We start from the raw sequence: 72,089 nt of genomic DNA, 5'->3' as shown, positions 1-72,089 counted from the left end.
GTGTTACAATATCTAGCTTATATATTTGATTCAAGGGCTTCAAAATTGAAATTAAAGTTAGTTCCGACAATTTGTGAGTTCTCGAATATGTTTCCAAAAAAGTTACCAGGGTTACCAACAGTCAGAGAGGTTGGATTTGCTATTGAGTTAGTACCGGGAACTTCTCCAATATCGATAGCTCCGTATAGAATGGCACCTACAGGGTTGAAAGATTTGAAAGTGCAGTTGCAAGAATTGACAGACAGAGGATTTGTTTGGCCTATTTTTTCTCCCTGAGGTGCACCTGTACTATTTGTTAAGAAAAAAGACGGGTCAAAGCGATTATGTATCAACTATCGACAGCTTAATAAAGTAATGATCAAAAACAAATATCCTTTTCCAGATATCGATGATATGTTTACTCAATTGAAATGTTCGATAGTGTTTTCAAAGATTGATCTCTGTTCTATATATTATCAGTTACGGGTTAAAGAAGGCAAATTTGTAGCTTATACTTCTCGTCAATTGAAACTGCATGAGAAAAATTACTCGACTCATGATTTAGAACTTGCAGTTATTGTGTTTGCATTAAAGATCTAGCGACACTATTTATACTGAGAGAAATGTCACATCTTCACGGGCTATAAAAGCCTGAAGTATTTGATGTCACAAAAAGAATTAAATTTTAGACAACGTAAATGGTTGGAGCTGCTAAAATATTATGATCTGGTCATTGATTATCATCCAGGAAAAGCTAATGTTGTTGTTGATGCTTTAAGTAGAAAATATTTATTTGCATGTGATTTCACCTGTTGATGTTGAAATTCAACCAGATATGTCTTACAGTGAAGAACTGATTAGAATTTTAGCTCGGGAAGTTAAAGAATTAAAGAATAAACTTATAGAGTTGGTTAAAATTCTCTGGAAACATCATGGAGTGGAGAAAGCTACCTGGGAACCAGAAGATGCTATGAAAGTGCAATACCCGAACCTATTTTCTGGTAAGATTTTCAGGGACGAAAATTCCTTTAGAGGGAAAATTGTAACAGCCTGTTTTCAATGGTGTCAGAATAGTAGTTTTGAAACCACGATTTCGATGAGAGAATAAATATTTTAATATTTATTTAAATTTTATGGGATGATATTAGGATCGTATTAAAGTTTCGTTAAGAAATATTGAAGTTTAAATGGTTAATTAGGTAAAAAAGACTAAATCATAAAGGTTGCAAAAGTGGGTTTCTATTAGTTAAAAGGGCTAAATGGCTATGGAAAAGTAAATTAAGGGATCTAGTAGGTAATTATACCATATATGTTGATGGTGGACAAATATGAACATGTTTATGTTAGTTTTTAAGTTATAATATAAGGGTAAATAAGTAAATAAACAAAAAATCATGAAATAAACCAAAACAAAGCTATCGTCATCTTTCTTTTTTCTTGTTTGAACCAAAATTATCCATTGAAGGGGGAAGAAGCTTCAATTTTGAGTTTCTTCATGCATGGTATGTATTTGAGCCCGATTTTAGTGATTTTTATGTTTTTGAGCTCGTATTAACTTAATCTAGCTAGCCTGGGGGTTAATTTGCAAGACAATTAAAGGTTAAGGGATTTTCCATAGTTGAGTTTGAATGTGTATTGATGCTAGTTGATAGATTATCAATCTTAGTTGTTTGTTTTGTTAAGTGGTTTTTGATGAATTTGAGATTAGGGATTAAATGGTTGAAAATGTAAATCCATGGGTTTTAATGTGAAATGTTGGTAATTATGGGCTATTTCAAAGTCCCTAGTAGAACCAATTAACATGGGTTTAGGTTAAAATGGTTAAATTTCAAGTTATGAGCTTAAAGACTAATTTGTGAAAAGTTAAAATATTAGGGGTAATTTCATAATTTTAATTAATATGAATTATTGATTGAATTGAAACTTCAAGTTATTTGAATACTTAATTGAATGAAAATATCTATTTAGATCAAGATAAACAACAACAGGATTTAAATCGAGGAAAAGCTAAAGCTTTGGATTAGTCTCCAACTTTACTTCTACGACTATAGTTATCGAGGTAAGTTAGTATGACTTATAATTGTATTAATGATAGCTAAATTGATTATCTACTATATTGTGTTAATATAAACAGACTTGAATATATATATCAATGTTTTGAGTAATTGACGAATAAATCGTCCCGTTTGAACGTTAAGAATTCTTAGGATACAAATGACATGTCATTCGAGATTTCATGTTTTGGGTGCTAGTCTTGAATGCCCTACCAATGGCTGAGATCCTGCATTTTTTGTGGATTCTCCATAGCTTGTGTGAGAAGCATCATGTAGCTAACATTTCGACCCACATATCGTGTGAGCAAGCCCATTTCACAACTCATGTGAGCATTACTAAAAAGGAAAGGTTACAGTTATATGGAAAGGCACACTATGTGTGAGCATTCCCAAATATCCAATGTAATTCTAAATGGTTCAATAGGTATGCAAAGGTTAATGGCAAGGTATGTATACAATTGAATACTGGTTCATGATCCTATGAAAAGGTTAATGAGTTAAATGATGTGTACATGAAATCTAATTATGATATTGTTGAACTCATATGTATCATGTATGAACTTACTAACTTGCGATTTTGATGGTACTTGTATAGGATTTTACTAAGCTTATGGACTTGGTGATGATATTATGCTTATTTTATAATTTGTACTTAAGAAATGGTAAGTTATGTTTGATTTTATACGAGCTTACTAAGTACTAGTTGCTGGCGTATTTATTTTCCTTCATTACATAGATTATCGAAAGCTCGATCGGTTGGAAGCTTGTCAGAGATTTATCACACTATCTACAACCATTTTGGTGGTTTTTAAGTTATTTCGGCCAAGGTTATAAATGGCATGTATAGGACCTTTTATAATGATAGTACTTGAATGTGTTAATGGTCAATTTGGTGTATATATGCTTTTGGAGTTTATGTTTTGTTTGATGGACTTTAGTGCCTTGATAAGTTAAGTCATTTTGGCCACTTTTAGGTACTTAAAATATATGGTTCTTTTTGTTATGTTTGAGGTGAAATGTAAATGGTTATATGTGATATCATTTGGTAGTTAAAGGAACTAGGTATTGTGCTTGAAATATGCCTATATATTGATTTGTTTTGGTTAATGAAGTTTTGGTATAAATGTAGTGCCTTTGAATGGCATATTGGTTAGATGAAATAGAATGTTTGAATGGTATGTTTATAAGTGTTTGAATGGTATAAATGTAAAGGTGTTTATAAGTTCTTAAAAGGTGAACAAATGGATGGTTGATTAGATGTATTTTGGCCTTAAAATGGCTTTTTTTAGGGTCAAATTATAGAGCACACGGTCGTGTAACACACACGGCCTGGCTACACGGTCGTGTGTCACTTGTTAATTTTTGGTATTTCAAGTCAGTGTGTTACACGACCTAGCACACGACCTGTTACACGGCCATGTGTCACAAGTCAGAGAGTTACACGGTCTGGCACACGGCCGTGTGACCCAACTCAATGAGTTACACGGTTTGAGACACGGGCTGGGACACAGCCGTATGTCCCTTTGTTCGATTGTTACAAGGCCTGGGCTATGTCACATGGCCATGTAACTCCTATTTTCAAATTTTGTAACTTTTTCCCAAATATTTTGATTTGTTTTGATTTAGCCCTGGATTGTTCCCAAACTTATTTTAAAGCCACGAATGCCCAATTTAAGGTCCAAATGTACATGTATGCTAGGGTGTTGATGAATTTTAAGTGGTCGTTGTTAAATGACATTATTGAATATTTTCACATTAAAGTGTTCGGAATTGCATGGTAATGCTTCATACCCCTAATCCAGTGACGGAGACGGGTTAGGGGTGTTACAGTTTGGGATTAATTACAGTTCATGGAAGGAGCGTTTTGTAAGTATTAAGGATTAGTAGGGTAACATTGTTTTTTTCCCTTCAATTAGATCATTTTGCTTTAAAAGTCTTGTAGGTCTCCTTTGTCAGTGTCTATAGAAAGTTTGTATTATCTTCATCTTTAAAGGTACCATTTCGAACCCAGTCACAGTTTGGCAAGTTACCTTTCAAGAGTTATCCTACTTTTTCAATCCCCGAACTATTGCTAGAGACACTCAACCTACATCTTGATCAATATCGCTTTGGTAAGCTACCCTATTGGTATTGTTAAATGCAAATGTGATTCCTCTTTAGACCTTGCTTTAAGTTTATATAATATTGGGGTTGTTGTGCGAGACCATGTCAGGAATATTGTTGGTGGCTATTCAGACCTGGTAGCAGCCTTATACATTAAGGTTGCTAAAGCCTTGACTATCTATACAATGTGTTTAAAGGTTAAAGATAACAGATGGCCTAAGCTCACTTTCAAATCAGATTACCTAAATGTTATTTTCAGCTCAACTCATTCAATGTTTTTAGAAATTGGGCTACTGCTACTGTAGAACAAGATATATTTTTCTTTGGTCTTACTTTTTCAAGATTTTTTGTTTTCTTTGTTCTCGAGAAAGGATAATAAAGTCATGAACTGGGTCACAAAGGCTGCTACATGAAGACGTTCCTTTTGTTGATAGGTTTGCTAGCCCACTGTTGAAGTTTCCCTCCTTACTATTTCTTTAATTTGAACTATTTAACTGGTTTAGCCTTTGTTTTCTATCCAAGAAAAAAGAATAATATAAAATTAAAAAGCTTCATATATAAGTAATATTTTTTTCATGTAATGGTCATAGTTATATTTATTCTTTTTTATTATCTTTATGGGAAGCGAGTGTTTAAAATTTTAACTTTGGATTTAATGTTAACTAGAACTTTAATTTATTACAATAGTGATTGTGCCTTGGCGTGTGTACACAAGGGCTTTGAATCAACACAATTAAATTTAAATATCTAGCAGTATGTTGCAAGTGTGACAGGTCGAGTTGTAATATTTGTAATGGTACAATGGAACACCCAAGTATTCCAAGGATCAAACCCAATAGAGTTTGGGGACAAAGTGATCAATGTGCAACAAGCATATGAGGGAATCTAACTAACTAATCTCTAAGCATTATATTACGACAAATCATAATTAAGGAAGGTAATTACACTAAATTAACTAACTAACACTAAGAAGGACCAAATTGTAAAACAATTAAAATTATGCAATCAATAATCCAAGACATACAAACAGTTGGTTGACTTCCATGTTGCTGATTAGTCTTTGGATTAGGGATCTAAAATGCTTAAACATCTAATTGGCTCAATTTTACCTCACATTCATCATTTTACCAAATTAGATGATTTAGTCTGGTTTATCTTTCGACCTCACCAAACTAACTCGGGACAACCAAATTGGTTCACAATAGTATCTCCTCTCGATCTCACCTATCTAAATATTCACTTAGAGGCGTCAATTCTAAGTTTTGAAGTCTATTCGATTTAGTCCAATTTTTACAATTTAGTCAATGTACCAAAAACTAACCAAAGAACACTTCCATCAACCAACCACCATAAATTTAGTTACCAATCATCATTTTCATGCAAATAGCAACCCAACACATATTCAAGTCATACATTAAAATACTTCTATCAACCAACCACCATAAATTTAGTTACCAATCATCATTTTCATGCAAATAACAATCCAACACATACTTAAGTCATACATTAAAATAAGCACAATAGTAAGGTGAAAGAAAGCTTAGGAATTTCTTTGGTGGTTGCGTGGAGAGGATGATGACAACAACAATGGAGGTGAAAACACAAATAAAGTTCATATTTGTATGCGTTAAAAAGAAAATAGAGCTGAAATATATTAAAATATTTGGATGAAAATGAAAATACAAAATGCACTTTGAGTATCAAAGTGCAAATAACATAAGAACTACAGTAAAAATTAACTAAACTACCAACTAAAACTCAAAAGCTATGAACTAAACCCTAAAAATGAAGAAGAAGTAACTACTAAGCTTAAAACATGAAAGAAAAGATGGCTCTTTTGAAGTTATCAACCAAAAGTGCTTTTAATAAGTTGAGATACAATCTAAATGTAAGACAAAAATGCCCCTAAAAGTTATGTTTTAGCTTGGGATGATGTTAGACAAAAGATTACCCTTGCAGCAATTTTCTCCCCGTCAGGCAGTGGTGTTGCGACACCTTAGACAGTAGCACAAGTGTGGTTCTCAGTATTGCGACATCCCCTGATCAGTGTCGCGGCATCACTAGTATTGACTCCAATTTCTTCACTTCAACACCTTTAGGGATATCACGATCTTGGAGGCTCGGTGTCACAATTTTGGCAATGTCGTAACTCTCTCGATAGTAGGCTCTATGTTGATTTTGCATTGAAGTTTTGCATCCTTAAGGCAAAGGGATTTCGTGTCGCACTTTCATGGCATCAATATCGCAACACCCACTCTAAATGATATTTTTCTCGAGGTCGAGTCATTGCCATTTTCCTACACCAAATCAAACACATCATTAGGTTTCTCACGGCACAGTTTTGTCAATTTAGGTTTCAATAGGGACAAAACTAAGCAAAAATGTTTATTAATGGTAAAAGCTAGAACTCAATAAAAACATAGACAAGACACTTAAATTGCTTGAGAATAAGCTCCTCGAGTGTATTGGAGAGCCTAATTTAACGTAACAAATTACGGTAGATCAAGTAGTTGTAATACCCCGAAAATTACTACAGTAAGAAAGTAAAATAATATTCCTGATATAGTAAAATAAGGAAATAAAGTGATAAAAAAGGGTAATTTTGAGTTATGTCAACATTAAGAAGTAAATTATGACATATTAATTCAAAAAAGGATTAAATCGCAAAAGTGAGAAAAGTTTTGTTGCCCAAGGGTAAATATTCAAAATTTGAGGGGTTAAAGTGCAAATAAGAAAAAGTTGAAGGACCAATAGTGAAAATATTTTAAGGTTGGAATAATCTAGAAACTAAGGAAAATGGATGAATTAGGACCAAATTGAATAATTGAAGAATTATGAGGGACTAAATTGTAATTTTACAAAATTAAGTAATGACTCAAGGATGGAATTTTAAAAAATCATAAAGGGAAAAATGGTCATTTAGAAGAGAGATAAATCTAGAAGATAATGATGATATTAGAGATATTTTAGATTAATTAAATAAATAAATATTAGTTTATTAATATTTTAATTTCATTTTTAAATGATATTTTATTATTTTATTATTTTATTATTTAGTATACATAAGTAGAAAGAAAGATGAAAAGGAACCAACCCGGCATCTTTTCCATGCAATTCACGTTAGAAGAGAAGAGAAGAAAGAAAGTTTTGCTTTCTTTACAATTTGGTCCTTTTACCAAAAAAAATTCACCATTTTCACCTAGAAATCAAAAGAATTTACATAGCCATCAAGAGAAAAAGATAACAAGGAGAATATGGGGAGCTAGAATATCAAGTTGGATTCAAGAAATTGAAGCTGGAGGAGAGAGAAAATCAAGTTAAAGGTTGAAATCAATAGGACAAGGTAAGAACATTGAGATTTCAATATATTTTTAAGTTTGATATTATTGAAATAGCATGGAAAAAATGTTATAGTAGAGTTTTCTTATATAAATTCTTATGTTCTTGATATATTAGTGAAGATAAATAAGTGAAAGTGATGGGAAATATTATAGAGAAAGGGAATAAGGAAGTTATAAACTTTGTAATTAACATTTTGCACTAAAATAGTTTTGGACAGCAGCAGTAGGTTAACTTTGAAAAATCACCATAAATTGTGGAAGTGAAATTATAAAATGAAAAAAATATGGAATTAAATTTTACTGAGTCTAGTTTCTCTTAGAAGAAACGGTGTAAGTAATGGAATTGTAAATCATGAGATATAATAGATTTTGTGAGACAATGTCAGAATGATTTTGGGTTCCCCTGTTCTGACTTTGGAAAATCATAAAAATTGTAAAAAAATAATTATGGGTTATAATTTATATTTTTAAAATTATTAAAGAGTCTATTTTCAATAGAAATAAACGGGGATATCATCCGAATTCTGTACAAGGAGATAATTAAATTTTAGTGAAGAAGGGTCGGACCTATTAGACAGCAGAACAGAGGTGACTTTAAAGAATAAACTGTACTTATTGGATAAACCAAAAATTATGAAATTTTTATGGTAAGAATATATGTAAGTCAAGTTTCAGGGAAAATTAGAGGATCCTAATTTGGAGTTCTTTAGCTCAATATAAAAATAATTTAGTGGCTATGACTTAAATGGACAGTTTTGAATAAATTTACAAGTAAATAGTAAAATCATAGATAATGTTACTTATAAGCATATTGTATAAATTAAGGATGTGGAATGGAGAGGAGGAGGAAAATATATATATGAATATTCAGCTAGCATGGATAATTTGCACGTTTTAGGCTCAGGGACTAAATTGAATAAAAGTAAAACTTTAAAGGTAAATTTGTAAAAATGTCAAAAGTGACCAAATTGCATGAAATGAATTGTTTTATTATTTAAATTAGTAAATTGAATGAAATATTAATTTAGATCAAGATTGGGTGGAAATTTGAGAAAAATAGAAAATTTCTAAAATGTCCCTAAATTTTGGTATTTCTACAATTTAGCCTAGTAAGTTCGTATGAACTATATTCTGTATAATTTTAATTGAAGTGAATGCTATTTGGTAATGAATATTATATATATATGTGTGTGTTTTATTATTGGAATTGAATTATTATTTGTAATATGTATAATTATTTGATGCATTGAAATGATTATCGGAAGCTCGATTAAGTTGGAAGCTTGTTGGAGATATATCACATTATCCATTGGTTCTATCGATAATTTTGGATGATTTGATTCTGGTTATAATGGCATGTACAAGTGAAATTGGTTAACGTTAGCTCATTAATGTTTTGATTTTGATTGGTTATAAATATGAATGCTTGATGAAAAGAAAAGTCTGAAAATTAATTAGTAAACTCTGGTAATGCTCTATAACCCTATTCTGGCGATAGATACGGGTTAGGGGTGTTACAGTAGTAGCTTGTTCTTTTTGAACAAGTAAAATATTTCATTTCATTTCAAAAGAGGAAAGGTCCAAACCAAAACTATTATAATATCCCAGCCAAATTGGAAACAAACAAACAACAACTTCACCATAAGCAACAAACAAATACCAATTAATTCGTCTACTAGTAGAATTGGGAGAGGGATCATCACCATGCAAAGAGGAACAATAATCCTTTTAAAAGGTTTCAACCATTTATATAGAGGAGCCATATAAATGTGTATGATCTTGTTTACCATATGAGTCTTCCAATTTCATTGATTAATGGATGGAAAAAGCTAATCATGAAGATAAAGAATCATTATAGACATGAGAGGATCAAGATTCGAAAGACTCAATGAATCAAAATCACAAAGGACTTAAATAAACAAGTCTAAGTGATTCGAGGGAAACAACCTAACTACGGGCCACCAAAAGCTTATTATTTCAATTTGACCTAATCCTACCTAAAAAAATGGTTGAAATTTGGCATCTAGATGAACTAGAGTTTGAACGAAGCTCGGTGGTCAGTTGTTCCAAGGTCAAATAGTCAACCACCATTCCAACACTTAAGCCTAAGTCTAAGAATCAAATAGTCGCCGAGGATCTCCTATCTGAGATTCCAACGAAAAATCGGTCGCGGTAGAAAGACTACTAGAAAAGGTAGTACTTAGAGAGAATTTATCGTTGGTAGTTTGTAACATGCAATGGGATAGACTCAAGCTAGAGACGTGACACCAACAACAAATCTACCTAAATAGAGCCTATAGCTATTAACAAACTGAAAAGAAACAAAAACTCTCGTAAACATGATAGCTAAAAAACAAACCTAGCATATACTCTATTTTAAACGCCAGCAAAACTTGGGTGGAAACCCGAATAGTGTCGACACAAACACTACCCTTTAGAAAACAAAAGAGAAAAGTACGATACTTACTCATATTGATTTTCTTTAATACATTTAAGAGAAGAGGTTATCCAAAATTTAAACTTTAGACTTTGTGTCAAATAAAATTTTTAAGCAGCATTAGTCCGATGAAAAATAAACAAAATATTAAAAAAGTAAAATATTAAAAAATATTTTTTTAGTTAACATTTTCTAAAAAACTAATAAGATTAAAAATTTTAATGCAATAAGAGAAAATTAATAAAACAAAATATGTTGGAGAAAAAAAACTAGATAGTTGCTAATGTCTATTATTTATCATTATAACAATAGCTAGTTTAGAGGGTTTAGTTCCAATAAAGGCCCATTTCCGAAATCATTTACGGAAATGGACCATTTTTTAAAATAATAACGGATATGGACCGAAAATCCAAAAACTCAGGGGATAACCCAGAAAAGCGCTTCCACGTCAGTGCTTTTTTCCTTGTGTCAGGCAAAAACGCGCTGACGTGGAAGCGCTTTTGGCCGTGTAATCCCCAATGGGTTATTTGCTAATTAAGGCCTAGGTTTAGGGCGTTTGGGTTTGATTAGGGTTTAAGAAATTTTAAATTAGGGTATTAGGTTTTTAATTGTTTAGGGTTTAGGAAAATTTAAAACATTGTAACACTCGATGTACCGGCTATTATAAAAAATTATAAAAAATATTAATTAAATTATAAAATTTAAATAATATTAAAAAATAAAATTAACCCTTACCATTTGCATTTGGTCGACGGAGATATGTCTATCATCGAAACAAATTAATTGCCGGGTCATTGCTAACACAATCAAATTTCTTAGAAATTATAAAATAATAATAATTCAGACAAAAATAAAAAAAAATTAGAGAGCTTTTTTGAGAAATTTAGAGAGAAATTTGGAAGAATAATAAAATTTGGTGTGAAAAAATGGGTTGGAGGTTTATACTTTTTCTTTTTCCTTACCGTTGGAGGCCCAACGGTCAAATTTTTAAACTGTCGTTGAAGGTGACAATTGGGGGAAAACACAACCAAAAGCGCGTCCTTATTAGCGTTTTTTAGTAAAGCGCTTCCGCATTAACACGCTTTTACCTGACGTAAGGAAAAAAATACTGACGTGAAAGTGCTTTTCTGGATTATCCCCTGAAAATATGTCCATGTCAATGCATTTTTGAATTTTTAGTCTATACCCATTATTATTTTTGAAAATGACTTATTTTCGTAAATAATTCCTGAAATGGACGGTCATTGATACTAAACCTTAGTCAAATTATTTATGATAATTCATCGATTAAAAATAGTTGAGGGATTCGATGTATGAAGCCAGACCTTACAAACATTGACAGGTTAGCATATAAATAAGAATCCGACGTAGGACGTGTCCAAATTCAGACTATTAGAAACGTCATTATTGTGTACCACAACCACGTGAACTGATAACGAGTTGCCCAATCACTAGTCATAGGTGTAGGGTCAGTCCGCTTCCCTCCCTATGCCTTAATTATATATTAACTTTGGTTAAAATACACCATGACTCTCTCTACTCTTCACAAATTTAAAATTTAGTCTCTATACTTTTATTTTTATAAAATTAGTTCATTTATTTTGTAGTTTAAAATTTAAGTCCAACTGTTAACACTGTTAAAATTATTTTATTACATTGAACTACCCAAAATTTTTGGAAAACTTTTTATGGCTTTTAATTTTTTAAAATTTTTAATTAAGTTTTTCTATTTTTTTAAATTTTCATTAGTCTCACAAAATTTTTGAAAATTTTAGTTGGGCCCCCTCAAAACTTAGTCTCAATATTCACCATTGTTTATTTATTTAGTTAAATTGCTAAGTGAGTAACTTTTTTATTTTAAAATGTCATACTAAACATTTAACAAAAAAATTTAACAGTGTTAATAATTAGACTTCAATTTGTAAATCTAAAAAATAAAAAGACTAAATTCTTAAAAATAAAAATATAGAGACTAAATTCTAAATTTATGAAGAATATAGAAGTCTGTGGAATATTTTAATCATAAAAATTTTCCATTAAATACCATATTTTACTAATTTAATTTTTGATCTACTTTATTATGTTTATGTTTATCGGTTTGTGCATGCTCCTTTGAATAGATTTAATTTTGCTTTAAACTAAATTGTGATGGCTTTTTGAAATGATAAGGGCTCTAGGGTTTATATACCATTGTTGATATCTGCATTGTTAGAGTAAATTATATTTTAAGTGTTTTTTAATTTTTGTACATTTAGAATTTTGTTTCTCTATTTTTTATTTTAAAGAATCTAGTTCTTCAATTTTTTGAGTTTAAAAATGTGAGTTTAATTATTAAGACAATTATTTTTTTAAAATTTAAGTTTATTATAATACTATTATTTTAGTTATATAAATACGATGCTAGTTAAAAAAATAAAAATATCAACAATTGAGGTAAATAGATTAAATTTTTAAAAATAAAAATATTTGTGATTTACTTTTAGTGTAATCACTTGGCGTCTAGCCTTTTTAATCGGTAAAATTACGGTATTTTGATTCTTTTATTGAAAAAATAGGTAAATTAATCTTTAAGTATTTTGAAATGTGTAAATTTGTCTTTTATTTAAATTTTTTTGTTAAATAATGACGTGGAAAGTGCTGAAAATTATTTTTATGGGTAAACTATAAATATAGTCACCCAACTGTGGCTTTCGTTCTATTTTGGTCACCCAACTATTAATGTTTTCAATTTAGTCACTAAATTTTTCGAAATTAAATATTTCAATCACTCTAAGATGATGTTGGCTTTTTTTATTGGTCTAGTAACAAAATTAGCCCTCTAATATTTACGCATTCTATCAATTTGATCCTAAATATAAAAAAATTCAACAATTTTGGCCCTCAATGTTGACAAAATTTATCATTTTACTTCTAATTCTAAAAATAATAATAAATTTGGCCCTCAACATATACAAAATCTATCAATTTAGTCCTAACCTTAAAAATTAAAAAATATATATTAAAAAAATCATTCTTTGTCCTTTATAATCCACTAGCTAACCCATGTAAGATATTAAAATAAGAAAAAGAGTACTCTCTTTCAAGTCACTTGCAACAATTTCTTTTAGGGGTGAGCGTTCGATCGAATCGAATCGAATGAAATAAATTTTGAGTTAATCGATGTGACGAATCTTATTTTATCATCCTAACTCGATTTGAAATTTTCTCGAATTGATTCGACTGAGATTGTAACGCCCCAAAACCCTGCTTAGAAGTTTAGACCGAATTTCGAAGGTCACATTGATCACCGAAGTGACCGATGGCAAATTTTACAAATCAAGTTGTCACTTCGAACCGAACACATTTAATCGTTTAGAATTCAGTCAAAAGAAGAAAAAAAACTAAATGTAACGCCCCAAAACCCGGCCTAAAAGTTTAAACCGAATTTCGGAGGTCACATTGATCACCGAAGTGATCGATGGAAAAGCTTTACAAATCAAGTTGTCACTTCAAACTGAAAATATTTAATCGTTTAGAATTCAGTCAGAAGAAGAAAAAAATACAGTTAAGTTTAATATATGAACAAAATAAAATGTACGAGGAAAAGTTCCAAATAGAACTAGTACCACAATTCTTATAAAACACTACAGATCAAAACGGTAAATCAAATTGAAAAGACAACTGATAAATTACTTTCAATTGAGACTGTCCGAGACCTCCGCATACTGAGTCCAGCTACAAAAAACGAAAGTGTACCTGCAAAATGAAATACTAAAATGAGTAAGCTACACGAGCTCAGTGTGAGTTTAAAACGATTAACAACAGATTTCAGAAGAGAACCCCATATGGCAGTTCAATATGCAGAAACAGATACCAAACACGGAACCAACGCCCTAACACACGTAACAGTCAGAGCACACAAAGTACACCCAGAATACTCAACACAAGTGTTGTTCAGTCGAACCAAAATACGGTCTAATAATCTTATACCCAAATAAATACATATGAATGCAATCTAGTACTAAAACCCACCCATCCAGCCAACACACCTCTTCGTCCCCGATCACAGCCCAAAAGAGCTGTTGAAGCTCATCCAACCAATCACACCAAATAGGACCTCGAAGGGCCCATCCAACCCTACACACCATGAATGTGGACTAAGCCACTCAAATAATAATACGTAGCAGGGCTAGCGTATATGCAGTACAGTGCAATGCAGTAGTCCGATATACAGACATGTTGCAGTTTAAACTGCTGGAACAGATAATAGTAGGCAGCAAAGCTGACGTACATACGATACAGTATGGTAAACCGCTGTACGAATAAGTTGCAGTAGAACTGCCAGATCAGATCAAAATCAGTCTCCCTTCTCTTCGCAACCAACCCAAAAAATTAATTTATGCAAGTGTATGTATGCATACAATCTCACAGAAACAATGAACACATCGACAGACAGTTAAACAGAATAGTTATGCACACACACCCAGCTAATCGGGTTCAGAATTAGACATCCCACACACAACCGTCACAAATAACACATAAGCTAAAGCCTATATCAAAGCCTTATTTACCCTCACTAAAGCCTAGCCAAGAGTCGAAACACATACAAACACGATTTCAGATCAAAATATATACAGAACCAAAATAAGTGACTTAGGGCCACATAGCCATGTGCTCTGGCTGTGTGGAAATACCCAAGCCTTATGGGGGATCTAAACGCCCGTGTGAAGAGAAGCACACGGGCGTATGCACGACCGTACGAGCAAGCCGTGTAACTCTCTGTCCATTTGTGCTGAAATAGAGTATAGGGCAGACACAGCTGTGTGAGGATCTCACATGCCCATGTGCCCAGCAAACACGATTGTGTGTCCAAAACACACGTCTGTGTGGGATTTCTAAATCCCTAAATTGGCCACACGATCCCAATCGTTAAATCACTAATTCTCAATCATTAAATCACTAATTCCCAATCACACACGCCCGTATCACTAATTCCCAATCACACACGCCCGTATACCTAGTGGACACGGCCATGTAAAAATTGACTAAAATTCCCAAATCGACCACACGACCTTGTGGCCAAGCCGTGTGGCACCAAATTTTGCCCAGAACCCTAATTTCTAACAGCACACAGCCGTGTGGACCACCCATGTGGGGGCACATGCCCATGTGGCCACCCGTGTAGTCACGGAACCACCCACAAATAGCCTTAAAAAATGTGCTTTCACCCTCGAAGCACTTACCCGCCCTCGATAACTTGAGATTATACCAAAACTAACAGGTTTCAAGCATAAAACAGCAGTACAACATAAAAAAATAACTGATTGCAAACACACGCACAAACTGTAGACTTCTTACCGAGTCGTATCAAAATTCGTAAATAAATTAAAAAAGGTACGAAACCCACACCTGATTCGCGATTAACGACGTCCCCGCACTAACTCGACGACAAGGAGTGAAATTTTCCCAAAATCCACCAGCAAAATGTTTTCAAAAGAAAAAAAAGAAACCCAAGAAGAGGAAGAAAAGAACGTCCAAAAATAATAATAATAATAGTAATAATAATATAAAAAGAAAAGAAATAATATAAATATAAATGGTTAAATAATTTAACTTAAAATAAAACTACTATTTACTAAATAAAACAAAATAATAATACTTCTCCAAAACAATCATACAAAGACCCGAACCCAGAACCTTGAGGTACACTAACACCCACTCACTCACCAGACCAGCAGGTCCATTCTGTCACTTAGACGTGCAACTAAACACAATAACACAACCTACTCACTGACCATAACCACAAACCTCAAAACTTCTAGCCCAGAATTTAAGGTGTTACACCCTACCCCTCCTTAAAGAAATTTAGTCACTAAAATATCCAACTAACAGAACAGTAATCTAACACAAGCTATACCACCATGACCTCACTGCGCACTCTAACCCGAACAGTACTATACCAAGCTTAAGACCTCAAGTACACACCTCGAACACTTAACCACTGAAGCAAATACATATTAATCCTATCACACACAATTACTATACTCTAATCAAAATATCAAACCATTTATAACCATACCTGACTCAAAGTCATCGAGGACACTCTCAAGCCCGATGTTCTGTACACCCACACCAATTAGATTTTCAAAACTTTAAATTTATCACTCAATCAAAGTTTCATTTTAATATATATTCAAAATAAGCACGTGCGTACACGAATACGTAAAAACACAGGTCAAGTTTTTGTAAGCCTGGCTCTAAAACAAAGATACACAACTGTGTATCTACTTCATTTAATGGTATCAGAGCCAGATTTACAAAAACTCGACTTGTGTTTTTACGTATTCGTATGCACACGTGCTTGTTTTGAAAAAAATTGAGAAGCTTTACTACAGTAAGAGGAAATGATTTGTGTTTTAGAAATATTTTACAAAAACAAAATGTCTGAGACTCTGATACTAGTCCGGGTAGAAATTCAAAACTGTAGGATTAGAAATGTAGACTCTTGTATTTGAATTGTGTTCGTTTTCTAAAAATATAGATATTCTAAGTTAGCGACAAGAAGGATATAGATTCGAATTGTAAGTATATTTGTGAGGGTCAATCTGGTGAGACTCTCGAGGAGTCGTTGACTTTTCCGAGACGTGAGTTTGTTCAGAACTCAGAAGTCAATAAGGTTCCACCAACTTTGAGTAGCGATAACCCGGAGCTTGGTATTAAGGCATTAACTCGGGTAGTGAGAGAAGTGCTAGAGAAAGTATTTGAGGTTAGGTTAGAGAGGACTGGAGAAATGCTTCAAGCTAGGTGCGTAAATTGTGGGAAGAAAAGAGATCGCAGTCTTTTGAGGTTAGAGCATCGGTCTATGAAGCATGTTAGAATACATTTGAGTGGCAATAGCAATTTTACGGAGGGTACCGGTAGTCGGGCAAGTGCCCCTAAGCACTGTAAGAAGCGCCATCTAGGCAATTGTTGGAAAAAGACAGGAGCATGTTTTTGATTTGGGTCCATAAAACATCGGGTCCAGGAATGTCCTCGATGACTTTAAGTCAAATATGGTTGTGAATGATTTGATGTTTTGATTAGAGCGTAGTAATTGTGTGTGATAGGATGAATATGTATCTGCTTCAGTGGTTAAGTGTTCGGGGCATGTGTTTGAGCTCTTAATTTTGGTATGGTACTGTTTGGGCTAGAATGCGCAATGGGGGTGTGGTGGTATAGCTTGTGTTAGATCACTATTCTATTAGTTGGAAATTTCGGGGATAAAATTTTTTTAAGGAGTGGTGGATTGTAACACCCCAAATTCTAGGCTAGAATTTTTGAGGTTTGTGGTTATAATCAGTTAGTATGTTGTGTTATTGTGTTTAGTTGCCGTCTAAGTGACAGAATAGGCCTACTGGTCTGGTGGTTGAGTGGGTGTTAGTGTACCTCAAGGTTTTGGGTTTGAGTCTTTGTGTGAGTGTTTTAGAGAAGTATTATTATTTTGTTCTGTTTAGTAAATAGTAGTTTTGTTTTAAGTTAAATTATTTAACCATTTATATTTATTTTATTTCTACTTTTTTTTAATTTTTTCTGGACGTTCATTTCTTCCTCTTATTGTGTTTTTTTCTTTTTCCTTTGAAAATGATTTTTATTGGCAGATTTTGGGAAAATTTCACTCATTGTTATTGAGTTAGTACCGGAACATCGTTAATCGCGAATCAGGTATGGGTTTCGTACCTTTTCTAATTTATTTTTGAATTTCGATACGACTCTGTGAGAAGTCGATAGTTTGTGCATGTGTTTGCAAATCAGTTATTTTCGATGTTTTACCGTTATTTTATGCTTGGAACTTGTTAGTTTTGGTATAATCTCGAATTATCGAGGGCGGGTAAGTGCTTTGAAGGTCAAAGCATATTTTTCAAGGCTGTTTATGGGTGGTTTCGTGACCACACAGGTGGCCACACGGGTGTGTGCCCCCATACGGGCGGTCTACACGGTCGTATGCTATTAGAAATTAGGGTTCGAGGTAAAATTTGGTGCCACACGGCTTGGCCACACAACTGTGTAGTCGATTTGGGAATTTTAGTTTATTTTAACATGGTTGTATCTCATGGGTACACGGGAGTGTGTGATTGGGAATTAGGGATTTGGAGATTTGTTGCCACACAGTCGTATGGCCAATTTGGGGATTTAGGGATCCCACGCGAGAATGTGTTTTGGACACACAGCCGTGTCTGGTGGGCACACGGGCATGTGAGACCCTCACACTATCGTGTCTGCTCTGTACTCTATTTCAACACAAATGAACAGAGAGTTACACGGTTTGCTCGCACGGTCATGTCCCTGGCTCACACGGGCATGTGCCTCAGCCACATGATCGTGTGCCTCTCTTCACACAGGCGTTTAGACCCCCCCACACGGCCTGGGAATTTCCACACGGACAAAACACACAACCGTGTGACCCTAAGTCACTTATTTTGGTTCTGTGTATGTTTTGATCTGAAATCGTGTCTGTATGTGTTTCGACTATTGGCTAGGCTTTAATGAGGGTGAATAAAGCTTTGATATGAACTTCAGCTAATGTGTTATTTGTGACTGTTGTGTGTGAGATGTTTGATTCTGAACCCAGTTAGTTGGGTGTGTACGCATATCTGTTCTGTTCAACTGTCTGTCAATGTGTTCATTGTTTGTGAGATTGTATGCATACATACACTTGCATAAAGTAAATTTTTGGGTTGGTTACGAAGAGAAGGGAGATTGATTTTGATTTGATCTGGCAGTTCTACTGTAACTTATTTGTACAGCGGTTTACCGCACTGTACCGCATGTATGTCAGCTTTGTTGCGTACTATTATTTGATCCAGCAGTTTAAACTACAACATGTCTGTACAGCAGACTACTGTATTGCACTGTACCGCATATACGCTAGCTTTGCTACGTATTATTATCTGAGTGGCTTAGTCCACATTCATGGTGTGTAGGGTTGGATGGGCCCTTCGAGGTCCTATTTGGTGTGATTGGTTGAATGAACTTTAACAGCTCTTTTGGGGTGTGATCAGGGGACAAAGAGGTGTGTTGGCTGGATGGGTGTGTTTTAGTACTAGACTACATTCATATGCATTTGTTTGGGTGTAAGATTATTTGACCGTATTTTAGTTCGACTGAACAACACTTGTGTTGAGTATTTTGTGTGTACTTCATGTGCTCTGACTATTACATGTGTTGGGGCGTTGGTTCCATGTTTGGTATCTGTTTCTACATATATCTGTAAGTATGTTTTGCTATTGAATTGTCATCTTGGGTTCTCTTCTGAAATCTGTTTTTAATCATTTTAAACTCACATTGAGTTCGTCTAGCTCACCCCCTTTAGTGTTTTCCCTTGCAAGTACACTTTCGTTTTCTGTAGCTAGACTCAGTATGCGGAGGTCTCAGACAGTCTCAGTTGAAAATAATTTATCAGTTGTCTTGTCAGTTTTCAGTTTGATTTACCGTTTTGATCTATTGTGTTTTATAAGAACTGTGGTACAAGTTCTATTTGGAATTTTTCGCTCGTACATTTTATTTTGTTCATATATTAAACTTAACTGTATTTTTTTCTTCTTCTGACTAAATTCTAAATGATTAAATGTTTTCGATTCGAAGTGACAACTTGATTTGTAAAATTTTTCATCGATCACTTTAGTGATCAATGTGACCTCCAAAATTTAGTTTAAACTTCTAGGCCAGGTTTTGGGGCGTTACAGAGATGAAATTCTAATCGAATTGAATATATTTGTTCAAGTTAAATTTAAAAAAAAAACGACTTTGGATTCTTGTAATCACTTTCACCCACCGTAATCAAATTTGTCCACTGTATTCAAATTTGTTATTAACTTTCACCTTATCATAATTTATTTATTAATCTTTTATATACGGGTTAGCTTCTTTGCTTGTTTGATTGCTTTAATTATCTTCTGATTTTTGTCACTATGCATTTTGAAATTAAAAAATATATTAAATATAAAAAAATGTGATTTTTTAATAAAAGTTATCTTAAACATAAAATGTGAAATTGATACCAACATAAAATTTTAACACGAATATTTTACGACATCATCAATAATTCAATTTTAATAGAAATTTATAAAGATTTAATATGATTAAACAATTTAATAATATAAATAGTACAAAATATGAAACTTAATTTAATAATATAAGTAGTAGATGTAAATAAAATTATTACTATTTAGATTTAGGGATTTGTTTTAGATGATTTTTTACTTGAGGTAAAAAGTGAAAAGTAAAAGATTAGGGGGAAATAAAAAATTTTGAGGGTTAGGGGAGTAAAATTTTGGGAGGAAAGTAAATAGGGAGAAAATATTTCAAAAAAAAATTTAGGGGGAAATGGGTTTGGGGTAGATAGAGATAGGATAGGAGTAAAAGTTTTGGGGGACAGTGAGAGATGGTAAAAGTATTAGGGAAAGTAAAAAGGTTTGGAGGTTTGGGGTAAAAATGTAAAATATTATAGTTTGGTATTCGGTTTATTCGAGTTATCTGAATTTGGAAATTAAACTCAATTTGATCTCGAAATTTGAAAAAAAATTGAGTTGACTCGAATAACTCGATTAGTTTAACTTTAAATTTGAATTTTTTTTATTTTTTCTAGCCGAATCGAGTTTTGCTCACTCCTAATTTCTTTTACTATAATTTAGGCTTCACATTAGACAATCTAGGCTTCACACTGGACCAATTCAATTGATTTAGAACCTATTTGGATTAATTGGTTGCATTACTGCCCGAACATATAACATTTTTAATGTCTTTATTTACTTTTGAATTTTAAACTTTTTGTGTTTTATCTCAACTTTTTAGAGTTCATTTGCAAGTAACTTGAAAGAGTGTACTCTTTTTCTTATTTTAAGATCTCATATGAGTTAGCTATAAGGATGGCAAAAAAACTCGAACTTGACGGGTTCCGAGCCTATCTGACACGATAGAGTCAAGGTTTTTTATTCTTGAAGTCGAGGGTCGAGGTGGGTCAAGGTGGTTAATTTTTAAAAATAGTCGAGTCAAGCCTAGTTTAGAATGAAACTGCCCCACCTCGCTCCAAGATATTTATGAAATTACCTTGTCATGCCCCAAAATATAAGGGGTTAATTGGAATAAATAACCAAGTAATTGACTTAGGCCTAATGGTTAAGTAGTTAGTGCACTCCCTAGATGTCCTAGGTTTTATCCACCCCTTTTCCATTTTTTTGCTTTTTATTTTCAGTAAACTAGGATGAAAAATCACACTAAAACAAATATTATTAAGAGTGAAAACTTATCAAGTATAGGTAGTAGCTTAATGGTTAAGCTTGTTTCTTCCCCTTTGCATACTTGAGTTTGAGCCACCTCGTCCTTAAAATTGTCCCTTTTATTTTCTTTTAAATTTTCCTTCAAATTTCGGCCCAAAACGTAGGGAAAATTGCTCTTGCCGCCCTAGGGTTCCCAAACCACTAGATATTTAATCCAACTTTCCCTAATTGAACTAGGATTTTGTTTTCTCTTCAACCCCAAATAGGAATTTCTTTCTTTTTTCTACTTCTTCTCTCTTTTCTTTTCTTTCCTCAGTTTTACATCAAATTTTACACATTTTGCTGTTGAAATTATTTTTGCTTTTCATATGAAATCAATCCCTGATAAATTGATTCTCTATCGATTGTTGAATTCTTCGTTGATAGCCTCCGTAATTCCATCAAGTTCAATAATTACATCTCGATCTAAAGTTTAGACCCTAAAGTTCATAGAATTTCTATCTAATATTAATCTTTCAAATCAATTAGTCAATCTTTCACGGTTTTTGGCGAATCTTTTGTCAATACCGTTGAATCTTGATGAATCTTGGGAAACAAACGTTAACCCGTGTGAAATTACCGTTTGAAGGACCCGTTTTAGGTGCGTCAGACCAGATTTGAACACGAGGAACGTCAGTAGAGATTCCGTTGAAAGGTATGTGTTCTTTTACAAGCAAATTGGGGCAAACGGTGTCTAGGATTAGAGCCACACGGCCCACCATACGATCATGTGCCTTAGAAACCTTAGTGTAATTCGTGAACCATACGGCCTAGACCCTTCCACACGATCGTGTCTCCCCTGTAGCTTAATTTTGTAATTTTCACATGGCCACAGTTTGTTACACGATCGTGTAACCCTTCCACACGACTTATAGCCTTCCACACGGCCGTGTGTCCCCTGCTTTACAAATTTTATAGCTTTGCCCAAAAATTTATGATATGTTCAGTTTAGTCCCTGTATATGCCCTGAATTGTTTTTAGAGTTTTTATTTTCTCAATTAAGTCCTTATGGAATTTGTGATTTATGACTACAGTGTTATGGCTATATCGTCTGTGAAGTGTATATTACATGCTACTGTCATTGTGAAACAAATAATATGTTAGTGTTAATATTGACACCACCCTATTGAAATACCTGTTAAAGCATGTTAATTGCTAATGATAAATCGATTATATGTTAAGCATTAGTACTGCTAGTGTTGATTAATTCTATTAGAAAGCTTGTCATACTACATTGTATGGGGTGGGATGATTTGTACAAAGCAAGAGTGGCAGTTTAATAATCTACAAACAAGTGGTGGCTTGTCCACAAACCTAGTGACAGTTTATTTAATCTGTAAATATGTTGTGCATTCACAACAAGTGGCAGTAACTGTAAATATGTGGTTCGATCTCAAACCAAGTGGTAGCTTAGCTGCAAATGTTTTTATCTAAAAATATTGGTGGTTTACCCACAATTTTTTACAAACTCAGTGGCAACTTTTATCTGCAATTACGTTGTGTATCCACAACAAGTGGCAGTTTATCTGCAAATCAATGATGGTTAATCCACAACTCGAAGTGATATGGTAGATGAGTTTTGGAGAACTCATAAGTAACGTGTGTAGCAGAGTTAGGTAGGACTTTTTCTGTTAAATTGAAATTGCATTGTCATTCATTAGCATATGCATATAAAACTATAATTTTTAAAATAGTGCAATGAAGTGATATGAAAAATTGTTAATCTAAAGTGATTTATGATTGTGATTATTCTCAGAATTTTTAACTCATGTGCTTTTTCTTCTTTTTTGTTCCGATTTTCTTGTGATCGAACTTACACTGAGTTTCATAGCTCACCCCTTTTAATTTACATCTTTACAGATAACCCACTAGGTTAGGAAGTGGAATTGGCAAATCAGAGGATTCGACTCGGATTAAAGATATATAAGTATTTTTTATGCCTATTATTATTTATAGTTCCTATTATTTGAGAACTGTAACATTTTATTTAAACTGTGGCACATGACTTAGTTTCGCTTTTATTTAGGGCATGTATGGTATTCTTAAGCTATTAGATCATGAGTTTTATCTTATTATATAATGCATGAAATATGGTTTTCATTAAAACTACGTTATTATCACTTTTTCGCTGCATTGTTGAAAAATGAGTTTTTAAATGAATAGATAACTTATAAATCAATTAGTTTTGGATTAACTATATTGATTCATAAAAAGGGAGGTAAAACACTAAGTTTTCTTAAAATGGACTAAGTTCTCTTTTAAAAATAAACTAATGATTTAACATGACTGTTTTAGAAAACTTCGATTGCTACTAGGTCATTTCGATGGCCGATGTAATCTCTCGAATTAGGCTCTAACGTCTAAGCCAAGTTGAAGAGATTACATACGCTCTATACATATTTAATATTAATTAAATTATAAAAAAACCTAAAATTTATCAGTACTAATCTCATTCTATCGCCTCTATACTGGTCCCTCTTTTCACCCCTGTAAGGTTATTTCCCCCATTTTCTATCTTTTTAATTTAATAGTTTATTAAATGAGCATTTGTTCATTCTTTTTTCTTCTGTGATGTAATCACAACATGTGTGTAAATATACATTGGCACACAACTCTAGAGATAAATCATTAAGCAAATCGAATAAGAAATGGTGACAAAACCTTTTATTTAAAATTTTTAATTAATCACAATTTTGCAAAAAAAAAAAACTCAGGTTGGATCGAATAGAGTGGGAGTCAGGTATACTATTAATTTTCAGGTTTGGGTTTGAAACAGGTTAAATTTTTTTAAAGTCAGGGTCGAGTTGAGGTGGGACATGGAGATAGAGCATCGGGTCGGGGTCGGGGAGAGTAAAAAACCACCCCACCCTATTGCCATCACTAGTTAGTCGATGGGTTATAAAGGGCTAAAAATGATTTTTTTAGATATATATATATTTAAATTGTTGAGGGCCAAATTTATTGACTTTTTTATAATTAGAACTAAAATAAAAAATTTTGTAAACATTGAGGGCTAAATTTGTTAAATTTTTTATATTTAGGATCAAATAGTTAGAATGTTTAAATATTAGAGAGATAATTTTATTACTAGACCAATAAAAAAATCCACATTAACTCAGAATGACTAAAATATTTAATTTCAAAAAGCTTAGTGACTAAATAAAAAATTAATAGTTGGGTGACCAAAATAGAATGAAATGCATAGTTGGGTGATCATTTTTATAGTTTACCCAAAAAATTAATTTTCAGCATTTTTCATGTCATTATTTAACAGAAAAATTTAATGAATGAGCTAATTTGCATGTTTTGAAATGTATAAACACTAATTTATCCATTTTTTCAATATACAGGTCAAAATGCAACCTGCCCCCTAAGTATAGAGATTTCTCGATACTCTTACCTTTTCAATCAAAAAAAAAAAAGATTTTGTTTACTTTTTAGATATACTAGATTTGTAAATTATAATATGGAAAATTATAAAAGATTGGGTTAAAATTTATCATGTATGCATATTTTTTAAAAAACCTTTTATGTAAAAATACTTTTAAAAAATTATAATTTGTAAAAGTTTTCTTAAAATTTTAAAATATAAAGAATTCAAAATACTATTTGATCAACGGTAATTTTCTAAAATATTTAATTATATTTTTTATTTTTTATTTATTTTTTAGAAATCTTGAGAATTATATATCTATCTTTATTTTCAATACATATGGACGTCACTAGAGATACAAAATATGCTGAAGTTTGAAAGCTCATCCCATATTGATCAAAGCATGGACGTCACTAGAGATACAAAATATGCTGAAGTTTGAAAGCTCATCCCATATTGATCAAAGCATGAGTCAGTAACAAATTTGAGTTTGAGAAAGTAAGAGGTTAAGAAAATTTGATCCCAACAAAATTCGAGCTCGAGAAAGTTCAAGTCCATAAAAATTTAAGTTTAAGATCGATTTAGCCTAAATCCAAGATAAATTCGATCCAAAATTTGAAAAATCCGAATTTATAGTTGAACAATCATAATAGACATTAATAATTAATATAATTTATTATATTACTTAAATTAAAGGTAAACGATAATTATTTATTTATGAAAATGTGTTTTTAGTTATTACATATTTATAATAAAATTTTATTAATAGCAAAAGTAATTAATAATAAATTTTTATATTAAACTATAAAGTAAAATGAAACTTTAAAAACATTAATTGAATACGAAATATTTTTAATACCATAATTATATAAATAATAAATATATAAAATTAATAATTATTAAAATATATAAAATACATAATGACATAATATATTAATTTAATAATATAATAATCAGTGTTACTCTTATCCCTATTGATTAAACATGATTTATTATGTAATACTAATAACATAACTAATAAATTTAATTTTAATTATTTGGGAATCTATGTTTTACTTTTAGTTTTTTATTAACGTTTAATTTTTCATTAATATTAAATTTTGATTAATATAATTATCTTTATATTAATTTGTAATTTGGAATGGGTTTACTTTTATTTAAGTTGGGTTTTGAATAAGTTTTAAATTGGGATTAGGTTTGGGTGGTATTGGGTTTAGGTTTTGTTGGTACTGGGTTTGGGTTTAAATATATATTATATTTAGGTTAAATTTTGCTATTAGTCCTTGTACTTTGTGAAAATTATGGATTTAATTCATGTATTTTAATTGGATCATTTTTAGTCTTTATACTTTTGAAATTTTAAAATTTCAGTCCTCACCAAACAATAATTATTAAATTCATTCAGTTAAGTGTTGCTATTTCTCAAATCTGATGCGGGAAACATATTATCATATGTATAATGCCAAGTTAGCTTATTATTTTCACATATTATTCACTAAAAATTCAATCAATGGATTAATGACGGCCATTTGCGTCAAGATTGAAATTTCAAAATTCGATAAGTATATGGACTTAGAATGATCCAATTAGAGAATATGGACGAAAGTTATAGCCTTATAAATAGTATAGGGCTAATAATTGAATTTAACAGGACAAATTTAACTGCTAATATTTAGGTCAGGACTAAATTGTCAAATTTCAAAAAATACAAGGACTAAAATTAACTAATTTGAAAAATACAAGAACTAAATTGGGTCAAATTAAAGTATTGGGACTAAATACGCAACTTTTGCAAAGTACATGTACTAATAGCAAAATTAAACGTTACATTTTAATTGGTGTAAAGTTGATTAATTTGGTTTAACATCAAATCAACCGATTATCTAACCAAACCTTAAAATATATAAACTATTAATATATTATATGTTATATGATATGATATAACAACATAAATATTATAAGAGGGCTAACTTTAAAATATACGAAGAGTATAAGGAATTAGAGCATATTTTAACTAATATAATAATAAATAATAAGATACAATAGTTAATGTATTATGTATTGTCATTATAGTATGTGATATAGCATTACATAATGTAATAACATATTTTAAAACTATATATATAACTATTAATTGGTCTAAAATCAAAATTAAATTTATCAACCAATTTGTTTGAATTGGGTTAATTCGCCCGATTAAGTCAATTTTAATAGCTAACTATAATAGATGATATACTATTACATAATATAATAATATACTATATTACTATGACAAACTATTAATATATATAACTATTATTATATTATATATTATAATAAAAGATACAATATTAACAATTATGTGTAATTTAGTATATAATTCATGCCTATAACTAGTAATACATAAAATATTATTAAAAATTTGATATCTTGATAAAATATTATTTTTATTAAATTATATTTTGAATTGGGTTTTAACAATTACAAATTGTATTTAGGTACTTCTTTTTTTAAAAAAAAAATTGGACTTAAGATTTGGATTATAATTAGTTTATTTTGATTTTGGGTAATAATGGGTATACTATTTGAGTTAAGGCTTAGTGTAATATATTTGGGTTTTAAAACAAAGTAGTTTGGTGTATGAGTATTAGGTTTATAAATTTAAGGGTAAACTACACTCAATGTCACTAAACTATTAGTAAGTTTACGTTTTAGTCACTTAACTTCAAAAGGTTACACAATGGTTACTGAACTATTCGAAAGTTTTCGTTCAAGTCATTAGACTGCTAAGTTTTTCTTTTAAAAAACTCTAGTTAGCAAGCTCCAATTGATGATTTGACGATCAGTATAATGGATCAGTACCCATAAATTAGTAGAAGAATATACCTTAGATCCAAGTTGATCTAACAATTAGTGTCAAAGATTGGAGAAGAAACCTGTTTGAATTTTGATTTGCAAATTCGTAACATTCAAATTTGTTTCATGAAAAAAACTGAACTATAGAAGAAAATGGGAATGAGAGCTTTCAATTGATGCAAGTAGTGTGAACAAAGAAGGTCATACAACAACGATTTTAACAGTCCAATGGCTTAAAACCTTTCAAAAAACTTAGTGATCATTTTGTAACTTTTTAAAGTTGAATGGCTAAAACTTCGTTTAGTGACTTTGGATGTTGTTTACCCTAAATTTAATAAGAAAGATAAAAATTGTTCAGTTGTCGATATAATATAATAACAAACAATAAAAAAATATTTTCATCGATTAATATATATATCATATAATAAATTTTACATACAATTAGCAATTTAATTATTGTATATAAAAAACTCTATTATATATAAATTTTACATACATATATATTATTTATCTTTTTTATAAGACAAATTTAATTATTGTATATAACTTTTACATACATATATAATATTTATCTTTTTTATAAGATAAATTTAAATTAAGTTGTCATTATATAAAAATAAAATGAATTATTATATTTAAAATTAAAATATTTATAATTTAGAAAATTCAAACCACTCAACTCTATTTGAGCTCAAATTCAAAAAAAAAATTTGATTTGGATTCACTTGACTTCACTCGTTCGTCATCTCCAATCGCCACATGACACTTTATAACTAACTTGAAGTGCCATGTGACACATTTTAATTAAGTTTTATTTCAACTATTTTTAAACGCTTGTAAATTTAATGGATTAACAAATCTAGATAAAAAAATTTACCAAAATGAAAAAAAAACTTTATAAAACTATGCTTGAAGCCTATATAAATTTATACATGACATCAAATATAAATTCAATCAGTACGCGTTACTATATGTTACACTTTACTACTTTATTATTATACCATATTATTAACAAAAATTATTTAATACATAGTCAATAACATTTTTAGGCTCCACATGTGATTTAAGGGTTTAACAAGTGTATTATAAGGTATGGTAAAAAAATATAAATATAAATAAATGTTGTCACGCTTTCAACCTACTTGTAGAGTCTACAAAACTCTATTGACAGTATATCAAATAATTATCTTATTGATAATAATAATAATAATATCTAGGCATAATGACTTATTTAACCCGCTAACTTTACAAAAAAATCATTTTAGTCATCCATTTAAATTTTTGTTTCTTTTAGCCATTGAACTTGTATTTATTTTTGGTTAAATTACCCTAAAATTGATGAAAATTTTAAAGTTTATTAATTTTACTGATGTGACATACACATAGATTGCCATATGGATGACATATTAGGATTTAATTAAATTTTAAAATTAAAAATATTTTTTATCATTTTTATACTTATCATATAATTTAAATAAATTTTGATTTTTAAAAAATAATTTTATAATTTTTTGAATTTTAAATTTTTAAAAATTAACTAAATGCTTACGTGGTAATCCACGTGTATGTCATGTTAGCAAAGTTAAAAAAATTAACTTTTACATCCATTTTGAGAATAATTTGAAAAAAAAATAAATTTAAAAGTTTTAAAAAATAAAAAATAAATATTTTTTATAAAATTGGAATACCATCTAAATTATTTTGCTTAATTATAAAATATCTAACTGTTTTGAACCAACTCAAACCACATATATTTATAAAGTTATATTAGTAATAAATTTTTTAAAATAAATTTTTTATTTTTTTATTAACCCACTTAATGCAAATGCTACATTTGGAATGGATTAATCTTCGTAATGATGAAATAAATATAAAAGGTAATGAGGCCTTCCTTTTATATCATGCCTTTATAGCTATTTTTTAATATTATTAATAAATGATTGAATTTTAATTTTGTCTTCTTTAATTTTTTTAATTAATATAAAATTCCTCTCAAATTTGAAATTTAATTTTTATATTAAGCCTTCTTTTTATTCACATGTCCATGGAAATTTTCCTTTATTTACTGTATTAATTTCATTTTTATCCTTTAGTTTTTAAATTATATAAACATGGTCAAATTTCATTTTCAGTCTCTATTTAGCGCTCAAATTTGATATTTAATTTTTTATATTTTAATTTTTTTACATAATTTAGTACCTCAATTTTAGTTTAAATATTTTTATTTTGATTAAAATATTGAGGTAAATTTTAATAATTATTAACATTGTTTAAAATTCAATGTTAAATCCAAATTCATTAAATTGTCATTTTTTGTCACATGATTATTAAATTGAGTATTTTTTTAATTTTAAAATATCACATTAATAAATTTAACAAAAGATTTTTAACGATGTTAATATATTTTTTTTTTGAAAAATCAACTAGACTTTTTATAATAACTTAAACCAGAACAAAACAAAAGGATGGTTTCCAGCAGCACTGGGCTTGAATCCAAAAATAAAACCAACAAATTCAAAAGTAAAAAAACAGCGGGACCAAAACCAAAAAGGAATGACCCATGAAAGCAAAATTAATAAAAAAAGAAACCTAACCCTAAACCAGTCAATGGCAACAGCTGGACACCACAATCCATTGTCTCTTCAAATCACGGTCCCAACTTTTGATGATAGCAGATTCCAAAAGATCTTTTAATCTTCTGCTATCAATTTCCATGAAAGCCTTCTTTATTCTTATCAGTCTGGTTGTCTCCGCCGCCGTTTCTCCATTTCGCGACGAACATAGCTTAGAACAGCACCCAGCAGGTAATGTCCTCCTCCCTTTTTCAATGCTTCTTGCGCAAGAATATGGGCATATTCATTTTCTGCTTTAGGAATAAAATGAAAACCAATTTCCTAGAAATGAACCTTTTTACTGTGAATATCTCTGATGAGTGCCCCAATAACTGATTTGTCGAGATCTGTAGTTTGGCATTTCTTTATTACCATTCTTGAATCCCCCACTATTTCCAGAATGCTAAAACCCATTGAAATTCCTAACCGAATGGCTTATAATCCTGCATGTGCCTTCACCGCAAACAGATATGGTACTTCGGTGTGAATAACCGTCTTTGATGCCAAGATCTCGCCCCCCACATCTCGTATTACCAGTCCCAAAATAGATTTGGAAGATCGCTTGTCAAAGGCTGCATCAAAATAAATTGTCACCCTCGTTCTCCTTTCAGTTTGTGGCCTCTGTCTATTTTTAAGGTGAGTTTTTTCTCCTCTAAGCCATTCAACTCAGAAATATAGCTATAGATTTGTTTCGAAATATCCATACCCATCATACATTTTCTTTCATAGATTAACCGATTTCTATGTGTCCAGATTGACCATAGTCCGCAGCAAAAGAGACGACACTGTTGGCTAGTCCCCTGACTAAAAACCCAGATAAGCCACTCCCACTTGCTTTGAATGACATTATTAACTACCCAGGATGATTTAAATTCATCCATACTTCAATTATTGTAGGACAATATTGGAAAATTTAATTGTTGTCTTCCTCAGAGTTACGACATCGGGGACAATGAATTTCCACAACCACTTTTTTATGCTTGAGATTAGTTAAAATAGAGATATAATTCCAGGAGATTCTTCATATTGTAATTTTAACTTTCGAAGGAAGATGTAAATTCCATATTTTCCTGTAAAAATCTTTAATCTCGGTCTGTATAAAATTATTACTAGGACCCGAATTAGCCTCCTGTAATAGTTTATAGGCACTTCTAACTGAGAAATTGCCTGACGGTTCTCCTCTCCACACTTGGAAGTCATCGTATGTTGTCTCCTCCAAAAGGATCTGTAGAATTTTCTTTGCTATATCCTCATTAAAAGTATTAACAATTATATCTTTGTTCCAAGTTCTATTAGTGTCATCAATCAAATCCGATACTAACTTGATATTTTCATTGTTGGCATCATTTTGTAATCTGTCTGCATCAACTCCCGATATCCATAAATCACCCCAAACAGAAATCCGATTCCCCATGCCAACCCTCCAACATAGACTTTGCTCCAGAAGTCCTTTTGTTGCCGAAACACTCTTCCAGGTAAGCGAAGGTAAATTCCTTAACTGACTGTTGATAAAATTCAAATTCGGGTAGTATTTTACTTTCAAAACTTGGGCTAGCAAAGAATTAGGAAAATTAAAAAGACGCCAGCCTTGTTTGGTTAATAATGCAATATTAAATTTATCAAGGTTTTGAAAACCTAGACCACCGTCATCTTTTAAGGAACATAAATCTTTTTCAATAGAGGTGAGCAAAACTCGATTCAGATTGAAAAAATCGAAAAAAAATTTAAATTTCGAGTTAAACGAATCGAGTTATTCGAATTAATTCGATTTTTTTTTTCAAATTTCGAGTTCGAATCGAGTTGAGTTTTCAAATTTGAATAATTCGAATAATTCGAATATTAAATTATAATATTTTACATTTTTATCTAAAATTTTTTAATTTTTTTATTTTTCTCTCAAAACTTTTACTCCTCACTTTCCTTTCAAAATTTTTACTTTCCTCCTAATCTATTCAAAATTCATTTCTCACTAAAATTTTACTCTCTCATTTATTTTTTCTCAAAATTTTATTTCCTAAACCCCTCAAATCATTTTATTTTCTCTCAAAATTTTTACTCCCTCTTATTTTTTCCCTAAAATTTTTATTCCCTTCCCATCACACCTCCTATCTACCCCAAACTCTCCCCTTTCTAATTTTTTTTAAATATTTTTCTTTCAAAATTTTACTTCTTTATTTACTTTCCCTCAAATTTTTATTCTCCAAAACTTTTTATTTCCCCTTTAAAATTTTACTTTTCACCTTTTACCCTCAAATAAAAAATCAAAATTATCTAAAAAAAATTCACTAAACATAAATAGTAATAATTTTATTTATATCTACATTTTATATTATTTATATTATTGAATTGTTTAGTCATATTGAATATTTATATTAAAATTGAATTATTAATTATGCCATAAAATATTCGTGTTGAAATTTTATATTGGTATCAATTTCACATTTTATTTTTAAAATAATTTTTATTAAAAAAATTATATTTTTACATTTAATATATTTTTTAATTTCAAAATATATAGTGACAAGAATTTGAAGATAATTGAAACAACTACGCAAGTAAAGAAGCTAACCAATATATAAAAAATTAATAAATAAATTATGAGGTGATGAAAGTTAATAAAAAATTGATTAAGGTGGGTGATAGTGGTTATAAGGATCTAAAATTATTTTTTAAAATTTAACTCGAACAAATATATTCGATTCGAATTCCATCTCACTCGACTCGATTTGAGAAAACTTCAAATAAAGTTAGGATGATAAAATGAGATTCGAAAATTCGATTAACTCAAAAATTTTCGATTCGATCGAATGCTCACCCTTACTTTCCAAGCACATCAATGGATACCTTTTTAACCTTGACTTTTTTGCCACCAAAATTTAACAATTATACCCTCCATTTCAGCACATAAAGACTTAGGGAGTAAAAAACAAGCCATAGTGTATGTTGGAATGGATTGAAGAATAGCTTTTATGAACACCTCTTTTCCTCCTTGAAAGATATGCCTTACACTCCAGTTATCTATCCATTGCTTAAATCTATCCTTCAATATTTGAAAAGACAATTTCTTCTTTCTACCCACCATATTGGGAAGACCAAGGTAACGTTTTGGGTTATTTGAGTTATGCACACCAAGGACGCTCCCCCTCTTGCGTATTAGTACAAAAAAATACAGTAGATTTATCATAGTTAACACACTGACCGGAACAATTCTCATATTCGTGCAAAATCTGTTTTAATGAATGAGCTCCTCTTTCTGTAGCCTCCCCAAACAAAATACAATCGTCTGCAAATAATAAATGTGAAACCTGTGGACCACTTTTACTTGCCTTAACCTTTCTAAGTATGTTTCCCTTCATTGCGAGCCACATAAGACTAGAAAGGCCTTCCTCACAAATTAAAAATAAGAAGGGGCTCAAAGGGTCACCCTGCTTTAGTCCTCAAGTAGGGCGAAATTTTTTTCCAATATGACCATTAAAGACCACCGAATACGAAATTGTAGATATGCATTTCATTAAAGAATCAACCTGACCTGGATCAAAACCCATTCGCTTCATTATCTCTTCCACAAAATTCTATTCAACCCTATCATACGCTTTACTCATGTCCAATTTCACCGCCATAAACCCTTTTTTCCTCACCTTCTTATGTTTTAAGGTATGTAAAATTTCATAAGCCAGCAAAACATTATCCAAAATCAACTTCCCAAGTACAAAAGCACTCTGTGCTAGATCAATACATTTATCTACCACTACTAGAAGATGATTTGCAATGACCTTAGCCATCAATTTATAAAACACGTTACATAAACTAATGGGTTGAAACTGAGTAATATTTGAAGGGTTTGAAATTTTTGGTATTAGCACAATATTAGTTTTATTGATCGAACTAATATCCATACCTCCATTTAGTAGTTGTAGAAAAAAGGATGTAACATCTTCCCCAATAATTTACTAACATTTCTGATAGAATAAAGTTGGAAAACCATCCTCCCCTAGCGCTTTTGTAGGACCCAATTCGGATAATGCCTCTCGGATTTCCACCTTTGTATATCTCGTCATTAGCCGAGAATTGTCCTCATCGAACACACAGCGATCAATTCCTAACAGAAGATGTTCATGATTTCCTCTCCCCCAACTGAAAACAGATTCTGAAAATAAGATCTAGCAATTGCTTTTATTTCCCGAACCTCTTCCATTTCTCTACTATCATCAAATTGCACTTTGAGGATAAGATTCCTTCTTCGTCGTTGTATCGCTTGTTTATGAAAAAACGTAGTATTTTTATCCCCAAATTTCAACCAATTCACTCGCGCCCTCTATTCTCAATAATGCCCATCCTTCTCAATCTCAAAATTTAGTTGGATCTTTGTGTCAATAAGTTCTGCCAAATTCTTATAATCTTTTTCGGATTCCAACAACTCTACCAATCTAGAAGTTAACAACTCCTTTTTCTCTTTTCTACTTCAACGAATTCAATTAGCCCATTTCTCCAAACCTTTCCTTACACTTTCCAGCTTTCGCAACAAATCTCCTGTTGAATTATCCCAAATGTGTTGAACCTCCTCAGCAAACGATTCCTCCAAAACCCACCAAGCTTCGAACTTGAAACTTCTTTCAAGCAACTCTTTGTCTTCTCGTTTCGTAGTGATAAGCAATGAACAATGATTCGAAAAAGAATGGGGAAGATATTGAATTAAAGCCTCAGGAAATATAGACATCCATTTTTCGGTAGCGACTCCCCTATCCAAACGTTCTTGAATATTCGTTTTTGATAAATTTTCTCTTTCCAAGTAAACCAGTTTCCAGAATAACCCACATCCAACAAATGACAATCTTCCAACACAGTGCGAAATGTTTCCATTCATCTCTCTTCTCGAGGTAAGCCTTATTTTTTTCAAAGCCATACATTATTTCATTAAAGTTTCTACAAACTAACCATGAAAGCTCCTCAGCATTACGCAGATTTCTTAAAAGATCCCACGATTCATCCCTATCCTGCGTATAAGAAGAACCATAAAAACCAGTATATCTCCACTTATTACCTTCATCAGTGTCTTCAATTACCACGTCAATATGCCTTTTTGAAAAACTTTGAAGCGTAATACTAACATGCCTACGCCACGCCAAACATAACCCTCCTCTAAAACCAATTGATTCAACATCAATAACATTAGAAAACCATAACTCCTTCGGACTCTTTCCATCTGATTCCTATTAATTTTTGTCTCCATAAAAAAGACCATCTGGGGATTATATATCTTCAACGAATGCCGAAGTTGTCGCACTGTCCGTGGATTCCCCAAACCACGAATATTCCAACTTAAGATTTTCATTGCTCTTGGTCGGCTTGCCTTTTGGTAGCCGTCGATAATAAAAGATTGTTGTTCACCATTCTTCTATCCCTCATGACCAAACTACTAGATTCTTCGCCGACTGTATACCCTTCAGTCTCTCTTCTTTATCTCTTTTTCCCCTCCTCTCCTATTAAAACACTTTCTTCAGCATCATGATCCATTGCAATTTGATTCTCTACTATTGATTGATTTCACCCCTTTTAAAATAGGCAGGCGGATTTCTTTCCAAATTAAATTCTAAAATGGGATCAATGATAGACCCACTTCCAGGATTATTTATCGTACCCCATATTCTACTTTCAGATGTCTGATTTCCATCGATATTTCCTCCCCTTTCTCCCTCTTCTTCCTCACGTAACCAGATACTACTTTGTGCTCGGTCTCTTCTAGAATGTGCTCGTAACGAAAGATCCCAGCCCATCTCAATAATCTCCACCCCTAATGCCATTTTTGCCTCGTAGAATGAGTCACTATGTCCCAAACGACCACAATAGGAACAAAAAAGTGTTAATTTTTCATATTTCAATCTGTCATATGACCGATTTCTATAAAACATAACCTGTTTTTTCCTCTTTAAAGGATATCGTACATCCAATTGGATCTTGACTCGTAAAAAATTCTGATATCCCTTCCCCATATTAACACCATCATACTCTAAAAACGTACCTATGAAATCACCTAATTGCTTTGCCAAAGCCTCAAAAAAGAAACCTGCAAGAACATCGTGGATCTGAACCCAAAAAGGCGTCAAAATTAAAGGGACTCTTAAAGGGTCTTCCCCCCACTACAACGTATTTAATATCAACAGATGATTATTAAAAGTCCATGGTGAGCCCTTCAAAACCCTCTCCATATCTATAATATGAAAAAACTGAAATAAAAATCTTCTTTCCCTTAGATTCAAAATTTGGACTCCTCTGACCGGATGCCACAGATTCGCCATGTTGCTTTTCATAGCCGAAAAGTGAATCACACTAGCTGTCAGAAAGTATCCCACTAGGTGAAAAATCCCATCTTCCTTTTCTGGGATTGAAAAAGGTTGTATTTGTAAAATCATTTCCTCTTCTTCATTAAGGGTTAAACCAGCAAATTCAGCTTCCATGAAGGCTGATTAAATTTCACACGTTGGAGATAGTAAATAAAGAAAAAATACAATTTCCAAAAAACAACTGCTGCCACAGTAAACCAAATTTAAATAAAAAAAACCTAAAACTCTGCCAGAGAAGACAAATAGTAGCGTGCTAGGGTAGCAGGCTATTTTTAACGATGTTAATACTTAAATATAAATTTTTAAATTTAAAAAATAGAAACTAAATTTATAAAAATTAAAAAATACACAGAAAATACAAAAACTTAAAACATATTGTAAGTTTTAAATTGTATCCCTATAATTTAACCCAACAATCTATATATATAAATGGAAGCTTCAAAGGACTTTACATGGGGCTCTCTTACCATTTTTATTTTATTTTATGGAAATGATTAAATTTATATACCTATATATAAAAAACCTTGGGCTGACATGTGGCTCTCTCACCATGCTGCCTTTACACAAATGGTTAAATTTCACCTTTGGTCTCTCTAATATGTTTAAATTTGAAATTTTTAAATACTTTAATTTTTAAAATAATTTGACACCTAAATTTTTATAATGTTATTAATTAGTCCAAATAGCTAATATAATTAATTTTTCGATTAAATTATTACGTGATAAAAGTATTAAAGACTAACACGTGACTTCCCATTTATTTTAGGTTTATATGAGTGCTTATCTTTTTTTCTTTCAGTTTTAAAAAATGGTTAAATTTTAGTTTTGACTCTTTTATTATGTCTAAATTTAAGATTTAACTGCCACACTTTAATTTTTAATGTAATTTGGTCATTATAGTTTTATAATGTTATTAATTAGTCCAAATAATTAATTTCATCAATTTTCCGATTAAAACATTACGTGGTTGTCGAAACTATTTTTTTATTTTTGGAAAAAACAAAAATTAGTTGTCGACTTAAAAAAAAACATAAATTGGGAGTCGCCACCAATCTTTTATTAAGGTGTGATTGGATCACCTAAAAAATAGCTTTGGTCTACGAGTTTCAGAAAAAACGGATTCGGGAGTCACTTACGTGCGAGGAAGGATTAGCACCCTCTAACACCCAAAAATTGATACCAAATTGATTAATTAATGTCTTAAAGTCGAGAGTTTTAAAAAAATGCTATCCTTAGCTAAATGAAATTATTTATTAAGACTTTCTCTTTTTGAAAAGAAAAATATCACACTCAATGCGTTAGGGCACAACATTTTATTCTCTTCAAGATGAGTTGGTCCAAAAAACTCGTATAATAAAATTTAAGAAAATATTTAATTTTTTAAAATTTATGAAGAAATCACAACCCAATACGTTAGGGCACGATTTCTTAAAATCCCAAACATTCAATATTTCCTTTATATATATTTTTTTTAAAAAATTTTATCTCGAGGAATCAACGTGTCACATCCAATACGTTAGGACACAACACATTGAACTCTCAATGACAAGTTTTATTTTGTTTGATTAAAGAATAATCCTCAATTGTTAGATTTTACGAAGAAAATCGGAACCCAATACGTTAGGGCTCAATTTTCTTGAAAATCCTAAATACGAGTATTATCTTTATTTTGAAAATTTTTCATTTTTAAATTCGAGTAAAAGATAATGTAATGTTATAATGTATGTATAAATATCGTGATAACAAATACAATAGTAATAAATACAACAATGGCATAGAAATAATATAAACAAATAAATAAATAAAAATAAATCAATAACATGCAAAGCATCAAATAAATGAGTGAAATAAAAAAAAAACATGCTTTTAAAATATAAATGAAAACATAAATTGATAAACAAAAGAAGAAAATAAACAAAAAAAATATAAAGAGAAAAAAGGGTACAAAATATATACATGTACATATATAAAAAAATTATATACATATATATAGATTATAAAAAAGATAATTACATATATATAAACAAATAATAATAATTACATATATTAAAATTAATTAATTTAGAAAAATATATATAAAAAATTTATGAAGAATAATATAAAAAAACATACGTATATACATATTTATCAAAAAAATATAAAAATGTATATATATGCATATAAAAGTTAGGAAATAAAAAATGTATATGTATATAAAATGTAAATGTATATATATGTATATAAAAGTTATGCAAATAGAATAATAATATATATATAATATGTGCATGTGTTTATAAAAGTTTTTTAAACAAATGTATGTATATATATTATTGTAAAAAAATATGCGTATGTGTATATATAGTAATAATAATAACAATAATGATAATAATAACAACAATAATAATAATAATAACTTAATAACAAGAAAATCAAATTTAATAAAAATAAATAATAAATAATAAATAAAAAAAGACTAAATCGAGCTTTGACATAAATTCTGGGCCTAAATCTGCAAATAAATGAAGTCGAAAGGACCCTATTAAACATGCCAAAGAAAATAAAAATGCAAGAGAAAGAGAAATTTGAGGGAATACTCTTAAGAATTATTATTACTCCCAACGTCCCCCCTTTACAATGAAGGGAGAGGCATCTATTTACAGTTGAGCCTCCCCAAATCCAATGGTACAGATCAATTACATCAACGACTAAGATTAAAGGGTATCTACAAATTAAATCTCTAAGATTACAAAATCATATCTTCTAAGATTACATATCCTTGAAGATTATGTTTCTATAAGTTTGTAGATGGACCTTCAACCTTTTCAAGTAATGGGTCATTTCGATCAGGCCAAATGATATAATTTTGTACTGGACTTAGACTTTGTTTTATTATTTTGGGTTAATTATTTTTTTGTGAGCCCAGGGCTAAAATTGGGTATTACAGTGGTTATATCTAATTGGATGCCCTAAGGGTGTTAGAGATGGATAAATAGCTTTTTATTTCTTTTAGGTTTACATTGTTTCCTTTATTATTATTATTATTATTATTATTATTATTTCTATTTTAGCTTTTATACTATGCTGAAACTTGGGATTTAATCTATATATCTTATTTTTGACATAAATTGATCCTTTTACTTTTATAATGTTATTAGTTAATCCAAATATTTAATATTATTAACTATTTCAATTAAAATCTAATGTCAATTTTTCTTAGGAATAGTATTCTAACAAAACAAAATCTATTTAAACATTTTCGATGTTATTTTTATTGTTACATGGTTATTGGGTGATTTTTTTGTAATTTTAAAATGTCGCACCAGTGTATTTAATAGAAGAATTTTAATAGTGGTAACAATTGGACATTAATTTTTAAATCCAAATAGTAAATGGTCTAAATTTCTAAAAATAAGATTAGAGTATATTTTAACCTTTAAATTTGTACTTCATAATTTAACACAAGTATTATTATCTACATAACTATCCATAAAAGGAAGTTTCAAAATAGCCTCCTCATTTTTATTTTATTTTTTTGCGTTTTATAAGAAAATGGTAAATTTTCAATTCTAGTCCTTATGCTACACTCAAATTTTAGATTATATAATAACGGCCAAATTTTAATTTTGATCTCTATGTTACAATGTCATTGATTAGCTTAATACTTTTTTTTATTAAAATGTTGACGTAACTTTTAAGAGTTATTAACACTATTAAAATTATTTGTTAAATTCAAGTCCATTACAATTTTTTTTATTGTTACATGGCTACTGAGTTATTTTTTTTAATTTTAAAATGTTAAATTAATGAATTTAACAAAAGAATTTAATGGTGTTAACGATTGAATCTGAATTTTTAAATTTAAAAAATAAAAAAACTAAATTATTAAAAATAACAATACTGATACTAAATTTCAAATATAAAAAATTACATAAACTTTGAAGTATGTTTTAATATTCAAATATTTACTAACCAAAAAATTATTAATAAAGAATCAATGCTAGTAACTCTTTAATGAAATGTCATAGGAATTAGTGTTCAACAAAAATGTCTCAGGTATTGCCATTAAATTGGCATATATTGCTTGCGTGAAGTCTACGGTAAATCATTAAAATATAGAGACAGTATTAGCCTACTGGTACGCTGCGTTCTTAGCTGCAAATTTTCAGAATAATTGTCAAACAACAAGCACCCTTTTTCTGCTATAAATTTGGAGCTTCACCTCCATGGTTTCAACACACAAACAACTCGGTCGTGTAATAAAGTAACCTAAGAACATGGCATTCAAGCTGAATATATCAGTTTCGTTCATCTGCTTGATGGTTTTGGTGTTAGCCACTGGTTCATATGGTGGCGGAATTTCCATCTACTGGGGCCAAAATGGTAATGAAGGCACCTTAGCGGAGACTTGTGCGACGGGAAATTATGAATATGTGAATATAGCCTTCTTGGCAACATTTGGTAATGGCCAAACTCCGATGATAAACCTTGCCGGTCATTGTGATCCTTATAGCAATGGTTGTACTGGGTTAAGCTCCGACATTAAATCGTGTCAAGCTAAAGGTGTCAAAGTGATTCTTTCGATAGGAGGAGGTGCTGGTAGTTACTCCCTTTCTTCGTCTGATGACGCTAGGCAAGTCGCGATGTATCTTTGGAACAATTTCTTGGGGGGAACGTCGTCGTCTCGACCGCTTGGACCTGCTGTTCTTGACGGGATCGACTTTGATATCGAGGGAGGAACAGGGGAACATTGGGACGATCTCGCGAAATACCTTTCGGGATATAGCAAGAAAGGCAAGAAATTGTACTTAACCGCAGCTCCTCAATGCCCATTCCCTGATGCTTGGGTTGGAAATGCATTGAAAACGGGTCTCTTTGATTATGTTTGGGTCCAATTCTATAACAACCCTCCTTGCCAATACTCGTCGGCCGATATTGCCAACCTTGAAGATGCATGGAAACAATGGACTTCGGATATCCCAGCAACCAAGATTTTCCTTGGCTTACCGGCAGCTCCTGATGCAGCAGGCAGCGGTTTCATCCCTGTAAACGATCTCACATCCGAGGTCCTCCCTGCCATAAAGAATTCCTCCAAGTACGGCGGAGTTATGCTTTGGTCCAAGTATTATGATGATCAAAGTGGATATAGCTCTTCCATCAAGAGCCATGTCTGAGACCTATATATACTCAACTCTTATATATTACTCGTATTATAAATATATGGTCTACATTTATGAAACTATTTTCAGTTATGCTACCTAAAATTGCAGATTAAGATTCAGTTCATTACTTTTTCAATACTGCACATCATACGCTAGTACAAGGAGTATACCATTATAATGCATATTACACAAACAACAATCACCATTGATGTTGTATCATATCCAAGCTTCTCCGCCTCTTCCTCTAGTATTTACAATCCCGAGATTCCGTGTCTTCTTCGTCGGCTTACTCAACTGGAATATCGGGTGCCTGCATAATTGCCTTACACCTTTTCTTAAACTTAGCCGGTCACCATTATCATATCCACTTCTACATTCAGTTTCAACATTTCCCATTTCCCATTCATTTAGTATGTTGTTGCCTGAAATGGACTCAACTTCCTCTTCTCTGTTACTATTCTGAATGCTCCATTGTTTCTCTTCGGGGTCACTTTCGAGTCTACTCAATGTGGCAACCCTCAAGAACTTAGCAGTGGCAGGTTCCTTAGATGCACATGTATCGGTTATGCCAGTAGGACAATCTGAGCAAGATGGAAGCAACCTGTCCTTGGTAGCGGACTCATCCCTTTCTCGAATTGTCTTTAAGATCAATGTTTTGAGGAAGTTCATCACTTGCACGGCGTGAATCAATGCTGTCAAGGGATCGGCCATCTGCAGTAGGTAGATATATTCCTCTCATTTAGTTTTTTTCCTAAAACTAGTGTTTCAAAACAGAATTAAAGAGAAATCACTTATGGCGAATTCTCTCCGGTCCTAACCTTCCACTCTGCCACTCTGCCGAGATAAGAGGCCAACAATACTATACTACCCCAAGGGACAATAATGTTTACCCCAATGTCCACATGTTTAGGCCCTCCATTACTGTCCGAAACAGGGCAGCTGTGAAACACACAAGGTGAACTCACTTCACCAGGCCACTCGCCCCGGTGCAGTTGAACTAGCAAGACCCCTAAATGCAACAAAGAAAAGTACCTGAGTCATATTCGGTGCGAAAACCATCGCGATGTTGCGTGCATTCATTTTGTTGTATTGTTCATACTCCACAACATCTGCCATCAAATTGATAGCCCAATCAAGTAAAGCAGCTTCTGTTGAAGGGAGCAACTTCACAAGCTCAACGCAATCGTCTTCCGTGTTGCAATGCATCACCTGCTCCGGTGTAAGGCAATCGAGCACTCCACTAGGAAGTTCTCTAAACCATGCCTACGAAACATTAATCAGAAACCAGATATGCCGTGAATCGCAAGGCACAAATTCAACCATCACCAAGGTCTAAAACCAGACATGCTTATATATATCTGTACCTTTATCAAACCAGCTAAACAATGGACATCGATTCCGTGCGGTACGACACCTTTGTTTAACTTTTCTCGAACATACTCTTCTTGACTATTTTCGGCATTAATCCGAAATATTCCTTCTGCCTTCAAATGAAACACAATTAAAACACAATTTAGTCATTAAACCAACATAGGCTAAGACTCTTACCTTAAGACCTCCATCATAAAAACGACTCTGCATCATAAGAAGAATTGTTGGCAAACTATTCCCTTTACCATCATAAGAACACTGCATTGACTTAGGAGAAACCCCAAAAACACTTGCACTGTAAACATGCAATAGACAGAAACAGATCAATTGAGTTCTTAGAATCCGTAACCAGAACTTTCATGGATCCAAGGCTAAGAAGAAACAAACCTGGCACTAGGAACCTTTGAGGGAACATCAGGTTGGAGTTCAGTAGGTAAGCCGAGGAAGCCATTAAAGCAGTCGAAAGTAACATGAGAGACATGCTTGACATCAGTTGGTAAGCTAATATCCAGGGAAGATATGTCGTCGGTGTCCACACTGCAAGTGACTAATGACTTCCTTAACAACGCTGCTAATATATCCATAAACGGGAATTGGTTGTTGTCTCGTCGTCCTCCATGACTACAACCAAACCTCGATTTCGAGCTTATCAATGGCGTCGTAGCAATAGGGTTCATCCCATCTTCTGCAAAATCTTCTTCTTCTTCATGGTCGTCATTGGTCTTGGTTTGGTGAAAGAACTCACTGAGTCCGAGCAGTCCACAAGATTTGGATCGAAACAACCCAGCCATCGTTCTCCCTCATCCGAAATCTTAAGTTAAAATATGTATTATATATGAGAAAATGAAAATAACAGCTCTTATTAATTATAAAAATGCATTAAAATTCAACTTAAATTAGAGTGTACATATATATACATATATATACACTTCTTGTCGCCCACAGTACAGTCACATGGGCACATGGCAAGGTTTCTTTTTTGTCTCAAATCTGAAGCTTTTATGGGTGCTTTCTACCCTACTAATAAGCTGTCATTGCAGAAAGACAGTTTCAAGAGTATCACTAAAAAAATATATTTGAAAAAAAATAGCCTTTTTTTGTAATATATACACATAAGGTCCCATTAAACATCTTTTCTTTAGGCTAAATTATGTTATTAGTCTCTGAACTTTACAAAACTTGTGAATTTAGTCCTTATACTTTTTAAATTTTAAAGTTTCAGTCCTCACCAAAAGAATAATTATTAAATCCATTATGTTACGTTCTGTTATTTTCAAAATTTGATGCGACAAATATATTATCATATGTGTAATACTATGTCAACTTGTTATTTCCACATTATTCACTAAAAATCCAATTAATGGATTAATGACAGTCATTTGTATCAAGATTGAAATGGCAAATTTCGAAAAGTATAGAGACTTAGAATTATACAATTGGAGAATATAGACTAATCTATAACTGTACGCATAGTGCTAGACTAGTAATTGAATTTAACCAAATAGATTTAACTGTTATTATATGGGTGATGACTAAAATTTTAAAATTTTAAAAGTAAAAAGACTAAAATTGACCAATTTAAAAAGCATAAGGACTAAATCCACAACTTTTGTAAAATAAAGGGAGTGATAGCAAAATTTAACCTTTCTTTTATATGACACCTTCAATGTCCCATAGTTACATAAAACCTCGATTGAAATCAAGGTTAAATCAAATTGGATTCAGGGACCAAATTTGTTCTAATGCTATTTTCTCCATTCATAAAACTTAAATTTAATACTTTACTTAAAAAGTATCTAGCTTTGATCAAACAAAATATGTTAGGTAAAAGTGCCATGGAGGCCCTTATACTAGAAGTCAGATGCATTTTGTCTCTTTTATTAAAAAAAATAGCAAATTAACTCTTATACGTTAGATTAAAAAGCAAATGGATCATTCTGTTAAAAATTTCATCTATTTCTAATGTTAAAATTTGTTCCCTATACATTAGAATGAGGTACATTAGGCATGTCACTTGTAATTGTCTGGTTATATTCCGTCAGCCATGTCAATTGTTAACAGTAGAAATAGATGAAATTTTAATAGAAATGACCAGTTTACTTTTTAATTTAATATACAGGGACTAATTTGCTATTTTTTTAAATATGGGGACACAAAATGTAATCTAACAACTAATAGATGGAATTCTATAGCACTTTTACCAATCTTTTAATATAAAAGTGGATGGAAAAGCCTGTTAAATAGTTCTGTACAGATAGACATGGTAAAGAGTTTTGTGCTTTTAAGAACTAAGTTTTGTGAAAGCAAGGGAGGTAAAAGGCAGACATGGAAAGGGTAGCTACCAGTTAATTAAATACACCATGACCATGCAGCGGCAAATACGACGAGACACGTGAACAATGAACACCTACCATGCAGATATAGTCCCACCGCCTGGTGTTGATCCGACGGTTCCTGGTCCCATATCCCTAATCTTGTCTGAACTGGAAAGTGGAATGCTTTTTACACTTCACATGTCTACTGTTGCATTGCAGTTTGCAATTTGCAATTTGCATGCACAGGTATAGACACATTTGCTGGGGGTTCTAAATGTTCTGACTTTTGTTTTAAGTCCCCGAAGCTTTGATTTTGGTGATCAAATCAAGAAAAGTTATTGAACTTGTTTATGTTTGTTGAGCAATTCAGTTCTTGGTGTTTGGTCCTGTTTTTCTTGGATGCTGATGTACATCTTGTTGAGTTAAAAACCATATTGAATCATCTCGGAAGTCTAGTTTACTTTATGTCAACCAAAATTTATAGAGATACCTACCTTCACCTTATATATAACATATAATTATCCACACGCTCAATATTAATATTTATCTTAAGTTTTACAAGTATTAATCTTCACTAATCGAAGTATTTTCTTTTTATGAATTGTACATAGCTCTCCATAGATACTAAAGATAAGACCTCGATACAGGGATAATACATTTGATTGTTAAAGCCTAGATTGATTGTCCAGATAATTACACTTTGAAGATAAAACTTCTTTGAAGAGTTGATTTCCCCTCAACACCTATAATTAACAAAAATTAAGAGTTCAATAATTTATATGCAAAATTATTAATGAAAAAATTAAGGGTTTAAGTTCATGTACTTACTAACAGCACGATTTCACTCCTCAAATTTGATAAAGTATAAACATCAAATTTTGATGATTTTTTGTTGAATTACTTATTTTTAAGTTTTCATAAAATATAAGGATGAAATTCGCGATTAGACTAATTAAAAACTATATTGAGTAAGGGATGTAGATTATTGTATTGCTTTATTTTTTTAAAAGCTTATAAGTATAAAAACAAACACGAGCAGCTAAGAATCATAATAATTTAGACTAAAATTGACTTACTAAACTAAAATCTACATATGACATCAACACATGGTGAGATTAAAGACCCACACATAATAATTGTGCATGTTGTTGAGACTTAAAATTTGATACTAAAAAACCCAAAACCTCAACCTTTGTCATTGTATTCAGGACCTCATTGATACTACTACATGCTTTAGAGATGCAAAGAAGGGTTTACCAGCAAACATGCAGGGATTTATATGTGTATGAAAATGGAGTAAAGATACATATGTTGGCAGTGATGTTAACGCCCTCAACAACTCAACATTGACTAAATGGAAGCGTTTAGATATCATGCATATGTCCATAATTTCATGCAAAAATGGTTGAGGCCCAAGCAAAGACCCATTATGGATTGTAGGTCTATATACTTACACATAAACAAACCAAAGAGTAATATTAGGGTGCTTTTAAAATATTTAAGAATATATGGAGGGAATCAGGAGTTTTGTTTTGATAGGTTAGGTTAAATACTAAAATTTTGAAACGCTAAACTTAAAAAATTGTTAAAAAATATTTAAATTTAATTATTAATTCTTTTTTAAAAAATAAAAATATCTAATATCTAATATCTTCTCCAACTTAATTTAACTTTAATTAAATTACTTAATATAATTACTTTTTTAAATTATAAACAAACATCTTTTCTTCTTTTACAAATTTAACAAAAAAAATAGTAATTTTCTTTTGCTATTTTTCTCTTGTTATTGACACATAATTTTGGTAATTATTTTACCTTCAACCTAAAACCCTGAACTTTAAACTCGAACCTAAACCTAAAACTTTGAACCCCGAACCTCAAGGTTTAGGGTTTTGGTTCAAGATTTAAAGTTGAGGGTTCGAGTTTGAGTTTTGGATTCATGGTTTAGGTTTAGGGTTCGTGTTCAAGGTTTAAGGGTTCAAGGTTACGATTTATGAGTTCGGGGTTCATGGTTTAAGCGTTTAGGATTTGAGTTTAAGGTTTAAGGTTTTATGTTTTAGATTTAGGATTAGAAATTTAGATTCAAGATTTAGGATTTGAAGTTTGGGATTTAGGATGAAAAGGGATATGTAAAAAATTGTTAAAATGTTATTAAATAATTGAAAAGGGACCATGAATAATATGGTGAAAATGATCTATAAAATAATTTCTCCATAGATGAGTGCATAATAACAACTTCAGGTCTTCAAAATTTGATGATGTGACAAACTTTTATTGATGCCTAAAAACTTTAATTTTTAGGATCAACCTAATGTAAATTATTCCCTAAAAGTTAAAGTATCGTGGTGGAGAAGCCCACCAAGGGTGCGAACGGTGGCCACTAGGGGCTCAAATAGGCCCCCTCACATGCGACAAACTAGAACGTACACGAAGGAAGAGAGAAACACCAAAGGTTTCCAAAAAGTGCGGAAAATTTCTAAGATGCCAGATAAACACTTGAAGAGTCCAAAAGGTCATTTGAAGAAGTAAACTTTATAGAATAAAACTAAAATATTCCGGAAGCTCTATAATCTTGTATAGAGTAGACTAAGGTAGTCTTAAATCTTTCTAGAGACATGTTATAAACCGTGGAATTGAACTGATGTTGATAGTAGAATTTGAGGGGCTTTGGCTAAGCCACCCATCATCGTCTCTATATAACTTGTAATTTTGAGTAATAAATCTTCTAGCATTCTCATAGTCCTATAGTGTGTCTTCAATTTCGATTTGGGTTCCAAAGGTTTTCTAATTGCCATGAATTTTTTTATTTATTTTGATTTTAAATTTAAATTGTTATTTAATTCTAAAATTGGAATCAAAGGAAGGGCTTAGTTTTTTAAGATTTAATTTTTAATCAAGTTAGATTTAATTTAAGGGTAAACTATACCTATGGTCACTTTTGTTTACCTTAGGTTACGTTTTAGTCACTTATATTTGAAATGTTACGTTTTAGTCATTTACGTTATCATGTTGTAATATTTTAATATCTGAGCCATTAATCATCGTTAATGGTGTACGGTAAGCTGACGTGGCACATTAAATCATCATTTCAAACAAAATTTTAGGTTAAATTATACAATTGATCCCCATATTTTTTTCGTTTTAAGTAATTTAATTTTTTTCTTTTATGTTCTTTAAACTTTCCTCTTTTTTTCCATTCTCTTTTGTTTCTCCCTCTGTTTTCATACCTTCCCCATTTCTTTTAACATATTAGGAAGTCGAATTGATAGTGAAAAAAGAAGTAGGAAGTCGACTGTCATCATTTGCCCATAACCAAAACCCATAAACCCATACCATGCTTCTTTCTTCACTACCAATTCGACTTCCTGGTATGTTAAAAGAAATAAAGAAGGTAGGAAAATAGAGGGAGAAGCAGAAGAGAATAGAAAATAAAGAAAAAGAAAAAAAGAAAGTTAAAAGAACATAAAAGAATTAAATTACTCAAAATGAAAAATTATGGAGACCAATTGCATAATTTAACTTAAAGTTTTTGTTTAAAATGATAATTTAACGTGCTACGTCAGCTTACCATTACACCATTAATGACAATTAACGGCTTAGTGACTAAAATGTTACAACACAATAACGTAAGTGACTAAAACGTAACATTTCAGACATAAGTGACTGAAATGTAACCTAAGGTAAACAAAAGTGACCATGGATGTAATTTACCTTAATTTAATTTGGTTTCCATATTTTATTTCTGAAGTTTTGAAACGTGGATATTTAGATATCCACCCAAGATAGTTTTTTTTTTAGATAATGAAAATAATAAAAAAATTTAAATTCTGTTTAAAATAAAATAAAATTTATTTTAAAAAATTTTTAGAAAATAGAAATAAGAAAAGAGTTAAGGGGTATTCAATTTCAATTAAAACCGATTAACTGACCGAATCCATTTAATTCAATTAACCAGTCAATTAACTAATCTAATTTGATCGAAAGTTAGTTAATAAATTTTTAAAAGTTTAGTTATTATCTGAATATAATTAACTAAATTAACCAAACTTAATAATTAATAATACAATTTATCTATAGTTAATTCAATTAATTCAGATAATTCAATAAAATGAATATTATCAATTCACTTTTGTTTATATGTTCTATACTTATTTTAACTAAAAAAACAAAAACATATAAATTTTAATTAATTCGATTAACTGATCAAATTAATCGAAATATTTCAATTCGATTAATGTTTATAAAAAAATTCAATTTGGTTAACAGTTAAAAGATTAAAAAGTTCGGTTAATTCCGCTTAATCATTTGGAAACATAAATAAAATAGCCACAATCCAACCAAAAAACAAACAAACGACCAAATAAAATCTTCTCTACCCAACATAATCTGATACCCCGCAAAACAAAATCAAACAAACCATCTTTAGCTGGTAAACAAATAGAAAACAAATTCATACATCAAGTCCTAATTATATCTCTCATATTCATCCACATTCAAACTATCATTATAACAAATAACCACAGGATAGAGTTACACAAGTTTATGTCTCCGGATTGACAAAGACTAAGCACAGAGAATGCATGGTTGATGGCGCATCATTCAATGAAGAGCAACAGAACTAAGAATAACTTACAATTCTTATTGCCTTTGAGTTTTTCCAATGGAACGTTTTCCAGAGAACAGATGCTTTGGTTTCAATGTGGGAATAACTCTATCAGCCTCTCCACGCCGAGCATTCTTGTTCCTCTTTAACACAGATTTCTTGGCCAATTTAATAGTCTTTACCTTCTGAGCAGAATCCTTCAAGCCCTCTCCCGGTACAACTTCACTAGGAGGTCGTGATCGTGACCTTGACCGAGATGTAGACCTTAGACGTAACTTTTTGCTTGCTTGGTTGTCATCTATATCCATAGCATCTCCATCATCACCGTCTCTCCTATCAACTGATCGCTCCCTTTTCCGGCCTCTTGACTTGCTACGAGCACGATTAATTGCAAGAGAGGGATCCAGCCCCAAAGAAGATAGCTGCCAGCCCATCCTCTCTGTTGTGAACTTCCTATCCGTGTCAAACTTTCTTGGTACAACAGGCCGACTTTCTGCAGTGCTTTTCTTCATCCTATGCTGTTGAATAAGCAAGCTCTTCTTTTTCCTGATCTCAGCCAGTGCTTCTTGCTCTTCCGGGGATAAATCTTGGCCATCCATCTCAAAGTCATCACCTTCCTCCTCTTCTTGTCAAAGACCCTCTTCATGCTCCAACTCTTCAAGCCTTAACAAGATATCAGGGTCGATGAAATCGTACACATTGTGACCATCAAGAATTTCAGGCATTATGTCCTCTTTCCATTCATCATTTGACAATATATAGTTCTTCCTCAAACTAGCAGAATACACACCAGCACCACCATTCTCATCCTCCAAATCCTTTTCAGTTTTCCTCTTTTCTTTCTCTGCTGCTTGCTTGGCTTTAGTTTCCAAAACTGCCTGGGGTATGCAAGCTGGCCGTTCCTTTTGATCACGTGGCTTTGGTAATGCAACACAAAACCTATTAAGGCAGTCATTTATTTTTTTCGATTTCATCTTCAACTCTACCCTCTGATTCAGTAACCTTTCACAAGCTGCATTCTTCACAGCAATCACTCCATCCTCAGTCAAAGTGCTCATAATCAATAGCACCCCTTCTTCATTTGTAGGCTCACCTCCTTTGACCAATCACAGTCTTCATGGCTTCACCTTTCATCTCCATGACCAATTTCCTGTCTGCCTCAGATATGCCATCCAATGGCTGCAAATCAGTCTTATTGCAAACAATGATCAAGGGTTTGTTCATAAAGAGAGATTTAATGCTGTGAAAAAGAGCTGCTTGCTGGGAAATGCTGTACCCACATGACCCAGATATATCCAAAAAGAACAACACTGCAGCTCGTAGGTGAGCCAATGCTGTAATGCTGCACATCTCAATAATATTTCGATCTTCAAATGGCCTGTCCAAAATTCCAGGTGTATCAATTACTTGATATCTAAGGTACTTGTAATCTGTATGACCCACAAAGAGTGACTTGGTAGTGAAAGCATAAGGTTGGACATCCACATCAGCCCTCGTGATTTTGTTCATAAATGAACTCTTACCAACATTAGGGTACCCACAAATCAACATGGTTCGAGTATTAGGATCAATAGATGGCAACCTTGCCATATGTTGCCTAATCTGCTCAAGGTAGGCTAGACTAGGACCAATCCTCTTTATGACAGTACACATACGACCAAGTGCAGCAACCTTTAGCGACTTGCACCGACATAGCAAGTCACCATACTTTAATAGCTTGACATAATCTTTAGCAATCTTGCTAATGAGATTCCTAGCAGTATTTATCTGGCCAAGAGCAAGCTTGTAGTGATCCTTGTTATAGAGAACATGAAGAAGATCACCATAAAATGGATTGGATATCATCAAGGCAAGGGAACTCATCAATTATTGTCGAAAGCTTCTCATGAAAATTCTGCTGGGTGTATTTAACTTTACGCATATAGAACTGGCGGAGACGGGAAATCGCATACCCTTTGTGGACAACAGTTGGAGTTTGCCGTTGGGTACGTGAGAGAATAATGTCTATGAAGTCCTTCCCATTTGGTACAACAGTGATTTTCTTGAAGTTATTTTGAACCATTTTTACTATTGACCTGCAGCAAAACAAAGACGAGTTAGGTTAAATGAAAAGGACTTTAACAACAATTTGAAATCGTTGCTTAATAGACATCTGATTAAGAGTTAGTTTTCCGCCAATTAAATCAAACACAGATATGTTCATGAGATTATTTTCCTTAGATTCAAGAAAAAAAACCCTAAGCAAATTTAAAAGAAAAGTCACAAACAGATTCAATTTTCTAGAAAAATAATATAAAAGCCCTCAACAAAAACCCACACAGGTTAATAGGTATACAAATAAACTGAGATATGATATTCAATAAAATAAGACAACTTGTAGTAGAGGCTTAGAAATTAACAATAAAATACAGTAATCAGAACTGAAAACAGGAAGAACGCTCACAGGTTTCAGTTTAGTACCTCTTTTTCCTTCAAACCAAACAGAAATGGAGTTCACAAGCTCCTGCTCAGCCAAAGAGAAGAGTAAGAGGGAGGCGCACTAGAGTTTTAGTTTTTATAGCCGACTAAAGCCCGTGAAATGAACGGGAGTATGTTTATATCATATTAAATTTATGGCTTAATGTACACTTTAGTCCCTAATGTGTACCTTTTTTCACTTTGATCCTTAAAGTTTCTTTTTGGCACACTTTAGCGAAAACAATCAATGGCGGTGATAATTTGATTAGGATTTTTAAATAAAAAATTAAGATTGAGTTTTAACTTTTTAAATATAGGAGCTAAATCTCAACTTCTGTATAAAAACAGGGACTAATAAGACATTTAACCAAAATAAAATTTTGAACAAATTAAAACTAAAGTCAGAAACCTTCTAGGGTTCTCTTCTTCTACCTAATTCACTCTTTTTCTCACAGCCGTCGCTTAAACAGAACCCATCGCCGTCCTTGAACGCCTCCCCCGTCCGTCGATCGGTTTACGCCCTCTTCGCCGCCGCCCACTGTAAGTTGTTCGTGACTTCTCTTTTATGATTTTTTCCCATTCTTTTCTGCTTTGTTTTATTTGTTCACACGGCTATTGACGTCTTTCGCGGTGGTGGAAGGCGCCGCCACCGCAAGAAAAAGCGGCCAACACACCGCTACGCACCACTATGTGAACTCTGATCATTATACCCTCTTGAGTTTTTTTTTTTGTTTATTAAATTTAATTGATATAAATTTTGTCTTGTATATGCAAAAGCTTAATTTCCAGTTCAAACTGGAGTTTGAGTATTGGAAAATTAGTATACGATACTCATCAAGCATGGATTGTTTCTCGAGCATAGAGCTTGAACCGAATTTCGAGTAGCTAACTTTGAATAGGAGTTGTGCTATTTGTTTTTTAAATTCAATTGTTGTCCTAATCTAATGTGGCATTGGGTTCTTAAAATAGCAATGAAAGTAATTCCACTAAAAAAGCTTATTATTTTCTTAATCTAATGTAGTGCTATCTTTTACTATGTTGCTTCTTATTTAAAGGATAAAATATTTCAAGCCGATAAAATGGTACGACCGTATGCTATTAAAGGGAAGAAACGGAAGAATAGAGGCGAGAAGTATGATAAAGAAGAACAAGAACATGAAGAACAAGTAGTAGAAGAAGAAGAGAGAGAACCAGCAAAACAAGCTGCTATTGAAAAGCCAACAGAGGAAGTCGAAGGTAAAGAAGAAGAGGAAGGAGGTGAAGCTGGAACAGATGAACTTGAGGGAATCCCAATTGCCCCCTCTGATAAAAAGAATAACAAAAATGGGGTAATTTTTGTTCTTGAGAAGGCTTCATTGGAAGTTGCTAAAGTTGGAAAGGTATATGGAACTTGGACTTCGTAATGTGCTTACTGCTTCTGTTATCGTTTACGAGTATGAGTTTTTGTAGTTTTTAATTGATAATTTTCATTAAAGAAGTTTGGTTTTCAACTGTAATTTATCTTGTTGGTTGTAAATTGTTACAGAGTTTTCAACTCTTGAACTCAGATGATCATGCCAATTTCTTGCGGAAAAATAACAAGAATCCTGCTGATTACAGACCTGACATAACACATCAGGTTATTTTCCTCCTTTTTTGTTATTTATTGCTATCTTTATATTTCTTTTGTTAAAACTATGATGAATTAATTGATACTGCATTCTTGATCCTCTTTTGTTAAAACTATGATGAACTAACTGCTATTTTTGTCATTTCCCTATAGGCTCTACTGTCGATTCTAGATAGTCCAGTCAATAAAGCTGGGAGATTGCAAGCTGTGTATGTTAGAACTGAGAAAGGTGTACTTTTTGAAGTTAAACCTCATGTTAGAATTCCGAGAACATATAAGCGGTTCTCTGGTATTATGTGTAAGTTATCATGGCTGAGATTATGTCTCTTCTGCTGCATTTTGAAACTCTTACTAGTCTGTTTCTTATTGACCTATTTAACAATCATGCAGTGCAACTGCTACAAAAACTAAATATAACTGCCGTCGGCAAGCGTGAAAAGCTTTTACGAGTGATAAAGAATCCCGTAACCAATTACTTTCCTGTCAACTCTCGCAAAATAGGTGGGTTTGACTTTGATTGTTGTTTCTCGTGTTGTCTGTAAAAATCCGTTGTTTCCGGTACTCAAGTTCTTTTTCTTGCACATCAGGTTTCTCATATAGCTCAGACAAATTAGCTAAAATGAGGAAATACGTAGATGCTGTTGGTGATGATGGGAATCTTGTTTTTGTGGTAAGTCTTGTGCGACATAGGATCCTTCTCTCTTTATTTATAATCGCTTCCTTATCCTATCTCTGTGCATTTTTTTCAGGTGGGTGCAATGGCCCATGGGAAAATAGAGGTAGATTATATAGATGATTTTATAGCGAGTAAGTTCCACATTTCTTATCTGTATGCTTGTTAGATTGTTTTGCGAAAATTTCAAGGATATTGATTAGTAACCCTCAAATCCCATAAGAACCATTGAATTGAGCAAGCTAAGGCAATAAGATAGACGAAAGCTAAATTACCAATGCTTACTTATATTGGATATAGATAGAGGTGTATGATTCTCCAAGAATATGCACTTGCTGGAACCATACTTGTAGTTGACGATTATCCAAATCCAAGCTTTATTACAATATCTAAGACTTACATTTTACAAGCATGAAATTTGTTTTTTAGCATGCTTAAGGGGACAAGACCTACAATCATTGTCTTGTATGGTTTTATTTCTTATTGCAGTTTCTGGTTATCCGCTAAGTGCTGCAATGTGCATTGCAAGGATTACTGAAGCTTTGGCAGATAAGTGGAGCATATTGTAACACCCATATAATATGTCTCTCTATGTTGCAATGGCTTCGATTTTGGGATAGATTATCAATGATGAATTACTTTAATTTATAATGTAGTACGTTTATTTTATGTTAAAAAAACGGAATATGCAGTTTTCTTGTTTAGGTAAATCCAAATTCGTTTCAAATTGTTATGTTACTCAACCTTGTGCCTTTTTAATTTAATTATATATTTATATTTTATTGATAAATATAACAATTTCAATATATATAGTTTTTTAGTATTTGTATAATATAATACAAATATAGGTTAATATTTGATACACAGTGGTATAAATTTTACCCATGATGTTTTTTTTGGTATAGATAGCTTTGAGGGTGAATTTCAAACCAGTGAGGTAAGTTTTGCTTTGGTTTCGCCTGTATTGGTTGCTATGCATCATTTCCGTATTAAAATCTTAAGTATCATTCCAGTAGTAAAATCGAACATTTAGTTTCTTTTCCGCGTTGGTGAAAATTTCACCTTGTATCGGTTGCAAGTGTTCATTTTGTACCAGTCAAAACATTAAGATTTGAATTAAATTGGTATAAGTATGCATTAGTCTTGAGAGAAGAACATGCATTTATTGCATCTAACTATTTTTGTTCGAAACTCAGAGCTATGGGTATAAACCTTGACTAGTTCTTTTCGGCCCAAATTTACAACCTGATTACAACCCCGTTTTACCTGAGATAAACTTGACAAGTCAGGTAGTTCATCATTCTCAACCTCAGCCATTAATGCCAACTCCGTGGGCATCACTGCTATAAGTCCAACAAGTCAGGTAGTTCATCATTCTCAACCTCAGCCATTAATGCCAACTCCGTGGGCATCACTGCTATAAGTCTAATTTTATCACTTCCAATAAAAGGAGCAGCCCTGAATAAAGTCATGCTATAAGTCCAATTTTATCACTTCCAATAAAAGGAGCAGCCCTGAACAAAGTCACTATGGTTCGGAATGCAAAAGCATTGCATATTTTTATATTCTCCAACACAACTCGGCTAGAACTCCGATGAATGCTCAAACAGTTTTAGTTGGATGCAAAATACAAAATTTCTATATTAAATAAAAAAGATTTAAGAGGATATGATGATCATGGTTTGAATAGTGTAGTAATATTGTGGTCTTGTGAACAATTTCACATCAATTGCAGTGGACAACGGCTGGAATTGGCATACCAACAGCTTTTAGAAAGAAAAAAAATTCTCCTTTCTTAACAAAGTAAACCTTCGGGAATTTACATATTTGGTTAAGATATGATATAAATCTCTCTATTCTTTATAAATTTGGAATTTAATCTTTGTATTTTTATTTTTAAGAATTTAAGCCCTTTACTTTTTAGATTTCAAAACTCAAATCCAATCGTTAATACTGTTAAAATTGTTTTGTTAAATTCAAGTTAATTCAACATCGTTTTTTAGTTATAGTTTTATTTCGAAATGTCACACCAACAAATTTAACCGTATGAACAAAATTCCTTAAAATAAAATTATAAAGATTGAATTCCAAATTTGTGAAGAGTATAAAAACTTATAACATATTTTAATCTTATATATTAAACGTTGTCAAAGACAAGTAATCGCTAAGTGAATTCAATGCTCTTTAATTATAATCTTAAGTTCGAGTTTTGCGTATGGGATAGTATTGAAAGAGTTTATTCTTTTTAGAAAAATCCGATTTTTTCACAGCCGAATTCTTAGTATCAAATTTACTTAATTAAGCAATAAATTTAAAAGGTAAACAAAGGATAAAAGGAATATATAAAATTTAAATTAGTAATTACATATACTAATAAACTCACTTTAAATTAACTCAACTAAGCAATTAACCTACATATAATTTATAATTTATATATGGTGAGAGTCAAATTTAAGGTTGAAAATTTCAACTTCATCTCGCAAATATAGCCAAGAACCGAGTGACCACTTATTGCTAGCCAATGACTAGCATTCCATGTGTTTCTTTCAAGCCTAAACCTCTTTTGCATTGGCCTGATGAAAAGAAAAACATTCTTTCTAATTAAATGAATTAAAAAAACTTAATTTGTTTCGTATTATTAGTATTATTTCTTAATTTGGTCAACTCTAGTGTAGAAAATTCCAAAATATTTAATGATGAATTAGGGTTTAATTAACAATTTAATCATAAATTAAATTTAAAAAAATATTTTAAAAAATAGAATTTGGGACAAATCAGCCCACAGGGAATATTCAGTGCTCAATTTAATGAAATTTTAAACATTTACAGCTAAACGAACTGTTATCTTGCATCTCCATAGAAATTATATGTTTTTTTAACTGTAAAATTAGAGAGTTAATTAATACTTACACTATGTTAAAATTGATATGGGCATTGTTGTTAAAGCGGGAGGACGTGGGTTTGAGTGTGCTAAAGATCATTATCCTCCTATTTTTATGTAGGGGAAGAGTTATAAGTAGTTCTAAGTATTGTGTCAAAAAAAAAGATAAAAAAATTATCACTGATCACACTACGTTTAAAGGAAGCTGTCCAAATAGCACTTACTCTTTTGAAGGCTCGAACCCAGATAAGTCCTATAAGTAAATGACCCTTGGTCACCAAGCCAATTATCTGAGTGCACAATTATATTATTTTTAATATATTTTTAATGAAAAATTATCTCGTACACTGCTGTAGAGTTTTTTAAAACTTCATAAGCGAATTTAGGGTGTGACAAGTGTTTTATAGATATAATAAAAAAATAAATATTTAAATGTCACTTATTGCACGCTCAACCCGTTTATAGAGTCTAAAAATACCATTGGCGGTGTATCAAATAATTACCCCTTTTTTAGCAAGGATAAATCTCAAAATTATACATGAACTTTGATTCAATGTGTAATTTGATACATGAACTTAGATTTGGTATAATTATACACATTAAATTTTAGTTATGGTTCAAATGTATACATGAAACTTCACTTTTAATTCAATCATATACATTTAAATAAATAAATACATCGTTTTATTTTTATATTTGACAAATATAATTATATGTGTATGCAATATGTAAATATAAAATGATGTTCTATTGATAATTGTGTTAATAATTCGTGAGAATCGGTTACACAAAATCAAAATTAACATACGAGTCACATTTATCATTTCATAATCAAGGTGTGAAATCAAAGAAGAGAAAATGAAACGTTGAAGCAAAGGTTTATACTCAACCAAGAAAGTTGATTTATTGTTTGACCCATTGGCATGTTTCATACAAAATTCTTGGTTCTAATCACAGAAAACAAATGCCCAATTGATGTTGAAACTTGCAATTAAAAAACTATGTTAGTTTATGCATGGAACCAATCTTAATGTCCCAATTGGATACCTCTATAGCATCATGAATGGGTTATTAATCTTAAATTTAATCCCATAGACTTTGAATGAGTTCATAAATCACATCATCTTCATAATAAACTTTGTAAGTTGTTAGAAAATAATTTTTAATTTAATGAGGACTTAGTTTGATATATAACATTTGGTCAGCTATATAGCTAGAATAATGCCTCTCTCTCCTTCTTCTTCTTCTTTTTTTTTTAATTTAATCCTCCACAAGCTTCTATTAATTAAAACAATTTGAAATAATAATAGCTCTTTGTTAACTCCATAAAATTTAATTTAATGAGGACTTAGTTTGAATTGGCAATAAATTTTTTTTTTAAAATTTAAAGTAAGGGTTAACTCCATAAAATGCCTTCAAACTTTTGTTAGATTTTAAATTAACCTCTAAATTTCAAAACATTCTAATTGAGTTTTTAAAATATTACGATTTTATCCATCAAGTCTTTTTTTTCAACTTGAATGTCACTCTAGGCATTATATTTCAGTTCGAATATAATATTGAGCATACGCAAAATAGATCTAACTTGTTAAATAGATAGTGTCAATAAAATTAAAGAAGACTATTTTTTTAACACGTCAAATTTATGCTGCCCACACAATAAATATAAATGTGTTTACAATTAATGTCTAAGCTAATGGTTATGTTGATAGAAAGAGTTGATCGATACAATACTAATATTTTAGGACTTAATTGAAATATTTTAAAATTTAATAATCAATATAAAATATAAACCACACTTTGGAAGTCAAATTCCACCACCTCGAAGGCCCAAATGTCCTTTGTAAATTCCCTATAATGTCTGGTTTTGAGGGCATGCAGATGTGTGTGCCCTACAGAAAACATAGAAAAAGTAAAATTTTAATATCTATTATAGTTTTAATTTTAATATTTTTCAAGTTGGTAAATTTTAATTTCTATATTTGTTAAATTTTAATATTTTAGTCTTGACTCAAACGATATTAATTAAATTATGTTATTAGTCTTATATTACATATGTAAATTTAGTTAATATTTTTTAATTTATCCTAGTTCCTTTACACCTTTAATTTTGAAATTTACAATTCATGTGCTAGATTAAACGTTGTACTCTTTAAAATTTTGAAATTTAGTTCATGTATTTTTATTTTTAAAACTTTAATTCATTTCTTTTTGATATTTTAAAATTTAGGTCCAATTGTTAATATCGTTAATTTTTTATTAAATTTATTGGTGTAACATTTTAAATTCTTTTTTTTTTTAAAACCTCACATATGACATTGCGATGAACCTAATTGTTTTAGAAAAAAAAAGAATTATTAGACTTAAATTTTAAAATAAAAAATTAAATTTCTGAATATAAAAATATAAGAACTCATTACCAAAATTTTAAAAATACAAACATATTATATATTTTAATCCAAACACTAAAACAAAATTAAAGTATAAAAATATATATATAAACCCTAAAAAGAACCCTTGGGATGAATGAAAGGAGTTACATAAAACTAAACCCCAAAAACAGGGAGAGGGGTATTAATTGAACCCACCGTCCATTTACTGACTTTCATTCTTCACTCTCTCTCGACACCTCTTTCAATTCCCATCACCTACCTTTATTCATTCACTAACACCCACAACTATTTTTTTGTTTGTTATAATTTTTGCTCTTTCATATTAAATTTAGAATTATTTATAACTTTTTCTAAAGTATAATACACTTTAGAACACTCAAACTTATATTTTCTTACATTAACAACAATATTAATGTCGAACGGGCTATAGCTCAATCAACACTATAATACTCAATTTTGGGCCCGAGCCCGCATAAGCAGAAAACAGAACAAATTCAAATAATATCCATATTACAAACCAAAAATAAGCCCAAATAAAATAGTAAATAGTCCATTTTTACATGGATGTAGCCCGATTACCCTACAATCCAAATCAGCCCGAAACTGAAAAATTTGGAAACCTAGAGTCTTCAACAGCAGCCTTCTTCCTAGCCTTGGCACCGCAGCAACCGCTTCCGCCCCACGTCACCCTTGTTGGTTTTTTTATTTGGTTCTGTTTTTTTTCCTTTTACCGTTTCTTTGTTTTCTTTTACTTGTTTCTTAAAATAAATAAACGAAGTGGAAGAGGAGAGGTTCTTACTAGTAGTGGCGCGTCGTCGATGCCCTTGTTGCGTTTCGTCTGAATCGGAGTTGAAAAGGGAGGAGGTTTCGGTGAGGAGCAGAGAGGGGGAGAAAGCAGTCCTTGCGGTTGCCGTTGCTGAAAAGGGGAATAGGGTTTTGATTAGGGTTTGAATGAGATTTATTTGGTTTGAAAAACGGCACCGTATTAGTGTAACCCAATATCCCATGTGACCCGACCCAGAACCCGACCAGACCTGCGTTTTTTACTGCTCTGGTTTATTTACGCGATTAGTCCCCTTGTTTTATAATGTGTCTAAATTAATTTTTTTATTTCTTTTAAATTTTGCTGCATATTCTATTACTGTTTCAATTTAATCCAGGTTGTTGCGCAGCGTTTTGGAGGAAGGGATTAATTTCCCTTTTGGTCCTCCACTGTTAAACGCGTGTTCTATTTGGCCCATTTGCATTTTATTTATTTTAAATCTGCCTCTGAGTTTTTGTTTACTTTCAATTTAATCCCTAATCTGTTGTTTTAGTTTTTTTTTCAGTTTTTTTATATTATTAATTTTGTTATATTAATTATTATTATATTATTTTATTATTATGCCTATAGGTATGTACACGCATATATATCTTATAATATATATATGTATATATTTTAAATGTTTTTTTAAATAAATACATATACATATTTTATATATTTTACTATTATTTTATTTTCTTAGTCTTTATATATATATACACGTATATACATTTATATTTTATAATATTTATACATTTTCCATACCATATAATCCATATATATTTTTTATAATATATATTTATACACTATTCAAAATTATTTTAAATATATTTTTCGCATTTTTTTATATATACATATATATTCATATTTTCATAAGTTACTACTATATTATACTTATACAATTTTTTATTTTTTTTGTAAATACATGTATATGTTTTATATATATTATTTTATTTTATTTTTATAATTTTTGTATACATGTGTATATATATGCATTGACATTTTATAGTACATATACATGTATAATTTAAATTAAAGTTTGGTTTCATGTTGTACATTAAACATTTTATCATACTTTTAAAGGAAACAATGTTGGTTTTTATTAAAGCATTAAAATCATCTTATTTTGTAAATTTTCAAGATATTTGGCATTCATGATTCTCGAGAAAGATCATGTCCTAACTTACTGGATTTCGATTGTTTTTTCGATGAATTTAGAGAGCCAAGTATTTATTTTGCAATAAAATCACACGGATTCAAATAAAAGCTTATTCTCGGGAATTCAAAAATGTTGGGTCCTAACTCACTGGACATGACATTTTGTCATCTCGAAATAAGAATTTTTAAAAAAGGTAAATAAATAAAGGCAATGTTTGGTATTTGGAATTTTGAGAAATTGTACGCTAACTTACTGGGTTTCGATTCTCTTCATTTTACCTAAATAACCGAATATCCTTCTTAGGTTTAAATGCACGAGTTTTAAAAATCAAAAGACAAACTTAATTTTGAAGATTAAAAATGTTGCGCCCTAACTTACTGGGTGTGACGTTTAAATTCTTTGAAATAAGAACGTCTCATTTTTTAAATTCATTCAGGATAAAAAAGTTTTCTTTTAAAATCTTTTCAAATTTTCGACACCAAGACATTAAACGATCAATTTGGTATCGGTTTTGGGCGTTACGAGGGTGCTAACCCCTTCCTCGTGCGTAACTGGCTCCCGAACCCATTTTTTCAAGTTTCGTAGACCAAACCCGTTTTTAAGGTGAGCCGATCACACCTCCATCAAGGATCGGTGGCGACTCTAATTTTTATTTTTTAAAGTCAACTAAATCTTTGTTTTCAAAAAATTGGTTTCGACAACTTGGCGACTCCGCTGGGGACTGGTTAGAGAGTCGAGCCGTAAATTGATTAATTTTTGTCTTTCGGTCGAGCAATCAAAATTTGTTTTAAAATCGCGATTCCCCCTTATGCATTATTTTCATGATTTTGATCATAATATGTTTGTTTGGTTGGTCCAAATATGTTAATGTGTATTTGTATTTTGCATTGCATAGGTTGGTCAATTTTACCCCTCTAAGTGGAAGTGATAAACTAGTCTTTCGTGAGGTTTTCACCTCCGTGCAGGATAGTGGACCGCTTTTGGGATACATCCGTACCTATGTCTTCGTGAGATTTTCATCTCCGTACAGCCATAGAGAAATGTATTCCCCTGAACTGAACTCGGTCCATATGAGCCTATAATGGGTGAGGATCGAGAAATCTGCTGGTTCGGGTACCTTTGCTCTAGAAGCCAAACCTCATATAGTGAACCTTAGGAACTCACCCTAAGTAGAACTACACTGAACCCTAGTAGATACCCTAATAAGTGTTTTATTATTTCTTGATTGTATTGGATTCAACGTTTATACCTGATACTAACTTGTTATGTTTTGTTTTTGGCTACATGACATTTTGACTGCATGGCATTTCATCATAGAAAAGAGGTGTTGATTCACGTTTGTTTGCTAAATAGAGAGCTTGTCATGGAAAATGGATTTCTTGATAAATTGGAAGTCAATACGGTTGTCCGAATATAGTCCAAGAAAACATGATACGAGAAGTGTAACAAGAGGAGTATACGACCTTGCTACGTTGCCTGAAGATTCAAGTTAGCAAAGATTATTCAAGAGTTGTCAAACATCCCAACCTTTTTAAAGAAGCTCATGAGCATGAATGAGCAAGGAGTTGCGACCTGGATCAAGCAAAAGAAGCTAGTAGATGTCTATTGAAAAATTCGCAAGATGCATTTTAATATCCGGATGATCGAAGGCAAAGCCGTATATGTATCCGTTTTATGTAAAGAAATTTATCTTCTAGTAAAGTTTTCTAAAGGCAATTGAATCAGAATCAACGTCTTTTTATGTATTCATTTCATGCATTTGCATTACATGACATCATATGCATTAAAATCCATTAAAATAGCCTAATTGAGTAAAATTGTTTCAGTTAATTTGGAAAACTAATACCTTTACTGCACCCAAGCAAAGACTAGAGAAATGGACCAAAGGTTGGAGAAATTAGAGTAAATGCAAATACAGATGCAGGAGCAATTGACCAAATTTCAACAAGATATAAGGGATCAGTTGTTAGAATTCCAAAGAAATATGATGTGCCAGTTAACCCAGTTATTGGCTAGAGGGTTAGAAAGAGGAAAGAGCCCAATGGTTCACATTGGAGATGATAATGAGGACCCTACATATCCTCCAAGCTTCACCCCAAAAAATACCCAAGCACAACCAAATGCATATCCACAAAGGGTAATGGTTAACATCCGACCCCAATATCAGACTAGCACCTCGACACCAGTGAATTTTTAGATTGGCTCAGGTTCCAACCCGAGGGGCAATTTAACTAATCATGTTGTCCTTTATGATCTAGCAGAAACAGAACAGGCGAGGGTAGAGTTCCCAAAACAATTTAAAGATCGTTACAAGCAGAAAGGGCAAGAGTGGAACTCTCAAATAATACTTTAAACGTCCCAAGGAAAAGGAAAAATGAGGTGAATAATGCGAGTGGATATACAAGGGTTATTCAAAGTCGATTGCCACAAGCCAGCCAAAGACGGTTACTACTAGCCATCAGAGCCCTTTAAAGCGAGGATCTTACACGAAGATAAATACAGAAGGGCCTCAGCTCACGCCTATACCGATGTCATATAGCGAACTATATCAAAGTCTATTTAATGCACATGTGGTGTCCCCCTTCTATTTGAAGCCAATGTTGCCCCCATTTCCTAAATGGTATAAATACAAATGCTCAGTGTGAATACCATGCAGAAATTGCGGGGCATTTGATAGAAAATTACATTGCATTCAAAAAGATAGTTGAAAGACTCATTAATATAGGCGTTGTCAAATTTGATGATTCGTCCAGTACAGAAAATTCGCTACCCAACCATGATTGATAATGGAGTGAATGCAAAGTGTTGGGAAATGTTCACATTAATGCCATATATGAAGACGAAGTTTAAAAGGGTCCTTGTAGATATTCGCCCTTATCAACTTGGAGATGTTCTAAATAATTGGACTACGGAGGAAGTTCCTGTAGTTTTTAGAGCTTACTCAAAGTAACGTTCAGAACACTCTTATTGCTTTTTAGCCTAGAAGTGATAAAAACACCTTTGTGAAATAGGCTCATGTCTGAACGTTATTATTTTAATGAAATACATTTTTGTGATTATTTTGAGCCAATATTTTCATTCTTTACGAATAATTCTGGATTCTTTCATTCTTTTGGATTTTCTTCCAAATCATTCATTCATTCATAATCATACTGTACAAATAACTATTCATAAATTCATACATTCTTTTGTATATTCTTTGGTACCTACTATAGGTCCCCAAATATCAATGTCATGAGTGACACTGCTACAGATTTAGAATCTCCTTTTGAGTGAGACATGTGTTTAGAGGGATCTCATGACTTTGAAGATGAGATAGATCGTGGCCTATCTCCAGACTTGTTGAGGATGGTAGAACAGGAAGGGAAACAATTTTTACCTCCTGAGGAGACAATAGAGATTGTGACCTTAAAAGAACGTGCATAACCGGAAAAACAAAGTAAGACCTTGTTGAGTTACTTTAAGGGTTCAAAGATGTCTTTGCATGGTCATACCAGGACATGCCCGGGTTAAGCACTGATATTGTAATCTGAGTAACAGCATGACGTCAAAAATTTACAGTATGTTCAGGATTAACATAATGAACGATGCAGTTAGAATTCTTTGTCGGGGCAATGTCTTCTTCTTTGGCTCATCATAGTTTTGCCCGTTGAAGTCAAGTTGTCATTTCTCCGTATTTTTTAGATTTCATCCTAATTGAAGAGAAAGATCCAAAGTTTTTTGTCATAGTTAAATTTCACCCCAAAAGGCTCTATGAGAGAAACCTGATACTAAAAAAATCTTTCGCATACAAAATAAAAGTGAAAGATTTTATGTGGAAGACCTTATCTGGAATAACATTGATTATGATCGAAAGGGATGACCAGGACTTGCCTAATCCTATGAGTGCAGATTAAATCCAAAAAACAAAGAGGGAAAGAAAAGAAAACAAAAACAAAAACAAAAACAAAAACAAAAACAAAAAACAAAAAGAAACAAAAACCTCTACCAAGGCAATGTCTTTCTCTTTAGCTTATCACGGTTTTTTCCATTGAAGTTGAAATTCTTTCTCTCCGGGTATTGGCTGAGCTGAAATAGGATGAAGATCCAATCTCGATACAATTAGTTAAACCTAATTGAAGGAAAATGGCTAAAAGCTATTCGTCACGGTCAGCTGTACCAAAAACGGATGATGCGAGCTTACAACAAAAAGGTTCGTCCCAGAGAATTCCACGAGGGAGACCTGGTATTGAAAATGATCCTTCCTCTACAAAAAGATTATAGAGAAAAATGAGTGTCAAATTCGGAAGGTCCTTATGTTGTAAAGAAGACCTTTTCTAGAGGAATACTAATCTTGAGTGAGTGGATAGTAAAAAACTTATCTAATCCTGTAAACACAGATTCAGTCAAGAAATACTTCGCTTAAAGAAAGAGAAGACCAAGGTAAAAACCCGCAAAGATCACTTCGAGTCGTAAAAAAATGATGAAATGAAAAAAAATGAAAAAATGAAAAAGAAAAATGAAAAATGGAAAAAGTAAAAATTGAGAGGCTAGCGTGAAAACCCGTAAAGGGCGCCTTAGAACAAAGGGGATTTGAGTTGAAAACCCGAAAAGGGCGGCTCAAATTTTATCAGAATAGGGCAGAAAGTGATCAGAGTGGCTCAGATTTTGATCAGAATGAGGCATGTGGTGGTCTTGATATACTTGAATCAGCAGGAAAGGGTATGCGACATCTTGGGGCATCGACAGAGTACTGTAGATCTGCTAAACACATGTCAAACTCAGAATGGTCTTCAGCAAGTTTGTACAGAGAAGTTCAAGCTGCGATTTTTGGGGCACCTAGTCTTTATACTATTTATACTTGCTTATTCTTGGAATACTTCATTCTTTTTCAAGATACAAGTCAATTCCTCTTTTATTCTCAATATTCTTCATAATTTATTCATTTCGAGCTATACTCTCAAATCAATTCTATTTTATCCATCGTTTGGTTCTTTTTGCAAGCATGTTGCATTAGAATAACGATTAATGGACTAATAAAACTTTCACAAGGGAAGTTTTACATATTACTTTAGAGGTTTCTAAATAATACAGGAACCTGAAATAGGATTATTGTTTAGAACGCACCAAGTTTAAAGGTTAAAATATCTAGGAAGGAAAAGTCTAAATTAAGACTATCCCTTCAGATTTTGTTGTCAAAAAATTTATTGAACAAAATGACAAGATGTGTGTCAGTGATAAGGCTTCAAATGAACAAGCAAACAATGATCACCAAGCAATAGGAAGAGGTTTCCTCGGAGAAGAAAGCCTTTATTTGTGCATAGGCATTTGGTATGACACCTTGGGAATGGTGTAAAGGACCAAAGAGCTTCACATTTTGTATCCTTGAACTGTGATAGGAGAGGATTGAGAAAAGACCAGATTTTTCTACCCTTGGGTTACAGCGGGAGAAAGATGGTACAAATTTTGCATCCCAGTAGATTGAACTTTGAAGTTACAGTGGGGGCTGTTTGATTAAGTGTTTCTTCGGAGATGCCAGCCGAGCAAGAAGGCGTTGTAGCATATCAGTGATAAAATCTTAATACCTTGAGTAATGACAGCTTAAGCGATAAAGAAAGATCATTCTCGAAAAAATAATATTCTACATTCATTCAAATGTCATTCATACACGTCTAGTTAGGAGCATTTGATTCATTTTGATTATGACATCCTAATCACTAGGCATAATTAGGTTCATAGATTGAATTATACAGGTCATGTTCCCCAAAGAACAAACCGGTGAAACCATAAACCCTTATCTCCCTGAACAGTAGTGGAGTAGGTTGAAAATAGCAGATCTTGTCTTCCTGTATTGGCAGCAAAGTAGATCGAAGATACCAGCCTTATCTCCATGAGCAGCAGTGGAGTAGGTTGAAAATGAGAGATCTTGCCTTCCTGTACTGGCAGCGAAGCAGATCGAAGACACTAGTCTTATTGCCTTGACATTGCAGTGGAATAGATTGAAGCCACAATGGCGAATCTTACTTCCCTAGCGTTGTAGCGGAGCAGATTGAAGCCACGACGGTGAATCTTATCTCCCTGGCGTTAAGACTTGGATTAGCTGAAGTGGAGTGGATTAAAGCTGTGGGCAGCGAATCCTATCTCTTTGGCATTACAGTGGAACAAATTGAAGCCACTACGGCGAATCTTGCTTCCCTGGCGATGTAGTGGAACAGGTTAAAGCTACGACGGTGGATCTTGTTTCCCAGACATTGCAGTTAAATAGATTGAAGCCACAACGGTGAGTCTTACTTAGCGGTGCAGTGGAACATATTGAAGCTATGACAGCGGATCTTGTTTCCCAGGCATTGCAATTAAAAAGATTGAAGCCACAACGGTGAGTCTTACTTCCTTAGCGGTGCAATGGAATAGATTGAAGCTACGACGGTGAATCTGATTTCCCCGACATTGCAATTAAAAAGATTGAAGCCACAACAGCAGATCTTACTTTTCTGGCAGTGCAGTGGAACAGATTGAAACTACGACGGTGGATCTGGTTTCCCCGACATTGCAATTAAAAAGATTGTAGCCACAACGGTGGATCTTACTTCCCTGGCGGTGTAGTGGAATAGATTGAAGTCGCGACAGCGAATCTTGTTTCCCCGACATTGCAGTTAAACAAATTGAAGTAAATAATACTATTTCCCTAAAGTTACAGTAGAGCGGATTAACATCCAGGTCTTATTTTTCTGAGGTTACAGAGAGCAGATCGCATCAAGTCTTATCTCCCTGAAGTTACAGTGGAGCAGACTGAAGACCCAAATCCTATCTCCCTGAGGTTGTAGTGGAGTGGATTAAAACATACAAATCTTATCTTTCTGATGTTGCAGAGAGCATATCGCATTTAGTCTTATCTCCCTAAAGTTGCAGTGGAGTAGACTAAAGATAGCAAATTTTATTCTTCTGAGAAGCTACAAGATACAACTCCTATCTCTCTAACGTTGCAGTGGAGTGGATCGAAGCACTAGTTCCTACACCTTTGAGGATGCAGTAGGATAGAATGAGGCTACTCGAAGAAGAAAAGCGCTAAGGGCTAGCGTGACCGGGCACAATTGGGTTTTTTAGTCTTTACTCTGTTCTCGTTACACACAACGAGCAAAGAGGGGCAGCTGTAATACCCAATTTTGGGCTCGGGCCCGCATAAGCAGAAAACAGAACAAATTCAAATAATGTCCATATTATAGACCAAAAATGAAGCCCAAATAAAAAAATTAAATAGTCCATTTTTACATGGATGTGGCCCGATTTCACCAGCCGGATTACCCTACAATCCAAATCAGCCCAAAACTGAAAAATTTGGAAACCCTAGAGTCTTCAGCAGCAGCCTTCTTCCTAGCCTTGGCGTCACAGCAACCGCTTCTGCCCCACGTCGCCCTTGCACATCGCACACGTTGTCCCGCGCTCCAGCACGTTCTTCCTGCAGAAAACGACAAACCACGGCCACGAACAATAGTAGAAAAATATAAGGAAAAATGTAAAAAAAAAAGAGAACAGTTTTTGGGAGTTTTGGCTCCCTTATTTCGGCTATTAAAGCCAAATAGAAATCTGTAAAAGGGGGAGAAAAATATTGTATTGAAATATTGAAGAAATACGAAAGAAAAGAAAAAAAACATTTTGAAAGGTGATTGATTTGGTTCTATTTTTTTCCCCTTTTACTGTTTTTTTGTTTTCTTTTACCTGTTTCTTAAAATAAATAAACGAAGTGGAAGAGGAGAGGTTCTTACTAGTAGTGGCGCGCTGTCGATGCCCTTGCTGCGTTTCGTCCGAATCGGAGTTGAAAAGGGAGGAGGTTTCGGTGAGGAGCAGAGAGGGGGAAAAAGTAGTCCTTGCGGCTGCTGTTGCTGAAAAGGGGAATAGGGTTTTGATTAGGGTTTGAATGGGATTTATTTGGTTTGAAAAACGGCACCGTATTAGTGTAACCCAATATCCCATGTGACCCGACCTAGAACCCGACCAGACCTGCGTTTTTTACTGCACTGGTTTATTTGCGCAATTAGTCCCCTTGTTTTATAATGTGTCTAAATTAATTTTTTTATTTCTTTTAAATTTTGCTGCATATTCTATTACTGTTTCAATTTAATTCGGGTTGCTACGCAGTGTTTTGGAAGGAGGGATTAATTTCCCTTTTGGTCCTCCACTGTTAAGGGCGTGTTCTATTTGGCCCATTTGCATTTTATTTATTTCAAATCTGCCTCTAAATTTTCGTTTATTTTCAATTTAATCCCTAATCTGTTGTTTTAGTTTTTTTTTCAGTTTTTTATATTATTAATTCTGTTATATTAATTATTATTTTATTATTTTATTATTATGCCTATATGTATGTACTCGCATATGTATCTTATAATATATATGTATATATTTTAAATGTTTTTTAAATAAATACATATACATATTTTATATATATTACTATTATTTTATTTTCTTAGTCTTTATATAGACATATACACGTATATACATTTATATTTTATAATGTTTATACATTTTCCATACCATTTAATCCATATATATATTTTTATAATATATATTTATACACTATTCAAAATTATTTTAAATATATTTTTCGCATTTTTTATATATACATATATATTCATATTTTCATAAGTTACTAATATATTATACTTATACAATTTTTTATTTTTTTGTAAATACATGTATATGTTTTATATATATTTCATTTTTATTTTATTTTTATAATTTTTGTATACATGTGTATATATATGCATTGACATTTTATAGTACATATACATGTATAATTTAAATTAAAGTATTGATTTCATGTTGTACATTAAACATTTTATCATACTTTTAAAGGAAACAATGTTGGTTTTTATTAAAGCATTAAAATCATCTTATTATGTAAGTTTTCAAGATATTTGGCATTCATGATTCTCGAGAAAGATCATGTCCTAACTTACTGGATTTCGATTGTTTTTTCGATGAATTTAGAGAGCCAAGTATTTATTTTGCAATAAAATCACACGGATTCAAATAAAAGCTTATTCTCAGGAATTCAAAAATGTTGGGTCCTAACTCACTGGACATGACATTTTTGTCATCTTGAAATAAGAATTTTTAAAAAAGGTAAATAAATAAAGGCAATGTCCGGTATTTGGAATTTTGAGAAATTGTGTCCTAACTTACTGGGTTTTGATTCTCTTCATTTTACCTAAATAACCAAATAAAAGCTTATTCTCGGGAATTCAAAAATATTGGGTCCTAACTCACTGGACATGACATTTTGTCATCTCGAAATAAGAATTTTTAAAAAAGGTAAATAAATAAAGGCAATGTTCGATATTTGGAATTTTGAGAAATTGTGCTCTAACTTATTGGGTTTCGATTCTCTTCATTTTACCTAAATAACCAAATACCCTTCTTAGGTTTAAATGCACGAGTTTTAAAAATCAAAAGACAAACTTAATTTTGAAGATTAAAAATGTTGCGCCCTAACTTACTGGGTATGACGTTTAAATTCTTTGAAATAAGAACGCCTTATTTTTTAAATTCATTCAGGATAAAAAAGTTTTCTTTTAAAATCTTTTCAAATTTTCGACACCAAGACATTAAACGATCAATTTGGTACCGATTTTTGGGCGTTACGAGGGTGCTAACCCCTTCCTCGTACGTAACTGGCTCCCGAACCCATTTTCTCAAGTTTCGTAGACCAAAAGTGTTTTTAAGGTGAGCCGATCACACCTCCATCAAGGATCGGTGGCGACTCAAATTTTTATTTTTTAAAGTCGACAACTAAATTTTTATTTTCAAAAAATTGATTTCTACAAACACATCAACCATTCTTAAAATAGTTTATGGAATTTATTACTAAATTGATGACCTAAAGTAGCATAAAATTTTTATTGGAATCCAAAATTTTATTTATGGATATCAAAATATTTATGATTCGAATCACCGAAGCTTTAAGTGTTGCGCTTATTTTAAGGAATTAATTACCATTGACTCCGGATTTCGTGAATATGGTCCATACTGTAATTTTGACTTGCTTTCAATTCCTATCGGCAACCATGAATATTGAAATTTTCATCCAAAATAGCTACATTTTAATTAATTTTACCTTCATAAAGAACTTTTAAAGCCACCATCTAGGACTAAATTGTTAAAAGAATATTTTTGGTATACTTTAAAGCCATGATGGCTTAGACTGATTTCCACATTTAAAAAACTTAAAGCAATCATGTCCCTACCAATGGACCTTGTCTTCACTTTGTTTTCATCTTTAGCATTGAAAAAATATATATAAATGGATAGAAAGAACAAAAAAATGGGCATTTGCTCCTCCTTTTTCCATTATGGTCCCAAACAAA

General features: G+C 32.0%; 3 protein-coding genes, 2 long non-coding RNA genes and 1 pseudogene across 7 annotated transcripts; 3 read left to right on the top strand and 3 right to left on the bottom strand.

The window, feature by feature from the left end:
• Positions 1-29,889: 29,889 nt before the first annotated feature.
• LOC107945893 (uncharacterized) lies at positions 29,890-32,407 on the top strand. 2 transcript variants are annotated; one of them, XR_001696770.2, is made up of 4 exons: positions 29,890-30,199; positions 30,476-30,643; positions 30,761-31,266; positions 31,406-32,407. It is a non-coding gene; the product is annotated as an uncharacterized lncRNA (long non-coding RNA). The 2 variants fall into 2 exon arrangements; XR_001696769.2 differs by lacking the exon at positions 31,406-32,407 and having other exon boundaries at positions 30,761-31,341.
• Positions 32,408-40,601: 8,194 nt separating this feature from the next.
• LOC107945896 (acidic endochitinase) lies at positions 40,602-41,613 on the top strand. Its single transcript, XM_016880045.2, has one exon. It carries the CDS (start codon positions 40,602-40,604, stop codon positions 41,496-41,498), a length of 897 nt encoding a protein of 298 aa, XP_016735534.1. The 3' UTR covers positions 41,499-41,613.
• Positions 41,509-43,935, bottom strand: LOC107945894 (rho GTPase-activating protein 5). The gene is made up of 5 exons (XM_016880044.2): positions 43,245-43,935; positions 43,035-43,152; positions 42,851-42,970; positions 42,519-42,749; positions 41,509-42,197 (listed from the first exon to the last, which is right to left on the bottom strand). Exons 1-5 carry the CDS (start codon positions 43,646-43,648, stop codon positions 41,703-41,705), a joined length of 1,368 nt encoding a protein of 455 aa, XP_016735533.1. The 5' UTR covers positions 43,649-43,935; the 3' UTR covers positions 41,509-41,702.
• Positions 43,936-49,575: 5,640 nt separating this feature from the next.
• LOC107942876 (nucleolar GTP-binding protein 1-like) lies at positions 49,576-52,346 on the bottom strand (annotated as a pseudogene).
• Positions 52,347-52,364: 18 nt separating this feature from the next.
• Positions 52,365-55,296, top strand: LOC107948147 (ribosomal RNA small subunit methyltransferase nep-1). Of its 2 annotated transcripts, none has more exons than XM_016882616.2 (8): positions 52,365-52,772; positions 53,288-53,611; positions 53,758-53,850; positions 53,995-54,139; positions 54,232-54,342; positions 54,429-54,511; positions 54,591-54,648; positions 55,004-55,296. In XM_016882616.2, exons 2-8 carry the CDS (start codon positions 53,312-53,314, stop codon positions 55,081-55,083), a joined length of 870 nt encoding a protein of 289 aa, XP_016738105.2. In that variant the 5' UTR covers positions 52,365-52,772; positions 53,288-53,311; the 3' UTR covers positions 55,084-55,296. The 2 variants fall into 2 exon arrangements, with proteins under 2 accessions (XP_016738105.2, XP_040962670.1); XM_041106736.1 differs by having other exon boundaries at positions 52,607-52,772; positions 54,591-54,620.
• A 13,632-nt stretch (positions 55,297-68,928) lies between these two features.
• Positions 68,929-69,964, bottom strand: LOC107945897 (uncharacterized). Its single transcript, XR_001696771.2, has 2 exons — positions 69,492-69,964; positions 68,929-69,184 (listed from the first exon to the last, which is right to left on the bottom strand). It is a non-coding gene; the product is annotated as an uncharacterized lncRNA (long non-coding RNA).
• Between the last annotated feature and the right edge of the window lie 2,125 nt (positions 69,965-72,089).

Source organism: Gossypium hirsutum, chromosome D12, assembly GCF_007990345.1.
Source record: "Gossypium hirsutum isolate 1008001.06 chromosome D12, Gossypium_hirsutum_v2.1, whole genome shotgun sequence".
NCBI lineage: Eukaryota > Viridiplantae > Streptophyta > Magnoliopsida > Malvales > Malvaceae > Gossypium > Gossypium hirsutum.
The sequence above is the reverse complement of the archived record's forward strand: the minus strand, read 5'-3'. Positions and strand labels throughout refer to the sequence as shown.

Excerpts from the sequence above, each read along its gene's own strand:
- LOC107945896 (XM_016880045.2), top strand. The coding sequence starts at position 40,602 with ATGGCATTCAAGCTGAATATATCAGTTTCGTTCATCTGCTTGATGGTT.
- LOC107945894 (XM_016880044.2), bottom strand. The coding sequence starts at position 43,648 with ATGGCTGGGTTGTTTCGATCCAAATCTTGTGGACTGCTCGGACTCAGT. Across the intron at positions 42,971-43,034 it reads TTTATGATGGAGGTCTTAAG|GCAGAAGGAATATTTCGGAT; the intron begins GTAAGAGTCTTA and ends TTTCATTTGAAG. Across the intron at positions 42,198-42,518 it reads TCGCACCGAATATGACTCAG|ATGGCCGATCCCTTGACAGC; the intron begins GTACTTTTCTTT and ends TACCTACTGCAG.
- LOC107948147 (XM_016882616.2), top strand. The coding sequence starts at position 53,312 with ATGGTACGACCGTATGCTATTAAAGGGAAGAAACGGAAGAATAGAGGC. Across the intron at positions 53,851-53,994 it reads GACCTGACATAACACATCAG|GCTCTACTGTCGATTCTAGA; the intron begins GTTATTTTCCTC and ends ATTTCCCTATAG. Across the intron at positions 54,140-54,231 it reads GCGGTTCTCTGGTATTATGT|TGCAACTGCTACAAAAACTA; the intron begins GTAAGTTATCAT and ends ACAATCATGCAG.